Source organism: Ranitomeya variabilis, chromosome 3 (genome assembly GCF_051348905.1).
Source record: "Ranitomeya variabilis isolate aRanVar5 chromosome 3, aRanVar5.hap1, whole genome shotgun sequence".
NCBI lineage: Eukaryota > Metazoa > Chordata > Amphibia > Anura > Dendrobatidae > Ranitomeya > Ranitomeya variabilis.
In genome coordinates this window covers 672,000,991-672,073,079 of record NC_135234.1, presented here as the reverse complement: position 1 = coordinate 672,073,079, position 72,089 = coordinate 672,000,991, and the positions used below count along the sequence as shown (strand labels likewise).

The window sequence follows — 72,089 nt, the reverse complement described above, 5'->3', positions numbered from 1 at the left end:
CATATTCATTACCTTAATGAGCGGTACAACGTGACCGCTCAACACAGGAGAGGGGGTGAGCCATGCGGGATCAGTGGACCAATGTGGGACCGGGGGAGCCACATATACCAGGAGAAGACGGGGGAAGCCATACATAGCAGGGCAGGACGGAGGAGCCACACATATCAGGACAAAATGGGGGGAGCCACATACCAGGACAGGACGGGGGAGCCACGCTTACCCAGTTTTCCGTGGCAAAATTAGGTGCCTCTGCTTATGCTCCGGTCGGCTAAGGCCTCTTTCACACTTCCGTCTTTCACCTCCCGTCACAATCCATCATTTTTTGAGAATGCAGGATCCTGCAAAAAAATTTGCAGGATCCTGCATTGTCTCATAGACTTGTATTAGCGACGGATTGTGACGGATGGCCATCTGTTTCATCCATCTTTCACTGGATCCTGCATAAAAAAACGGTCCGTCGGGCAGAGACAACGTTCAGAGGAACATTTTTTCTGCACGTCGGAAAATCGGCCGCTGCCTGTGAAAAGCAGGAATCCAGCGACGGGTACCGCCTTTTCAAAGAGAGCATGCGTGGAAGAATTTCCCATCAGGGAAATTCTCTCTTGCTCGCTCTCTTTCTCTTTTTACTATTGATGCTGCCTATGCAGCATCAATATTAACAAGATATAAAGTTCAAAATAATAAAAAAAATAAAAAATCGCAATATTCTTACCTACCGGCGTTCCCGCTCAGCGATGCTCCTGGCAACTAGCGTTACTTCCTAGTAATACATTGCGAAATATCGCGAGAAGTTGCGGTCTCGTGAGATTTTGCAATGTATTACTAGGAATGCTAGCTGCCAGGAGCATCGCTGCACAGGAACGCCGGTAGGTGAGAATACTGCGATTTTTTTTAATTTTTTTAAACCTGGTTTGTGTTGTGTATGCGTTTTCGCAGCGGAAAACCGCTGCGAAGACGCATACACAACAGGTGCACATAGCCTCGACGGGTCAGTCAGAAAGACGGGCCCAGTGCACACGTTTTCCTCAATCTGCACAAGATCCGTCATTTCAACTTCTTGACGGATCCTGTGCAGACTTGGAAGACGGAAGTGTGAAAGAAGCCTTATACTCGAGTATATACGGTAATTCATCTTTCTTCACCGCCCAATGGTATAAAATGATGTGAGGCACATGTGGTGTCAACATGCCCACTGTACCCCTAGATGAATTCATTGAGAGGTGTAGTTTGTAAAATGAGGTCACTTATGGGGGTTCTGCTGTTCTGATACCTCCGCATCTCTGCTAATATGACCCTCAAACCAATCCAGCAAAATCTGAATTCCAATATGGTATGGTAAGTTCCCTTCTGAACTTTGCACTGTACCTCAAAACTAGTTTTCGACCACACAAGGGGTATTGGCGAACTCAAGAGAAATTGCTTAACAAATTGTACTGTTTATTTTTTTCTATTACCCCATTTGAAAATTAACCACTTCGGACTAAAGCAATATTTTAGTGGAAAAATTGGTAATTTTCATTTTACTCAGCTCATTGTTATACAATTCTGTGAATCGCCTGAGGGTTACAAATGCGCACTACACCCCTAAGTTAATTCCTCAAGAGGTGTATTTTCAAAAATTGGGTCACTTGTGGGTGTTTCTGCTGTGTAGGCATATCACAAATGTGATATGACATCTGCTATCTATTCCAGCCAATTTTGCGCTCCAAAGGTCAAATGGCGCTCCTTGCCCTCTGAGCGCTGCCGTACGGCCAAACAGTAGTTTTCCACCATATATGAGGTATTTGCGTACTCAGGAGAAATTGCACAGCAAATTGTATGGATAATTTTATCCTGTTACCATTGTGAAAATTAACAATTTGGGGCAAAACCATAATTTTTGCGCAAAAAATCTATTTTTTCATTTTCACGGCTAAACGTTGTAAATTTCTGTGATGCACCTGTGGATTTAGGGTGCTCACCACACATCTAGATAAGTTCCTTGAGGGGTGTAGTTTCCAAAATTGGGTCACTTATGGGGGCTTTCTACTGTTTAGGCACATCTGGGCTGTGCAAACACGACATGGTATCCGCTATCGATTCCAGTCAATTTTGCATTCCAAAAGTGAAATGGCGCACCTTCCCATCTGAGCCCTGTCATGCACCCAAAAAGTAGTTTTTACCCACATATGGGATATCTGTGTACTCAAGAGAAATTACACAACAAATTGTATGGTCCATTTTCTCCTGTTACTCTTGTGAAATGAAAAATTTAATCGAAACCCATATTTTTGAGGGAAAAAGTAAAATTTTCAATGTTTTCCTTCCTGATTGCTTTAGAGCCTGTGAAGCATCTGAAGGGTTAATTAACTTATTGAGTGTGATTTTGAACACTTTTAGGGGTGCAGTGTTTAGAATGGTGTCACTTTTGAGTATTTTCTGTCATACAGGCCCCTCAAAGTCACTTCAAATGGTCCCTACAAAAATTGTTTTTGTAAATTTTGTTGTAAAATTGAGAAATTGCTGATCAACTTTGTGTAACCCTTCTAACTTTCTAACAAAAAAAATGTTTAAAAAATGATGTTTATGTAAAGTAGACATGTGGTAAATGTTATTTAGAAACTATTTTGTGTGATATAACTATCCGGTTTAATGTCATAAAAAATTAACGTTTGAAAATTGCAAAATGTTCAAAATTTTTACCAAGATTACAATATTTTCCCAAATAAATACAAAAATATCATTCTAACTTTACCACTAACATGAAGTACAATGTGTTGTGAAAAAACTATGTAAGAATCACTGGGCTATTTTGAAGCAGTTCAGTTATTACTACATAAAGTGACACTGGTCAGAATTGTAAAATTTGGCCTGGTCAGGAAGGTGAAAACAGTCTGGGAGGTGAACTGGTTAAATACTAAATAGTAATCATCATTTACATTTTTATTTCATAAATCAATAGTACACATGGAAATAAGCAAATTTGTGATATATCTTATCAGCGAAATCTGATTCTCTGCCAAAAGTGAATAGTCATTAGGAAACTCTTCATTCTGAGGTAAAATTTGTATTCAGTGAAGACAGACTTTCCTAATATTAAGATAGAAGATGGCGGCTGCTACTGGTACAATTCTTTTGCATACAGAAGGAGAGAAGAGCTAGACGCAGAGCTCCTCCCTTCTACATCTCTCCCTTCTATCTACAGTAGATATCATATAATTGAATCATTATCTACTTTCATCTTCTATCTCAGTAACGGGAAAGTCTGTCTTCACTGAATACAGATTTTACCTCAGAATTGAGAATTTTGTTAATGACTGATCAATTTAGGCAGAGAAAGAAGCAGATTTCCCTGATAAGATATATTACAAACTTTCTTATTTTAACCCCTTCCTGACATCGGACGTACTATCCCGTCGAGGTGGGGTGGGCCCGTATGACCGCCGACGGGATAGTACGTCATCACCGATCAGCGGCGCTCACGGGGGGAGCGCGGCCGATCGCGGCCGGGTGTCAGCTGCATATCGCAGCTGACATCCGGCACTATGTGCCAGGAGCGGTCATGGACCGCCCCCGGCACATTAACCCCCGGCACACCGCGATCAAACATGATCGCAGTGTACCGGCGGTATAGGGAAGCATCGCGCAGGGAGGGGGCTCCCTGCGGGCTTCCCTGAGACCCCCGGAGCAACGCGATGTGATCGCGTTGCTGCGAGGGTCTCCTACCTCCTTCCTGGCTGCAGGTCCCGGATCCAAGATGGCCGCGGCATCCGGGTCCTGCAGGGAAGGAGGTGGCTTACCGAGTGTCTGCTCAGAGCAGACACTTGGTAAGCCTGCAGCCCTGCACAGCAGATCGTCGATCTGGCAGAGTGCTGTGCACACTGCCAGATCAATGATCTGTGATGTCCCCCCTGGGACAAAGTAAAAAAGTAAAAAAAAAATTTTCCACATGTGTAAAAAAAAATAAAAAATTCCTAAATAAATAATAATAAAAAAAATATATTATTCCCATAAATACATTTCTTTATCTAAATAAAAAAAACAAAACAATAAAAGTACACATATTTGGTATCGCCGCGTCCGTAACGACCCAACCTATAAAACTGCCCCACTAGTTAACCCCTTCAGTAAACACCGTAAGAAAAAAAAAAAAAAAACGAGGCAAAAAACAACGCTTTATTACCATACCGCCGAACAAAAAGTGGAATAACACACGATCAAAAAGACTGATATAAATATCCATGGTACCGCTGAAAACGTCATCTTGTCCCGCAAAAAACAAGCCGCCATACAGCATCATCAGCAAAAAAATAAAAAAGTTATAGTCCTGAGAATATAGCGATACCAAAATAATTATTTTTTCTATATTTTAGTTTTTATCGTATAAAAGCGCCAAAACATAAAAAAATGATATAAATGAGATATCGCTGTAATCGTACTGACCCGACGAATAAAACTGCTTTATCAATTTTACCAAACGCGGAACGGTATAAACGCCTCTCCCAAAAGAAATTCATGAATAGCAGGTTTTTGGTCATTCTGCCTCACAAAAATCGGAATAAAAAGCGATCAAAAACGGTCACGTGTCCGAAAATGTTACCAATAAAAACGTCAACTCGTCCCGCAAAAAACAAGACCTCACATGACTCTGTGGAGCAAAATGTGGAAAAATTATAGGTCTCAAAATGTGGAGACGCAAAAACTTTTTTGCTATAAAAAGCGTCGCTGGTTTCACACTTGCGTTTTTGTCTGCAGCGTTTTTTGCACAAAAAAACGCATGCGTTTTTTCCCTATATTTAACATTGAAAACGCATGCGGTTTTTTTGTACGCGTTTGGTCGCGTTTTCAAACGCATGCGGTTTTTTTCTGCATGCGTTCATTTTCAGAAATACAACCTGCAGTATTTTCTTGCGTTTTTAAGCACATGCGTTTGTTTGCGTTAAAAACGCATGCATTTTTATCGGAAAAAAAAACAGAAAACACACTGAAAAGCCACCCACCACCATCAAGGTGATAAAGGGATCCAAACCCTAACCCTAACTCTACCCCTAACCTCACCCCTAACCAACATTTTCTGACAGTCATAGTGCCACGTATTTCAGTGCCACGTATTTCAGTGCCACGTATTTCAGTGCCACGTATTTCAGTGCCACGTATTTCAGTGCCACGTATTTCAGTGCCACGTATTTCAGTGCCACGTATCACATATTTAAGTGCCACGTATTTCATATTTAAGTGCCACGTATTTCAGTGCCACGTATTTCAGTGCCACGTATTTCAGTGCCACGTATTTCAGTCACGGTTAGGGGTAGGGTTAGGGTTAGGGCTAGGGTTGGAGGTAAAGTTAGGGTTGGGGCTAAAGTTAGGGTTGGGGCTAAAGTTAGGGTTAGGGTTTGGATTACATTTACGTTTGGATTAGGGTTGGGATTAGAATTATGGGTGTGTCAGGGCTAGGGGTGTGGTTAGGGTTACCGTTGGGATTAGGGTTAGGGGTGTGTTTGGGTTAGGGTTTCAGGTAGAATTGGGGAGTTTCCACTGTCCAGGCACATCAGGGGCTCTCCAAGCGCGACATGGCGTCCAATCTCAATTCCAGCCAATTCTGCGTTGAAAAAGTAAAACAGTGCTCCTTCCCTTCCGAGCTCTCCCGTGCGCCCAAAAAGGGGTTTACCCCAACATATGTGTTATCAGCGTACTCGGGACAAATTGAACAACAACTTCTGGGGTCCAAGTTCTCTTGTTATCCTTAGGAAAATAAAAATTTGGGGGGCTAAAAATCATTTTTGTGGGAAAAAAAAGATGTTTTATTTTCACGGCTTTGCGCTATAAACTTTAGTGAAACACTTGGGGGTTCAAAGTTCTCAAAACACATCTAGATAAGTTCCTTGGGAGGTCTAGTTTCCAATATGGGGTCACTTGTGGGGGGTTTGTACTGTTTGGGTACATCAGGGGCTCTGCAAATGCAACGTGACGGCTGCTGACCAATCCATTTAAGTCTGCATTCCAAATGGTGCTCCTTCCCTTCCGAGCTCTGTCATGCGCCCAAACAGTGGTTCCCCCCCACATATGGGGTATCAGCGTACTCAGGACAAATTGGAAAACAAATTTTGGGGTCCAATTTATTCTGTTACCCTTGTAAAAATACAAAGCTGGGTGCTAAAAAATCATTTTTGAGAAAAAAAATAAAAATTATTTTCACGGCTCTGCGTTATAATCTGTAGTGAAACACTTGGGGGTTCAAAGCTCTCAAAACACATCTAGATAAGTTCCTTAGGGGGTCTACTTTCCAAAATGGTGTCACTTGTAGGGAGTTTCAATGTTTAGGCACATCAGGGGCTCTCCAAACGCAACATGGCGTCCCATCTCAATTCCAGTCAATTTTGCATTGAAAAGTCAAATGGCGCTCCTTCCCTTCCAAGCTCTGCCATGCGCCCAAACAATGGTTTACACCCACATATGGGGTATCAGCGTACTCAGGACAAATTGGCCAACATTTTTTGGGGTCCAATTTCTTCTCTTACCCCTGGGAAAATAAAAAATTGGGGGCGAAAAGATCATTTTTGTGAAAAAATATGATTTTTTATTTTTACGGCTCTGCATTATAAACTTCTGTGAAGCACTTGGTGGGTCAAAGTGCTCACCACACATCTAGATAAGTTCCTTAGGGGGTCTACTTTCCAAAATGGTGTCACTTGTAGGGAGTTTCAATGTTTAGGCACATCAGGGTCTCTCCAAACGCAACATGGCGTCCCATCTCAATTCCAGTCAATTTTGCATTGAAAAGTCAAATGGCGCTCCTTTCCTTCCGAGCTCTGCCATACGCCCAAACAGTGGTTTACCCCCACATATGGGGTATCAGCGTACTCAGGACAAATTGTACAACAACTTTGGGGGTCCATTTTCTCCTGTTACCCTTGGTAAAATAAAACAAATTGGAGCTGAAATAAATTTTGTGTGAAAAAAAGTTAAATGTTCATTTTTATTTAAACATTCCAAAAATTCCTGTGAAACACCTGAAGGGTTAATAAACTTCTTGAATGTGGTTTTGAGCACCTTGAGGGGTGCAGTTTTTAGAATGGTGTCACACTTGAGTATTTTCTATCATATAGACCCCTCAAAATGACTTCAAATGAGATGTGGTCCCTAAAAAAAATGGTGCTGTAAAAATGAGAAATTGCTGGTCAACTTTTAACCCTTATAACTCCGTCACAAAAAAAAATTTTGGTTCCAAAATTGTACTGATGTAAAGTAGACATGTGGGAAATGTTACTTATTAAGTATTTTGCGTGACATATGTCTGTGATTTAAGGGCATAAAAATTCAAAGTTGGAAAATTGCAAAATTTTCAAAATTTTCGCCAAATTTCCATTTTTTTCACAAATAAACGCAAGTTATATCGAATAAATTTTACCACTAACATGAAGTACAATATGTCACGAGAAAACAGTGTCAGAATCGCCAAGATCCGTCAAAGCGTTCCAGAGTTATAGCCTCATAAAGGGACAGTGGTCAGAATTGTAAAAATTGGCCCAGTCATTAACGTGCAAACCACCCTTGGGGGTGAAGGGGTTAATGTGTTATATTGATTTATGAAATAAAAAGTAAAATGACAGTTATGCTTTAAAGAAACATTTACACTTCAACTTGTGGAGTAAAGCTGATTTCCAAAGAATATGTAGCTGGAACCAGATGTGACCAAAGTGTTGTTTTGAATTCAAAGTAATTGTGAAATGAATCCTGATTTAGCTCTGAGAACGTTTGTAGTAATTTTGCAATTTACAATAGTCGTCTAACTTCTCCATGGCAGACCACAGCTCAGTTCTCAGTCGTTGTAACCAGAGTGTATTACATCCTCTTTCCATTCCAAAACTTTATTTTAATGCCAAAAACTGTTTGCGCTTAAGAAATAAAATGCTGCATGGATGTGGTGCTGCTTCTAGATCTGTGATCTGTTGTCACAAGGGTATGACACTCAAAATGGCCATGAGTGTTACAGTGGACCAAGATTCATTAAATTTGTATTAGAACTCATTCAGATGTCTATAAATCTCATTCTGAGCACAGACCACAATCCATGGACTAGCCACGTATATGAGACTGCTGAGTTCAGATCAAGCAACCTGTGGCCAGTCCATGAATTGTGGTCCATGTTCGGACCAAGTTTCACGGACGACTGAATGAGCCCTTACTTGAGTTCTTCCATTATAAATTGAAAGAAAAATCAAATCATGAGCAACTAACTATTGGCTAATTGTCACGAATATGTCACGTCCTCCCGGGAGATCTGGGGTTAGGCAATCTTTACGTACTGTGAGTCGCAGATCTTCCTTTTAGCCTGTATGTTTTGTGCCTTATATTAAATGGACTTTGTTTCCTTTGGCATTGAAGAGGTTAACAACTCTTTGTATGCTGGTTAGAGACATGCAGCTCCATCTCACAGCTGCTCATTTTTCTCTCTATAAAACCTGACCAGACCTTCTCATCCCTGCCTGTGAAAGTTTGCTTCCTGGCTTGCTGGAGTTGATGTGCTCAAGTTGGAGTTCGTAGTTGCTGCTGGGGATTGTTGTCTGCTGTTTTTGGGTGTATGCGTTCTCCATTATCCTATTCCCATTTGGTATATACCTTCCTATCTTTCCCTTTATTTCTCTCTACCCTTGGTGAGTGTTTTTGTATGTAAGTTGCTTTTTGTTATCCCTGTTTGTCTTATGTGTTTTTACACTAACATATCTGTCCCAGGCCTCATGGGGGAGCGAACAGCTTATGGCATTAATAGGAGCATAGTAAGGTTGGAGACTCGGGCCTCTCTACCTTCAAGAGTACCCCCGGAATGGGGATAGTTAGGGTCCCAGTTCCAGGGACAGTTTGAGGCTCCCCTTCCTTACAAAGACCATAATAGCGTGACAATAAAAGACATTATTTGAGTTAATTGGAGTTGTACATGTAGCTTGCCTTTTTTTCTTGACATCATGAGAAAATCAAAACAAATCATCCACAAGATCAGAAAAAGAATTGTAGACTTTCAGAAATGTGATTAATTTTTCAGAGCAATTTCCAAACGCCTTCTGTTGCTGTGTTCATATCTTTAAATGATAATCTGTACGTCTAGCCACCATGGGAGCACACAGTCATCAAAATGTTCAGGAACAAGACATGTTCTGTCTACTTCAGATGTACATTGTTTGATGCAAAAAGTATAAATCAATCCGAGAACAACAGCAAATGACTTTGTGAACATGCTGGAAGAAACAGGTACAAAAGTATCTACATCAACAGTATAATGTGTCTTTTATCAATGTGAACTGAAAGTCGGCTCAGCAAGAAAGAAGCCGCCATTGCTAAATCAGCATAAAAAGTCAGATTACAGTTTACAACTGCAAATGGGGCCTAAAATAAACTCTTAAGCACAGGAGTAGTGGCATTTCATTATGGGTGTGATACTCCTGTATAACAAGGTCTAATGACACAAAATTTCGTAGGATAATGATAGCTTCACTGTTTTCAGCTTAGAAAAAAACATCTCATTTACATCTCGCTTGATGTTATGTTCCTTGAGTACTGGTTGGAAGAAGCCATAGCGGTGTCCACTGATGAAGAAGGAAAATGAATGACTTAATTTGGAGGCATCACCAGTGAGTATCTGCAGTTACCTGTACTGCAGGGGTGGGGAACTTTTTTTCTGCCAAGGGCCATTTGGAATTTTATAATATTGTTCTGGGGCCATATAAAAATATTAACTTAAAAATTAACAAACTATATTGATTCAACGATTTAAATAAATTGCAGCTCCCCCCACACTACAGTGCAGCTCTCCCACACACAGCATAGTGCAGCTCTCCCCTCACACAGAATAGTGCAGCTCCCCCACACACTTTATAGTGCAGCTCCCCAACACACAGTATAGTGCAGCTCCCCCCTCACACAGTATAGTGCAGCTCCCCCACACACACAGTATAGTGCAGCTCCCCCCACACACAGTATAGTGCAGCTCCCCCTCACACACAGTATAGTGCAGCTCTCCGCACACATTATAGTGCATCTCCTCCACACACACAGTATAGTGCAGCTCCCCCAACACACAGTATAGTGCAGCTCTCCCCAACACAGTATAGTGCAGCTCCCCCAACATATAGCATAGTGCAGGCGCAACTCCCACACACACACAGTATAGTGCAGCTCCCCAACACAGTATAGTGCAGCTCCCCAACACAAATTATAGTGCAGCTTCCTCCTCCACACAGTATGGTGCAGTTCCCCCCACACACAGTATGGTGCAGCTCCCCCCCACACACACAGTATAGTGCAGCTCCCCCTCACACACAGTATAGTGCATGTGCAGCTCCCCAAATACACAGCATAGTGCAGCTCCCCCACACACAGTATAGTGCAGCTCCTCCACACACACAGCATAGTGCAGCTCCCCCAACACACAGTATAGTGCAGCTCTCCCCAACACAATATAGTGCAGCTCCCCCAACACATAGTATAGTGCAGGCGCAACTCCCCCACACACACAGTATAGTGCAGCTCCCCAACACACTATAGTGCAGCTCCCCAACACACAGTATAGTGCAGCTTCCCCCCTCCACACAGTATAGTGCAGTTCCCCCCACACACAGTACAGTGTAGCTCTCCAACACACAGCATAGTGCAGGCGCAGCTCCTCCAATACACAGTATAGTGCAGCTCCCCCCACACACAGTATAGTGCAGCTCCCCCCACACGCAGTATAGTGCAGCTCCCCAACACACAGTATAGTGCAGCTCCCCCAACACACAACATAGTGCAGATCCCCACCCAACACACAGTACTGTGCAGTCCCCCAACACACTACAGTGCAGCTCCCCCCAACACATAGTACTCTGCAGCTCCCCACCAACACACAGTATAATGCAGGCGCAGCTCCTCCAATACACAGTATAGTGCAGACACACACACAATAATTCATACACACACACTCACACAATACTCACCACTCATCCTTGTTCCTCGCGCTACTCCAGGCTCTGCTCTGGTCTCATCGGCTCCACTGGTGGTACAGTGTGGCGCACGAAGAAGTGATGTCATCGTACACTCGCGGAGTCACAAGCAGAGGGGGAGTGATGGGAGATGGAACATCTGACGCTCTCTCCTCCATCACTGCTTTCAACTGCATCGTCGCCTATGATGCCGATAAGTTGAATGAGCGATGGGCACTTCTGCAGAATTAAAGGGCCCGCGGCCAATAATGGGCAAAGTGGCTGCGGGCCACAGCAGATAACATCGTGGGCCATATACGGCCCGCGGGCTGGACATTTCCCACCCCTGTTGTACTGTATATACTGATACCTACCACTATATAGTCATTGTATAGAGGCAATATTAGCGTTATTACTGTGTTTTTTCTGAATAATCATTATTGTGGTGTCATTTGGTCACTATGTAGTGGTAATATGTGGTAATGGTGTGGCGATATTTATCCCTTGTTTCTGATATTACTGGTAATATTGGCCTTGATAGTGGGTTTTACACAGTAACAGGATAGTGGGTATATTCAGACGCTATGCAGTAAAAATATATGGCCATGGTCTGGAAGTATTTGCTCAGTAATACTGAATCGCGCCAAAATGCACATTGGGGCAACCTATATGTAGTACACAACTACTGTTTGGACACACAGCAGGGCTGGAAAGGAAGGAGCGCCATTTTGGGTGGAATAGGTTGAGGATGCTATGTCACATTTGTAGAGTCCCTGATAATACCAAAACAGCAGAAACACTCACAAGTGTTTGGACCAAAGTTTTCAATTTTCAAAAGAGTTAATAGGAGAAAATGGACTGTACATTTTGTGACACAATTTCTCCTGAGAACGCCAATACACCATATGTGGTCAAAAATGACTTTTGAGGGACATTGCAAAGCTCATATTGGAGTTCAGATTTTGCTGAAATGGTTTGAGGGTGCCATGTCACATTTGCAGAGCCCCTGAGATGCAAGTGACCCCATGTTACAAACTACACCTCTCAATGAATTCATGTTGGGGTGAATTGATCATATTGATACCACATGTGTGTTACAGAATTTTATACCATTGGGCAGTGAAGAAAAAATAATCACATTTTTACCACAAAAATTATGTTTTAGCCCCAGATTTTACATGGGAAAATGGGTAAAAATGGCACCAAAATGTGTGACACAATTTTTACTTAAAGGTAAGGTACCGCGTTTGTAGATCATTAATAAATCACTGTAATGTAGCATAACATGCTGCTATAACCAAGTTTTAAATGCATGTGAAACAGATTTCATGTGTTATATGTGTTTAAAGAAGGAACTGGGGGCTGACATCTTGGTTTCACAGCAGTTCACGACACTAACAGTGTCATTTTACAGCACCCCATGGACATAGGAGATAATAGACCGGCGAGGACCCTATCTATAACATTGGAGAGGCGTTAGCAGTGAGCTGGGCACGCCTCTGTGGGCTGCACAACTCACTGCTGTAGGTGTGACTAGCAGCCATTTTATTATAGCCCAGTGCTCTCGGCCCAGCTCCACTTACTCTCTATCACAGGAGCTCCATTCACTCCATTACGCTCCATTCCCAGCCTGCAGAGAGGTGACACCTGACACCTGTCTCTGCCATACAATGTATCTCTCCCCTCCCCCCACAATGCCGGCCATTCACTGCAGACCTGGAGCTCCTTCTTATCTTACTGAGGGATGAGTCACAGACAGCTCTGCACAGACTGAATGCTGCTCCATACACACCACATAAACTATAAACTGCTGGTGATAGCAGATCACAGGGCAGTCACACACAAAATGGCTCTGCCCTGTGATGCTGCTCTTCATTCTGCCCAGGGATATTAGACCACCCAAAAGGGGAGGGAAATGCTGATGTCAGCAGTTACTGCCCAGATATTCCAGCTAACAGTAAAGCTGGTAAGTCTTACTATAGCTGCTTGAGGTCTAAAACGGAAAATGCTCCCCCTAGTGGTCAATATATATATTTGTAAGAAAATATATAATATTTTTCATATAGAAATGTTTGCAAACAGTGCAAACATTGCATTAATACATTTTATTTACTATTTTAAGCTTAATTTCACAAAAAAACAAACTACAAGAAAACTGGTGGCACCTTCCCTTTAATGTGGCAATACCTCATATGTGGCTGTATAGTACTGCTTACTGGCTCTCGGAGAACAAAGTATCATAGCATAGTTTGAAGACTCTACATACAGATCCCCTAAGTGTCAGAAGAGCTGAATCCCCCTAAAGTGATTTTGGAACCAACACCCCTCTGTGAATTTATCTACAGGTGTAGTGATGATTTCTGGGTCCATGGGTGTTTTTCAGAAACAAATCTGCCATTTTAGTGCCCATGCATTGCAGTGCCCAGTACACTATAGTGAACATAGATTGTGAGTACCCTGTGCTTCTGGAGACATGCACCTTGTAATTTAAGAGGGTTCTCATCACTACAGAAATGCCAAACATGTGGATGCTAAATGTGTTTTAGGCACACTGTGGGGTACAGAAGGGAAGGGGGCACTAGGATTTGTGACCGACGAATTAGCTGGATTTCTTTTGGGGGACGAGGAGCCATAGTGCTCCTACTAAGCTTTTGTGCTACCATTAACGTGGCAGCTCCCTATATTTCCATTAACAGATGATGGACATGAGTGGGGACTGGCTTTTTTGTGGATTGAATTGAAGCTTTTATTGGGAACATTTTAGATAATATTTTGGATCACATTTATCCTGCGCTCTACACTGAGCACTTACATAGGGGTTCCCATCTAAATCTCCAAATGACATGATTCAAATGAAATCCCTGAGGGATCCTTTCACTATAATGCAGCAGCAGAATTACTCTGGACTACGTATGGCCTCTGTTCAACATAGTACTTATTTTCAGAAGTGCACAAAACTGTGGCCGAACACACTTTTATGCACGCCTAAAAAGACAGACACGGCTGGATCACAGGCCATACGTGTCCACAATGCGTCCATCTGCCTCATTACAGGGAATCTTCCGCTGGGGGTTCCACCTGAATCACCTATTTCTGACATTTACACGGAAATCCCTATGTAATCGCTCAGTGCAGAGCGCAGGATAAATGTGAGGCAAGCCTTACTGCGATCTTTTGGAAGCAGATCAAAAATTGGTTTCATTTATTTTTTACGCCGTTTCTCGTGAAGTATAAGTGATTAGACGACTTTATTCTTCGGGTGGGTGCGATTACAGCGATGCCAGATTTATATAGGTTTTTATGTTTGGCTGCTGTCACACACTAAATGACGCTTTTTTGGCAAAAACAAGTTTTTTGCATCGCTATATTTCGAGAGCTATAATTTTTCTATATTTCTGCCGAGCAAAGTAGGTGAGGGCTTCCTTTTTGCAGAATGAGTTGACATTTTTATTGGCACTCTTTTCAGACAAATCACATTTTTTAATCGCTTACTATTCCGATTTTTGATAGGCAGAATGAACAAAAACCAGGATTGAGGATTTTTTCTTTTTATTCCATTCACCGTGTGGTAAAATTGATCAGGCAGCTTTATTCTTCAGGTCAGTACGATTACAGCGATACAACATTTATATCTTTTTTTAATGTTTTGGCTCTTTTACACAATAAGAACGATTTTGTAGAAAAAAGAATTGTTTTGCATCGCTATGTACCGAGAGCTATAGCTTTTTTATTTTTTCATTGATGGAGCTGTATGGCGGTTGATTTTTTGCGGAACAAAATGAAGTTTTCAGCAATACCATTTTTATTTCCATTTGACTTTTTGATTGAGTTGTATTCCACTTTTTGTTTAGGAGTATGACGAAAAAACAATTTTTGCCACATTTCTTATTTAATTTTTCACTGTGTTCACTGAAGAGTCGGGTCATGGCGATACCAAATATGTGTACTTTTTTATTTCTTGCTTTTACATAAATATACGTGTTTACTGGTATATTGTGTTCACTTTTTTATTTTCTGATTTTTTTTTTTTTTTTTTTTATAAATATGTTTACTTTTTTTTTTTTTTTCACTTAGTCCCTCTATGGGACTTTTACTTTTTACTAGTCTGATCACTGATACAATGCATTGCAATAGCCAGCACTGTAATGTATTAAACCTGTCAGTATTGCATTGACCGATGCCTCGCAGACCATGCTCCTAGCAATCCAACAGGCTTGCCGAAGCTGGCTGACTCGGAGGTCGTCATGACAACCTCAGGTTACCATGACAACAAGGGAGCTCCCTCCCTCTCCTAGCCTCTCAAATGCTGCGATCGATATTGATTTCAACATTTCGGACATTAAACAGCCAAGGACGGAACGGGCACCACTTCTGGCAGTGACAGTCGGGTCTCCTACTGGCGATCGCACGGGTGGGCACAGATGCTATGCCATACATGATCGCCATGATGTACCCCATATGTCAAAGTAATCTATGACAATGTAGCACCCAGTAATCTATTACAATCTAGCTCCCAATAATCTATGACCATGTAGCACCCAGTGATCTATGACCATGTAGCACCCAGTAATCTATGACAATCTAGCACCCAGTAATCTATGACCATGTAGCACCCAGTAATCTGTGACAATGTAGCACCCAGTAATCTGTGACAATGTAGCACCCAGTAATCTATGACAATCTAGCACCCAGTAATCTATGACAATCTAGCACCCAGTAATCTATGACCATGTAGCACCCAGTAATCTGTGACAATGTAGCACCCAGTAATCTGTGACAATGTAGCACCCAGTAATCTATGACAATGTAGCACCCAGTGATCTACAGTGGGTATGGGAAGTATTCAGACCCCTTTAAATGTTTCACTCTTTGTTTCATTGCAGCCATTTGGTAAATTCAAAAAAGTTCATTTTTTTCTCATTAATGTACACTCTGCACCCCATCTTGACTGAAAAAAACAGAAATGTAGATATATTTTTGCTAATTTATTAAAAAAGAAAAACTGAAATATCACATGGTCATAAGTATTCAGACCCTTTGCTCAGTATTGAGTAGAAGCACCCTTTTAAGCTAGTACAGCCATGAGTCTTCTTGGGAATGATGCAACAAGTTTTTCACACCAGCATTTGGGGATCCTCTGCTATTCTTCCTTGCAGATCCTCTCCAGTTTCGTCAGGTTGGATGGTGAACGTTGGTGGACAGCCATTTTCACGTGTCTCCAGAGATGCTCAATTGGGTTTAGGTCAGGGCTCTGACTGGACCAGTCAAGAATGGTCACAGAGTTGTTCTGAAGCCACTCCTTTGTTATTTTAGCTGTGTGCTTAGGGTCATTGTCTTGTTGGAAGGTGAACCTTCGGCCAAGTCTGAGGTCCAGAGCACTCTGGAAGAGGTTTTCCTCCAGGATATCTCTGTACTTGGCAGCCTTCATGTTTCCTTCAATGACAACCTGTCGTCCTGTCCCAGCAAAAAAACACCTATAGGATGATGCTGCCACCATGTTTCACTGTTGGGATTGTATTGGGCAGGTGATGAGCAGTGCCTGGTTTTCTCCACACATACAGCTTAGAATTATCACCAAAAAGGTCTACCTTCATCTCATCAGACCAGAGAATCTTATTTCTCGTATTCTGAGAGTCCTTCATGTGTTTTTTAGCAAACTCTATGCGGGCTTTCATATGTTTTGCACTGAGGAGAGGCTTCCGTCGGGCCACTCTGCCATAAAGGCCTGAATGATGGAGGGCTGCAGTGATAGTTGACTTTGTGGAACTTTCTCCCATCTCCCTACTGCATCTCTGGATCTCAGCCACAGTGATCTTGGGGTTCTTCTTTACCTCTCTCACCAAGACTCTTCTCCCACGATTGCTCAGTTTGGCTGGACGGACAGGTCTAGGAAGACTTCTGGTGGTCCCAAACTTATTCCATTTATGGATTATGGAGGCACTATGCTCTTAGGAACCTTGAGTACTGCAGAAATTCTGTTGCAACCTTGGCCAGATCTGTGCCTTGCCACAGTTCTTTCTATGAGCTCCTTGGCCAGATCCTTTGACCTCATGATTCTCATTTGGTCTGACATGCACTGTGAGCTGTGAGATCTTATATAGACTGGTGTGCGCCTTTCCAAATCATGTCCTATCAGTTTAATTAAACACAGCTGGACTCCAATGAAGGAGTAGAACCATCTCAAGGAGGATCACAAGGAAATGGACAGCATGTATCTTAAAGGGAACCTGTCACCCCCAAAATCGAAGGTGAGCTGCGGCCACCGGCATCAGGGGCTTAGCTACAGCATTCTGGAATGCTGTAGATAAGCCCCCCGATGTATCCTGAAAGATGAGAAAAAGAGGTTAGATTATACTCACCCAGGGGCGGTCCCGCTGCAGTCTGGTCCGATGGATGTCGCGGTCCGGGGCCTCCCATCTTCTTACGATTACGTCCTCTTCTTGTCTTCCCTCTGTGGCTCCGCCGCAGGCGTACTTTGTCTGCCCTGTTGAGGGCAGAGCAAAGTACTGCAGTGCGCAGGTGCTGGGCCTCTCTGACCTTTCCCGGCGCCTGCGCACTGCAGTACTTTGCTCTGCCCTCAACAGGGCAGACAAAGTACGCCTTTGCCAGAGCCGCAGCGTGAAGACAAGAAGAGGACGTCATCATAAGAAGATGGGAGGCCCCGGACCCAGACCGCGACGCCCATCGGACCGCAGCGGGACCGCCCCTGGGTGAGTATAATCAAACCTGTTTTTCTCATCTTTCAGGGTACATTGGGGGCTTATCTACAGCATTACAGAATGCTGTAGATAAGCCCCTGATGCCGCTGGCCGCAGCTCACCTTCGATTTTGGGGGTGACAGGTTCCCTTTAAATATTAGTGTCTGAGCAAAGGGTCTGAATACTTATGATCTTGTGATATTTCAGTTTTTCTTTTTTAATGCATTTTCAAAAATTTCTACATTTGTTTTTTTTCAGTCAAGATGGGGTGCAGAGTGTACAGTAATGTGAAAAAATGAACTTTTTGAATTTACCAAATGGCAGTCAAATTTCCTTACCCACTGTATGACATTGTAGCACCCAGTAATCAGTGACCATGTAGCACCCAGTAATCTGTGACCATGTAGCACCCAGTAATCTGTGACAATGTAGCCCCCAGTAATCTGTGACAATGTAGCACCCAGTAATCTATGACAATCTAGCACCCGGTAATCTGTGACCATGTAGCACCCAGTAATCAGTGACCATGTAGCCCCCAGTAATCTGTGACTATGTAGCACCCAGTAATCTGTGACCATGTAGCACCCAGTAATCAGTGACCATGTAGCACCCAGTAATCTGTGACCATGTAGCACCCAGTAATCTGTGACCATGTAGCCCCCAGTAATCAGTGACCATGTAGCACCCAGTAATCTGTGACCATGTAGCACCCAGTAATCTGTGACCATGTAGCCCCCAGTAATCAGTGACCATGTAGCACCCAGTAATCTGTGACCATGTAGCACCCAGTAATCTGTGACCATGTAGCCCCCAGTAATCTGTGACCATGTAGCACCCAGTAATCTGTGACCATGTAGCACCCAGTAATCTGTGACTATGTAGCACCCGGTAATCTGTGACCAGGTAGCACTCAGTAATCTGTGACCATGTAGCCCCCAGTAATCTGTGACCATGTAGCACCCAGTAATCTGTGACCATGTAGCACCCAGTAATCTGTGACTATGTAGCACCCGGTAATCTGTGACCAGGTAGCACTCAGTAATCTGTGACCATGTAGCACCCGGTAATCTGTGACCATGTAGCACCCAGTAATCTGTGACTATGTAGCACCCGGTAATCTGTGACCAGGTAGCACTCAGTAATCTGTGACCATGTAGCACCCGGTAATCTGTGACCATGTAGCACCCGGTAATCTGTGACCATGTAGCACCCGGTAATCTGTGACCATGTAGCACCCGGTAATCTGTGACCATGTAGCACACGGCTCTGTACTGGAGAGACTGCTGCTGAAGAGACAGAACCTCCTGCATTCCAGTCTCTGCGGGTCTCACTCTGCGGACGGAAACGCCGACACTCGCCGACTGCGGTGCGGAAGCCACGTCCTCAGCCACCAGTTACCATAGCAACTGGAGAACAATTTCCATTGGTTTACATTCTAGACCAATCGGAACTTAGAACAGTTCTTTCTTATTACAAAACTGAACCAATCCCTGGGAAGCCGGAAAACAACGTGAGTACAGTAGGTGGGCGGAGTTTAATCGCAACGTAAACCAATTAGCTTAGGCCATGTGACCCACCAATCGCCGCAACTTCCGCTTTTGATTTAGAAGCGACGTGCAGTTTTCTGCCAGGGCACGGAGACGTAGACCAATAGGAGAGCTCAGCGCCCACACTTCCGATGTCTTACTAACAGTAGCCAATGGGCAGTCAGGTAAGGGCGGGGCTTAGTGTGGAGACTGACAGCTGTGGTAACCAATCTGTGGTTTGCTCCACGTCGGCAAGACTGAGGAAGAAGATGGACGCGGTGCTGCTGGTGAGTGGTGCCGCTGGTGCAGGCGGCTTCTGTGTGAGGGCAGTGAGTGTGTGACGGAGGGGACGTGCGGTGTCCGCGTTCTCCCCGGCGGGCGGTGGCTGCCCCGCACTGAGCTCAGTTGTTGCCTCCCAGCTCTTGGCCCCGCACCGCCGGCCTCAGCCCCGGGCTCTGTCCTGGAGGTCGGGGCTTGTGGTCACTGCTTCCTTTGTATCTGGAAGATAAGTGAAGGAGAAATACTTTACCGATATCTGCTGCCACCCTGATCCCCGGCCATACAGTGTTCTGACGGGACCGCTGCAGACAATCACTGGCCACAAACACCTATGCAGAGGGTTGTGAATTCTAATGCTGCACTGTATTGTATGCTATTAGTGGCAGCTGGATGAACATGGTTTTTTTGTGTGGAAATGCCTCAGATTTGTCCTGTGCTCTGCAGGTTGATATCAGGCAGATTTAAAGGCTTAGTTCCAAAATATATCAAAGGGGTATGTCTGTCTCCAAGATGCTATTTCTTTATGTAGTAGGTGTAATGATATTAGACATGTAGTATAGTTCTTCTGATTCACTGTCACTTACCCCATGTGCAGGGAATTGCAGTAGCTTATGGATCTGTGGTTACGACCACTCGTATAGTGACAGTTATTAGTTATAATCATTGATATCTAAGCTACTGCAATGCCCGGGACACGCAGCAAGTGACATAGATAATCAGAAGAACTATACTACATTTCTAACTGGAGGTATTTCCTAATATTATAATTATCATTACACCTACTACATGTTGGGTTTAGATCTTCGTGGTGGGAATACTCCTTTAACCAGGTATAGGGGGTATAACTTGCTGATTTCTGGAGGCTTGACTGCTGAGACCCCCTGATGTCCCGAGAGTGGGACTTTGCAGTACATGGTGGATGGGGCAGTGGTGCACATAACCTGCTCCGCTCTGTTCCCTGTCTCTGAGCCTGTCTGGAATATTAGAGCGGTGTACTCAGCTTTCTTCGGCAGTCTAGGCCATGAAGGCGTTGAACCTCACGTATTTGTGCCTAACCTTTGATGACCTTATACAACTTAAAGTGAATAGGTTTATATTTATTACATACAATTGAAGATTTCTGGTCAATTTGCCTAAGCTTATTGGCACCTGAAAATATAAATATTAATCATTATTAACCACTGCATTTTGCTGTTGCTTTGGAAATTTGATGTTTATATGAAAGGTTGTGTAAGGGCTGCAGTGAAGCTGTGTTGTCTGCAGACGTTGGAGGATATTTTCACCAGCCATAGCGCTCATATCTCATTGGCACTTCTCGCTGTGTTCTTCTTACACTCCCTGGCAGTCTTCTAAACCATCCTTTGTGCTTCATATTATGTTGATGCACAGTATCTAAATTATGCTAGAATGTATTAAAAAAACAAACAAAAACTTAAAAAAAAAAAAAAAAAAAGCAGTTTATTTAATGAAAGACATTGTTTGCACAAATCACAAGGGAGATGCCATAAGTTTCTAATACATACGGCTCCCACCTCTGGTCCCGGAGTCACAGTGGCAGGAGAGGTGGCCTCACATGCAAGTCTCGTGTTCATCCTTTGAAATCCCGTAACATTGAATCAAGAAAGCCGCACACATGTGAGGCCAGGTCTGACACTGCTGTGGGGCATCGAGGAGCCCCTGTTTTGGAGATGGACAGAACACAGGAGGAAATCTCGGCCATACATCAACTCTCAGAACCTATAATTCCACCTATCTGTGTATCTCATTTTCCTTAAGAGTTCCTTTTCTTAATTCGCTGGTGTTTACTGCTGAGCTGGTAATGTTTCACATCCGTCATGAGGTCTAGTAGGACATTTCTGTTTCCATCTACAGGAACAAATGATGACTGAGTTGAATCAACAAATCTCCTCCATCCACTAGTCTGTTATTCCTTTTGGAATAGTGTCAACCTTCCTTTTTTATATCTACCCGCTCAACTGTCCCACCAATAATACCTGACTTTCAATGGGGCAGTTGTTTTTGAAACGTATCTCATTAAAGGGGTGGTCCTCTCCTTCACTAGCGCTGTTCCAGGGATGTTGGCGCCAGGTCTCCCGGTGCTCACGTGAGGACTGCAGCCTTTACTTTTGTCAGAACAGAAGCCCACTCCGATTTTATATTTATGAGCATCAGATGATCAATGACTACTGATTGTCATGTCACATGACCGCAGCAGCCAATGTCACGTTACTTGACAATGTCACGTTACCCATCGGGAATCACAGCGACAGCATCGCTAGAACGGCACTGCTGCGGCAGTTGAGTATATGTTGTGTTTCTTTTCTGTGGGGCACTAAATTGATTAAGCTGGGGTTGTCCAGTAGTGGACTAACCATTTTAATGAAGGGTTGCTTATGTCCATAAGGTCTATGGGGTATTGTTTCTCCTTATATAGACGGGTAAACCTGCGTAATGAGACTTTTAAGCATTTGCAAATTGGCTGTCCTCCAAAGGAAAGATAGCTTTCTCTATAGCATAACCCATTAAAAGTTGCTACTGTATAAACTAACGTGCGACTCTTTTAATGCACCTTTCTGTATGACTCCTCCAAACCAGAGTCTCCTCTAGGACGAAAATGTAGCAATTCATAAACAGTAGTTTCAGGCTATTGCCCCTCATCAGTGCAGAACAGGTTTCTTGTTGACTGAGTGAGAGATCTTTGAACAATATTTAACATATGCAGTTTTGTTTTGTGAAGGACGCTAAACTATTGTAGAAATGTATAGGCTAGGCCAGCGGTCCCCAACCTTTTTGACCTTGAGAGCCACATTCAGCACTGAGAGAGGGTCGTGAGCCACATTCAGCTCTGAGAGGGGGTCACGAGCAACATCCTGCTCTCAAAGCAGTACACTGAAATCCAGGGTTTCCCACAATGCCCCAATTCAGTATACTCCCATCAAGGACTCCTAACACACTGTCGCATCCAGCTTCAAGAACCTCCTTTAACAGGTAATATCATCCTCCAGTGTACCATACCTAAAACATCTCTAAACCCCTAAGACCATAAACTGTGCATCCAGATCTGCTCTTCTGTGCAGGTCTACTCAAAAATTCACCATTATGAGATGTGCTCTTCATAGCTGTTTGGTAGACCTGGAGCTAATGCACCAAGCTGGCAGACAGTAGCGAGCCACAATTCCTGGGACCGCGAGCCACATGTGGCTCCAAAGCTACAGGTTGGGGACCCCTGGGCTAGGCAATGCTTCCTCTTATAAAGGTATATCGAGTAGCTCACCTCCTGAAGTAAGAAAAACGCTCATTGACCACAGTCGCTTATCGCTTATATTATTATTCTATGAAACTAATATTTTGGTTAAGAGATACTTGGAAATCTTTCACTCCTTTGTAAGATTGTCCTGAATTGGAAAATGTATCTGCAATTGGTTTATTATCTCTCCTCGACTTGCTTAGATGTGCTAGAGGCGATTCAGGTGACTGCTCAGCATTCTGTAATGAGGGAACCCCTTACCAAATGTGCTGTGGCAGCGCTATGAAGACATATATCATTTGTGCAAACTCATGGTCAAAGCCTGCTTAAATGTTTTGTCCCTTCAGAACAATGCTTGTCCATTACCTATTTGTAAATATGGATATCTTATTAGATTAAATCTTTACTAATGTATTTTTCTTTTTTTTCTTATCACAATCTATAGTTAGAAAAATAGAAGTCTTGCAACTTTTCTTCTTGAACACTTGTTCTTTTGACATGTACATTAGCAGCAATAGACCCACTCAGACCTTGTATTGAAGCATCTAATGAGCGTGTGCAAAGGATATTGTGAAGGAATTGGGAGCAGGGTCAGCTGTGACATCGCTTAAGGGCTCGCTCACACCAGCGTATACGTCAGACGAGTGCTATCCCATTTTTTTTTTTTTTTTTTTATGGGATAAAACTAACCAATTTTATTCAGTGGTACAGTGCCGATGTACAATTTTTTTCAGTGAAAGAATCTGTCAGTGAAAAAAAAAAATCGCAGCCTGCTGCGATTTCTCTTTGAATTCGATTCCACTTACCCATTCAAGTTTGGGTGCGTGGAAATCATCGGACTGCTCTCGGATGACATCAGTCCGATTTCTGCGGTCTCACCGACTGGAGAAGATAAACAGCACAGGATTCACACTACTAGGCTACAGTTAGATGGCCGAAGATTCAGAGAGAATCGGGCGGGGTATGCAAATTACAAAGATCAACTTCTGATGAGAGAACCATAGCACACTGAGGAGCAGATGGAGAACAACAGTTTTCAGCTGTATACAGAGGTGTTATGTCATTTTAATCCTGCCTGTGATGATCACGAGGCTTTTGAAAAGTTTTCTCTGCAGAACAGGATGATTGAGTCTAAAATAGTCCCAGTGGCCAATATGAAAATTGCAAGATTTCTACATTTTTTTTTTTTTTTTTTATGCTCTAAAACATTGCCAAGTAAATAATACAATAGAGGAAAAATTAGTGTTGACAGTTTTTGTGTGCTGACTGCTTAGTGGAATTGGCAATTCCTATAGGTACGAGTTGGGATGCCGGAGGTAGAAGCATGTGGGACACCTGGAGGGAGAAGGCAGGGAGCAAGTCTCAAGGACCCTATCCGCATCTAGTGCTTCAGTTAATTCCCTGAATGCAAAAGATAGGGTCAGACTCCGTTCATTGTTATTAAAGGGAATCTGTCACCCCAAAATTGGCCTATAAACTAAGGCCACCGCCATCAGGGGCTTATCTACAGCCCCGATGAATCCTGAAAGGTAAGAATGCTGTAGATAAGCCCCTGATGCCGGTGGCCTTAGTTTATTGGCCAATTTTGGGGTGACAGATTCCCTTTAATGTACTTGTGGATTTCCTGAAACAGGAAGTGTAAGAATCACCCCAGTGAACAGTGAGAAAATTGCAAGATTTCTATTTTTTTATTTTTAATCTAGGTAGTGATAAGTGAGAATAAATCAGAAGACACTGCGGGGCTGGGATTCACAGGCAGGGCGGCCGCACAGGCGCAGTCAGCTAGACTGCATATGAGCACAGAGGACGGGCAGCGCTCACTGCGCCTGCCCAAGGCAGGAGAAAAGAGCGCAGGTGCCGGCTCATTTCAAAACAGCGGTGAGGAGGCGGCGCCAAGAGGATTTGAGTGACGGCTGTGTGGCGTCTGCAGCAGGGGGGAAAGGCCTGCTTCCTTGACTGAAGAAAAGGTATTTAGGACAAATTACAAAACTGATTATTTCGGCAGTTACAGCAACCAGAGCTAAAAGAGCCACCTTGTCAAAATGCAGCATTACTGCTGCACAAGGTGGCTCTTTTAGTTAAAAACGCCTCCGGGTGACAGGTTCCCTTTAAAGATAGGTACGCAGGCCGCATGCGGATGTAGGCGGAGCTGAGCAGGAGGTGTGGCCGTGGGCGGGGCTTCACGGAGGAAGTCTGCAGCCCTCCGCAGCTGAGCAAAACGCTAGTGTGAAACTAGCCTTAGACGTTTCTAAGCATACACCAACCCTAGTCATCATGGCCTAATAGAGAAAAATATCAAATCTGCACCATGTGAACAAACCTCGACGTAGAATTGATTGCTGCTCCCTTATTTGTGTATATATAAATGTTCCTGCAATCAAACGTCACATGCTGGGAACAATCAGCAGCTAGTAGATATTGCATTGCTTGCATAGTTTATCTGGATTGAGGTAGAGGGGTCGCTCCAAGTCCTGATTACAGGTGTGTAAGTGAATGATTTGAAGTCCCAGGCACAATTAGTACTATGTCACAACGCAATGTCGCAGTCTGTCCAGCTTTTAATGGCCAGGTCACTATTTATTTCCAGTAATTGCAGCACTAATAAATAATGCTCACATAAGAATTAATTACTTAGATTCCGCCATCACATCCAAATCACTCATCTTCCATCACGGGAGTGAGATTAATCGTGCTTCAGCGCATCGTGGCTGCTCTGCTGCACTAGCAATAGATCTGTGTAATAATTAAAAGGGCTCTGTAATGCTCGTGGTTTATTGGTAATGGGATATGTTCTGATTCATTAACACAAAAGCCTCCTGCTGATAAATGAGGTATATAAGGGGCTTTAGCTTGGTAAATGCTTAGCAGGCGGTTATGTATACAAGTCAAAAGACAGAGCATCTCCAGCTAAAATCAAAGTTTAATTTGACAGGGGCGCTCTCTCCTGAAACTTTCTTGTTTCATACCCCATACATATATAAAAGTGATTTAACATTGATAAAAATATGATTGATTGCTGCCACCCAGTGATCAGACCCCCAGAGATCAGACATTTATCACTTGGTCTGAGGATGGGTGATATATTTTGTTTATGGGTTTTCCTCTATATTTTTAATTCTTTTGAGATTTCGTTCTCTCGTAATAGTGTGTTAGAGAATGCAAAATATGAGGGGAAAAAAAATTCTATATACTTTTTTTTTTTTTTTTTTTTTTATTTATTTAATCATTTTTTAAAGCTTTGAAAAACTCTGCTGCATGCCTTTTATTTTTCTCCTCTCTTAACTCAGACCAGAACCAAGATATTGAAATGAAGAAAACACCATTCCTCTTAGGACTATACAGGCTTTCACCCAATATGTCACAAGTATCTTTTAATATTTTACCCATGCGGACTCGAGCACAAAATTATGAAAAGCATTTCCAAAAAACGATTATATAATTTTTTTTGCTTGTAAATTCTCATGTGCCTCCTATGCTCCTAGGAATATCTGTAGCAAAAATCAAGTTGTGGTCTCAAAGGGACCATACTTTAAAAAAAAACAAAAAAAAAACCATCAGTGACGCTCGTTTCAGCAGCAGAGCGGTTTCACTATACCCGGTGTGCAGGAGGACTACGCCGTCCCCGCAGGTGACGTCTCTGTTGGGCATAGTGACTCCGCTCTGCTGTCGTCTTATTACTATTCATCTAAGCAGACCGGGCGCTGCGCTCATTGCACAGGGAACAGGGGGAGACGTTTCAGGGCAGAAAGGGGAGTTTCAGCAGTTTCTGACAGCAGATGATGGGTTTCAGACTAACCCTATAAAAAAAAACACATTTCTACCTCGCCAACAGTCGGACTATTACAATCACCTCAAAGAAAACATCAGAATGAGTCAGTAATAAGCTTAGACTTTTCAGAGAACTGTCCCTTTGTTGTTTCAGGATGAAGCACAGTCAGAAATAAAACACAAAAGTGTAGGTATGATAACAATAGCTGTTCGTTTGTTAAAAAAAAAAAAATATTTCAGCAATATAAACTGACATCCTACCAACTTTGAGCAATGTCTACTACTTCTCAGATGGCTTTTCTACATTGTATAAAAGTAGGAGAAGTTTTATAAATGTATGCTTCAAGAAAGATTTTGGAGCGGAAGCTGAGTGTCACTTTAGGTTTAGGAGGCACCGTGAAGCGCCTCGCAGCTCGGGCTAGCCTCCAGAGGCCGTATTCACACCAGATCTTCACACCCATGCAGAAATATTCCTAAAATCCAGTTCATGTGCTGTACAAACCACAGGACTATGAAGAAGAGGAGAGTTTGTTAAAATATCGGTTACAGGAAGCAGAACCCAATAAAGGGATTCGGCAATACCACACCTTAATTCCATGAAATGGAACAAACAAAAGCAACGACCCTAACGTCCATGAAGTGATTTGAAGGTGGCACAAGATTGGCGATGCATGAGATAACTACTGGTTATGTGACCTGTGAATGTGATCGGCACTACTGGCTGGCTAATGTACTTTCCAAAGATTATGACAATGTAGAAGTGAGTTTTCTGCACCTTCTGGTCCATCACCGTCCATCATGTATCCAAGAAAACCAGACAAATTAAAAGTAAACAAAAATCAGATATTAACCCCATAACATGCCGGACATACCGTACTCTGACACAAGGAAATGGCCATTGTTAGTAAGAGATTGCGGACAAGATTTCACTTCACCCAGTACAAGGGACAAATTGGTAAAAGGTCAATTTAAGGAGTTACTATTAATTATTTAGCACTAGTTGATATCTTATTTTATAGCCTGATGATTTAACTACTGTACTATTCTTAAAAACTTGAAAAAGGACATGTCGAGACGTAATAACAAAAAATGGTTACATGTATTTTTTAAAAAAGGTGTTAAAAATATTGATTACTTTAATTTAGTATTAAACATATATGATTAGGATTGCATTTAGAAAATCCCGCTTAGAAATATCATCCTACAGGTATCCCAACTTGAATCCCTGAACAAATGTAACCAAGAACACAAGTAATACACATGCATTTTTTGAATAATTTATAACATATTGTTTTCCCTAATTCGCATATTAAAATTTAGGATTTGACTGCTCAAAAACAAAATATCAACAAAGATATACTCGTGACCTATCAAATTAAAGCCTGTACAATTCTGAACAAAATGGTGCCTTTCACATTAATTCTAGCCCAAGATATGACTAAAAAATGGAAAGTCATACAAGCCCAAAATTCAGGCTTTTTTTGAAACGTTAGAAATCTATAAAAAAATTAACTAATAAAGATAAAAATGTAAAACTTTATTTTTTTTATTCACTAAAGTAGCACTAAAATACAAAGGAAAATAAATATCCTAATATGTCAGGTAAAAAATAATATTCATATTTAGAACACTTTACAAAAAAGGGTGAGATACCATGTATACCGTTGTTACCTTTCATTGTCATACTGTCTGTGATGATAATGAGACTGTTGAAAAGTGTAGGTCTAGTGTCCAGTGTTGAAAAAATACTTAAAAAATAAATTTAGTATAAACACCTAATTAAGTAATCGGTCATTTTCTGATGACACATTCCCTTTAACTTCCAGTAGTTGCTCATAATGCAGAGCAGAAAGTTGAGTCGTTCATTGACATTACGCTGGTATCTACACTTTGTTTCTGTCACATATTGTTTATTGACTCATTTTATTCAGTTCAGTGCCCAGAATGGCTCTCCGACACCTGCTCTATATTCATAGCTGTCTGCACGACACTTATGATTATTACACTGCGAAGAAGTATGGATCCGCACATACTCTGTATGGAGGAGGGGAGGACAGTGTTCAGGAGTCTTTTTTTTTTTTTTTCTTATTTTGTACTTGCATTTTTTTCATGGCACAGCTTATGTAAGTGTAAATGTTGTACAATAGAAGTAATGCCTCACATCCAGAATTTTGGAGCTGTGATACGACATCAATAAAGGTGTATGAGCCCAATCAAAGCAAAAACAATCATGTCCATTTTGTGGTTTGAAGTGTAACTAAATCTTTTAGATGTATTTATATAATGTAACCCCTTCAACTCCGTGTTGATTATGCTGTTTGGGGCCTGAGACTTTCAGAAATCGAAGAGCAGAGGTGTGCGGACCCACAAACCGGTTTTTCAGCCCCTACTACTATGTATGCTCTCCTGTAGAAGATGAGCACTACTGTTCTGTTCCTTGAGTGATCAGTGGTATCTTAAGACCCAGATTTTCACCAATCTATAAGGAGTTTAAATATTTAAAAAATTACCGTGCTTGGTTGGACTCTAAGGGAATAATAATATTTCCATAATACAGCACATGAAATGCCTTCGGCTACTTTGGCCATTTTCAGACAAGCATGTTTTAACTACGTTTGTGTATCCGTTTTACAGACACAACTCCTGTCCTGTTTGCTGGGTTTGAACCCAAACTGACAGCTTTAGGGCTTGTTCAGACAGCTGTATTATTGGTCCTAGTGCACTCTAACAAAACACCAGGGCCAATGTTCGTTTATAGGGCCGTGCACATGTCCGATTTATCTTTTTCCAGAGTCTGTCCGAGGAAAACGTTGCTGCATTCCCGGCCAAGCAAGTCAATGAGTGCCGGGAAACCGTCGGACTGCGCTGAGATGATATTTGAGTGCAGTCTAATTTCCACACACCATGTGACACCATGAAGAAGATGGAGAAATTATGTTGTCTATCTTCTCCTCAGTGTGCTCCGATTGTCTCATCCAAGGGAATCTGATCAAACTCAGTGTCATTTGCATAATCTGCCCAATTCTCTTGTGTGAGAGAATCTATGGCCATCTGCCTGAGCCCTTATAGGATCTATGAAGCGGTCAGTACAGATTTTTAGACCTGGGTTGGGTTTGTGACTTACGCCTGTAAGACTGTCAACTGAAACTGGCCATAATATGTAGCAGTATTAGGCTACGTTCACATTTGCGTTGTGCGCCGCTGCGTCGGTGACGCAACGCACAACGCAAACAAAAATGCACGCTAAAACGCTGCGTTTTGCGACGCATGCGTCCTTTTTCGCTGAAAGTTGGACGCAAAAAAAATGCAACTTGCTGCGTTCTCTGCGCCCAACGCTTGCGGCCAAAAAAACGCATGTGTCGCAAAACGCAGCACAACGCATGTCCATGCGCCCCCATGTTAAATATAGGGCGCATGACGCATGCGGCGACGCTGCGGCGCCGAACGCTAATGTGAACGTAGACTTAGGGACTCGTGTTGTTGTACAGGATCTTTGTGCTCAGTGGTTGAAGACTCCTCATTCTAAATAAATGAACCCTTGATGGTAAAAGTGTAAGTATCTATGTGATGACAGTCGGCATTTGAGGTGAAGTTCTGTTATACACTCAGGCTGTGAGTATGTGGAAGTCAGTGCATCACAGAACTTTGTCTCGAGGGCTCTGGGGCGTCTACAGGATGGACCACCATGAAAAGGCACAAAGTGAATGGCATGGTGTGAAGGGGTGACGGTCATAGAAAATACTTCATGTGCAGCTCCTTTTCTGCATCTCTTTCATTAGGTTCATCATGTGTTGACATTTCATAAAGAGTATGAAGTAGGTAGGAAGTACCTATAAGTATAAGTAGGAAGTAACAATAATCAGAAATCATAGTGGTTTCATTTGGGTCCATATTAAAGACAATATGCACTCATCATCATCATCATCATCATAAGGGGCTTCCCTAGGATGGTGTGTGAGGTAAGTGGGGTGTGGATGGCGACTGATAGTGATTTCCATGTATTTTTTTCTGGCAGGACCCCTCACTGTACACAGTGAAAGCTGTTCTCATATTAGACAATGACGGAGAGAGGCTGTTCGCTAAGGTAAATATTCAGTCCATTTATAGGCTGTGTTCAACTGTGAGAAAACCAATTCTTGGTTACAGCTAGTTAGGATTTCATTAGTTTGTGATATGGTTTTCTATGAAATATAAACCACTCCACACATCCCAAACCTATATGTAAAAAGGTAAAAGAAAAGTTTTACTTAAGTTGAGGCACGAGATATTGAAGACCTTTGTTTAGAATAAGTTTCATCTGATATTGATGAGCTATCGGATGACAGCTGGCCACTGCTGTATACTGCAGAAGAGCTCATATTAACAGTAATAGGAGCTGATCTGCAGCACCTGGCAACGGCCACTACACATTGAATGCAGCCCCGCAGTACAGCACTTTTCCATGTGTTTTCATTCAGTACCTGGAGCAGAACTGCTGATGGGGGTGGGAGTGCCAGACCTGCATAGGTCGTCAATATCTGATCTATCTGAAGGATAGGTCATCAACGATGCAGCTTTGGAAATAGGAATAAAGAAATATATCCTGTGATTTTGTGCACCGCTCCTGTGCAGACCTATGTGTTTTCATGTTTGCACACAGTAAAAAAAACTCCCCACATATTAGTTAGCTATTGCGGCCAAACTCCCTTTTATCAGTGTTAAACTTCTGGGAAATCTACATTTTTGCATGGGAGGCAAAAAATGTGACCATGTTTCTGTACAAGTTACATAAATGTATATATATTTTTTTCTCTTGGCAGAGTGTAGGAGCTGATAGGTACACATACATGACGGGCCTGGGGCCTCTTTTACAGGGTTACAAATGTAGTTAGAGAAGATGCATCACTCTAACTACTTAAATTCTGTGCCTGCTATTGACATCCAAGAGGCTATTATTGAGGTCCGTTCTCTCTGAACCTGGGCAGTGCAGGCTCACATGATGTGCTAACTTTATGCCGCTAGTGCTGCAAATGTGACGCCAAAAGAGTAAGATGAGTTTACTCCAAAGCATTAAGTTGGCATTACAACTATTGTGTAGCCAACAACCTATAGCTCGGCCAAACATGTTGTTTCATCAGGGTGATAAGGGGCTGCCGGCCATCATGGCACTGCCTATAACCTAGCCATAGATTTGGACAGTAAAATACTTTCCTGTCCATTTCTTGTTTTACAAACCACATAGAATAGGGCATATAAGGGGGTCTTGTAGCCTTATCCCATCTTCTACAAAAAGATGGGATAAGGCTGCAAGACCCTTTGAGGCGGATTCAGCCTTTGATGCATTGGTTGTGGGGAAGTATTGGCCACATTGGAGACTACACATACTGTGTACCATAGACACATTGAATTGGATCACATGTTGTCCTGTTTACTTCACAGTACTATGATGAGACCTATCCCTCAGTGAAGGAGCAGAAGGCTTTTGAAAAGAACATCTTCAATAAAACACATCGGACGGACAGTAAGTGTGGGGTAGTATGAACTGCTTGTACCATTACTGAATAGGGAGCATTCAGTCTAACAATTAGTCCGATGGGGTAGGGCCACTGTCACCCCCCCCCCAGGCGTTATAAACTAAAAGAGCCACCTTGTGCAGCAGTAATGCTGCAGTCTAACAAGGTGGCTCTTTTAGTTTTTGATTAAGTTATTACCGCAATAAAACGTTTTAAAAATTGGCCAAACGTACCAGCGATTGTACCGGGAGGCGGTCCGAAGCGTCCTCTATGAATCTTCAAACTGCCGTCACTCTTCTCTTCAGGGCCGATGGTACCCGCCCCCTTCGCGTTGTTGCTTCAAATCCGGCGCCTGCGCTGTGCGTGCCTGCCTGGGGCCTGCGCAGTCTTCTTTGGCCGTCATCACTCACACGCAGGGTGCCTGACTGCGTCTGTGCGGGCAGTGCGGCCGCCCTGTTACTGAATCCCCGCCCCGCACTGTGTTATTCATTATGCACACTGCGGGGCTGGCATTCCTGGGCATGCGCACTGCACTGCGCTGTTCAGGCCCTCCCCCAGCTCGGACGTTCTCCCTTGTCTGATGTTGCCCCTGCTCCCCCGCCTTCCGGCATTATTTTCGGCTGCCAGATTCCAAAATCTGGTGAGGATTAGTGTATATGGCGGCAAGCTGCTGTGTGCTTTGTCTCTCTCTATGTGTTTGTATGTTTTAATGCAACTGCATATTTACACCAGCAGCAATGAAAATTTGGTACTTGTGTGGGTGGCCATAAATTACAAAGCACTGATGATCAATACTGTTTTTTGGGGGAGCATTATAGGTTTACATTGCGTTCGGGCAATACGTTTTGCGAATATAGCTAGCGTATTGCACCAGCGCAATGTCTTTAGCGGGATTGCTTTTGCCGATCCCGCTATCGCAGATCCACAATCTGCGCTAGCGAGGAACGGAGCTGGGACGCTGAAAGCAGCATCTGAGGTCCGACTGAAAATAACGGCACATCGCAAGGGCGTGCCTAAAAAATGGCATGCGCTAGCGATGCGATCCAGATCCTAAACACATTGCCGTCAATGGGTGCGCTAACGGACCCGTTGCATGGCGTAACTTGCGACAATCACGCCATGCAGCGTACTCCTTTAGCGTTAACCCATTAACGCTTAGTGAACCTATTCGTAACGCACTGAACATCACTAAAGGAGGAGGGGTCTGCATTATACCACATCAAAGAACAATAAACGTTGAGGGGTGACCATTATTACACCGTACTGCAGATCAATGCACGGTCAGGGGTCTGCATTATTATACCGCACTGATCATCAATAAACGGTGAGGGGGGATCATTATTATTCCGCACTATAGATCTATAAACGGTCATGGTGGAGCATTGAGTGGAGCACTGAAATACGTGGCACTGAAATACTTTTAGTTTATAACGGGGGAACAGGGGATGTCTGATCACTAGGGCTCCAACCATTGCAGAGAAAGGGGACTGTTGATGAATAACTTTAACTGAATTTTTTTTTTTCAGGAATAAATGAAGCTCTTCCCCAGTCTATTTGCCTGCCTTTAGCTGCATTGGTATCAGAACGTACTCATGTGGAGGACGGGTGACGGCAGTGACAGGGTCATCTCAGCACCTGAGTCTCACTAACTCTGGAACTAATCTTCAGCAGGTGATTGCTCTGATTAGCACAGGGCTCAGGATGAGGCAGCGGCTGATTTATCATTGCCATCATCTGTACTCCAGATGAGTGCATGCTGATTTCAGTGCATGTAAGCAGACAGTGGGAAAAGCAGGCGTTTGGAAGCCACTTATATGCAGTTTCTTTGGAGGGAAAATTCTCTAATAAAGTGGTTTACAAAGCTTTGTAACTTTCCATGCTGAATAAACTTATTTAAAAAAATATGAAAGTTAAACCCTCTAACATCTGTCATCAGGAGAGCAGCATGAAAATGTCCGTCACCACTGACGTGGGTGTTTCAGAAATGGCTTAATGCTCCTAATCAGACAAGCCCTTTTGTAGTGAATGTATGTCCCTCTGTACTGTATCTGTCGACGCATCACTTATTGCTTTCTACCTGTGCAGGTGAAATTGCCCTCCTGGAGGGCCTGACCGTGGTCTATAAGAGCAGCATTGACTTGTACTTCTATGTCATTGGAAGTTCCCATGAAAATGAGGTATGTTTCACAGCTTGTTCTGCTAATACGTTTCAGAAGCCGCAGTCATTTGGTGAGATAACATCACCCCTGCCTGTGCTCAGAGCAGTTATATTACTGTGTACATTAGCTAATATTAATGAACTGCATTCGACAGCATGTTAATAGGGTGATATAAGCTAATGGTGATGATTAAGTCTGCCTACCTAACAGAAGTGAGCGCGCAAAGACATTCATCCCATAAACCTCTAAAGTGTCTGTGTTGTATCACACTGCCGTGAAGATAGATGGGTGCTGTAGGTTCCGTCTCTTGCTTTCTCTCGGTAGTCTTGGCTTTTAAAACCTCTCTTTGACTTCAGCAGCTGTTCATATTCCATAGTCTTTCATGGATTCTCCTGATCTAAAGTCATTTTATACGTGCCCATGATGGGGCTGTAGTTTAGTTACCGTCCTGCAGAAATTTCTGCCTTAGGTCGATCTACAAGATAGAGGCTGTTTGGGCATACAAGTAATATAGTTTATAGTTGTGTGTACTCATGTACTATTTGGTATGTCCCTTCCTGCAAGCTTCTGATCGCTTGTGCTACACATAGCAGAAATGCTCATATACTATGAACGCTGGCTACGGGGCGGCGCTCATTGCAGATCGGCAGTGACAACCACAGGTGTCTCTTACAGATCCTGATTTGTCTTGCCAACCTATTGGCGCCCTGCAATCATGTGACAGGGTCGCCGATGGGCAGAGCTAGTGACACCCTTCCAGCGTGGGCATGTTAAGTGCTGCTGTCAGAGATTGACAGCGGCATTTAACATGTTAACGGCTGCAGGAGGATCGTCATTGCACCCGTGGCTGTTAGGGGCACATGTCAACTGATCAGATCAGCTGTCATGTGCCTAAAAACATGCACATCAAAGAGGTGGAGGTGACCTTGAATGTACCTATAGGTCGTGAAGGGGTTAAGGATTTAATTATCAATGAAGGTAAGAACTACAAATGTATTTTAGCAATGTCAGGTACTTTGCTTCCTCTTCAAAAGAAACCTATTATTCTATTCTGTAATACTTCTGTGTTTCCTTTTACCCACATATAGCTCATGTTGATGGCTGTCCTGAATTGCCTCTTTGACTCATTAAGTCAGATGCTGAGGTAGGTGGAGTGTCTATTATCACCATAACTATCTGTATATCCCCTAAAGAGGCCTTTTAATTTTATTTTTTGTAAGCATGACTATATATAATGTATGTATGTGTGTGTGTGTGTATGTATATATATGTGTGTGTATATATATATATATATATATATATATATATATATATATATATATATATATATATATATATATATATATATATATATATATATAATCATTGAACAAGTGGGTGTTTGGTCCTCTATTGCTATAACCAGAGTTTTACGGAGCCGTATACTGTTCTTGGCATCCTGCTGAAGCGGACTTTTGGGATCAGTATTGCTGTATCTGTAAAGTGCTCTAAGGCTACTTTCACACTAGCGACGTTGCAGCGCACCGACGCATACTGTGCAAGCGCCCCACAACGGGGGCAGCGGATGCTGTTTTTCAACGCATCCGCTGCCCCATTGTGAGGTGCGGGGAGGTGGGGGCGGAGTTCTGGCCGCGCATGCGCGGTTGGAAAAGACGGGAACGACGCACCAAAAAACGTTACAAGCAACGTTTTTTGGTGGCGACGGTACAAAGCAACCGTCGCACGACTGTTGCGATGTGTGGCAAAGCGTCGCACTGCGTCGCTAATGCAAGTCAATGGAGAAAAAACGCATCCTGCAAGCACTTTTGCAGGATGCGTTTTTTCTCCAAAACGACGCATAGCGACGTGCAGTGCACGACGCTAGTGTGAAAGTAGCCTAAGCCAATCGGCGTCCTGAAGAGCTTTCCTGCCGCTGCGGCTCTCCGTGCTCCTCCCAAATATTCTTTACATCTGGCTGCCAAGCATCCTGCAGCAGACGTAGTCTGAGAGCCCTGAGCATCCACCAGTGTAATAACCCTGAATGAGAAGCTTCTATCGCTTTATCCCACAAATTGTCCTCTTTTAACACTATTCAAAGTAAAGAAATACAAATTTATAAAATACACACATGCCATATTTGCATTTTAAAAGTCCAATCTATCAAAATATAAAATTAACCTGATCAGTAAACGCTGTAAAGAGAATAAATCAGAATGCCAGAATTGTCTGATCTACCCCAAAATGGTATCAATAAAAGTCAGCTTGCCACAAAAAGATCAACCCTCATGCAACTCCATTGATGAGGAAAAAGGAAAACGTTACAGGTCTTGGAAAATGGCGACGTTAATGAATTATTGTTTTGTTTAAAAAAACAAAAAAACTTTATCGCCATAATTGTACTGACCTGGAGAATCATGTTGCCAGGTCATTTTTCCAACCCTTGGTCTAACAATTCAGTAGAAATAGTTATTTCTAATTTGTTTTTCACTCAAGCTTTGCTTTCAGTGGAGAAATCTATGCACAAATTTGACTAACTATAAAAAAAATGTCTAATTCTGCAGAAAAAACGTAGAAAAGAGAACTCTGCTGGAGAACATGGAAGGCTTGTTCCTGGCGGTGGATGAGATTATCGATGGCGGGTAAGAGATTATTTGGATTTGTGGCGTAGCCTTTTCTCTGTGACTTATAGCCACCGACATCTGTTCCTGCATGTGATGGGAGTGTGCCATCTTATCTGCTCCTTCATTTCACCTCTCTCCATGTCTCCGGTTATAAACCTGCGCAGCATTAAATGCTACAGTGCTCCTCTCCATCTTGTAAAGCATGGCGCTGGCGGGTTAAATGACTGGCAGCGCAGTGGTTAAACGTTCAGCCCGAACATTAAGGCAATTCACATTCACAAATGCAGGCAGTAAAAGCCTCCTGTGATTGTAAATAGAAGTGTTAATCTGGAAGCCATACATTTCCCGTCTGTGCTTGTTTTTGTTTGAATTGTGATAGCGCAGCAGTTACCGCCATAGAGGCTGTGTGCGGAGCGCGGCTCCTAACAGTGTCATTACCGTGTGAGGGCTGCCATGTCTCCGTGTAATGCCATCATTAGGAAGGCTTCCATCATAGGCTTCTGCAGATTGAGCAGCCGCGCTCCGGCTATAAAGACGGATAAGAATTGCCTGATGTTTAACTCTGTAACGACTGACCCTCTCCACCTGCCTGTGGTGTACAGTAACCTGCGTGCGGCTGATGCAATCTTGTTGTCTTATGTTCCTCTTTACAGAGTCATTTTGGAAAGCGACCCCCAACAAGTGGTTCATCGGGTTGCCTTGAGGGTACGTTGTCATTGTCCATGCTTTCCATTAGGCATCTATAGATAAGTTCCTAGCATAAACATTGCTGTCCCAGACTGCAGGTTATCATAGAAAAACATGCCCTGCTCTACCCACCTTCCCCGGGTCCACTGGCGAGTCTCCGCCAATTTCTCCTCGTGCCAAACGTTGGCCCCAGCACTGACGTTACATAGACAACACGTCAGCCAATTGCTGATTCAGCAACTCTACAGGTGCAGACTGACCACACACACACACACACACACACACACACGCACACACACACACACACACACACACACACACACACACACACACACACACACACCACATACTCACTCAGACACACACACCGCACACACACCACATACTCACTCAGACACACGGCGCACACACACACCACATACTCAGACACACACCACACACACTCACTCAGACACACCACACACACACACTCAGACACACACCACACACACTCATTCAGACACACACCACACACACTCACTCAGACACACCACACACACACACACACACTCTCACACACACACACACACACACACACTCTCACACCACACACACACACACACACACACTCACTCAGACACAACACACACACACACTCACTCAGACACAACACACACACACACACACACTCTCACTCACTCACTCACCACACACACTCACACCACACACACACACACTCACCACACACACTCACACCACACACACACACTCACACCACACACACTCAGACACACACCACACACACTCACTCAGACACACACCACACACTCACTCAGACACACACCACACACACACTCTCACCACACACACTCACTCAGACACACACCACACACACTCACTCAGACACACACCACACACACTCACTCAGAGACACACCACACACACTCACTCAGACACACACCACACACACTCACTCAGACACACACCACACTCACTCACTCAGACACACACCACACACTCACTCAGACACACCACACACACTCAGACACACACACACACTCAGACATACCACATACACTCACTTAGAGACATCACACACACACACACGCTCAGACATACCACATACACTCACTTAGAGACATCACACACACACACACACGCTCAGACACAACCCCCCCCCCCCCCCCCCTTCAGAGCCACTAACAACTCTGCAGGTGTAGACTGATCTCACACAGACGCTCCTACAGAGCCACTGGGCCCACTGATCGGTTTGGCTGCCTTGCTGTCAATGCCATCGCCAATGCCAGATGGTTTTGGTGGACCCAGGGAAAGTGAACACAGTTTTTCTTTATAATAACCTGCTGCCTGGGACATTCATTTACTGAATGGGAAGATCTTATTTAAGTGCATCCATAGCCCCCCTTTCACATGACAGATGACAAAAAAGCGTATTTTTTTAGGAAAGTACAACCTTTACTATCTATGTAGGGGCAACTGCAACATAAAAAGTATACCCTTTACTGTGGGACCCTGTGTCTGACTGGAGTCACCCGTATCATGGTACATGTCAGCCTTTCATTGGTATAGCTTATAGGCATATACATCTGCTGAATGCACAACATTGTATATGAAGCCAAGTTTAACTTTCAAAAGTCGAAAAAAATCTTTCTTGCTCCCTGCTGGCAATCAGACTGATCCCTGGATCGGCATTTTACCTGATGAGTGGTAAATCCTATCTGTTGTGCTTTTAATCTTTTCTTAAATCGCTTCACACTTCAGCCATTGCCACCTCCTGTGGGTTCCATAAAGGTTTGGAAAGTAAAGAAATGTTTGATTTTTGAGACTGTGACCTGGTATTTCTGTGGGGTTTGCGAAAGGAAATGCCATTTACTTTTTATCAGCATCTCCTCTGTAAGGTTAAATAAATGTAGTTTGGCAGCCGAAAGGTAAATTGTATTTCACATTTCCTTAGACAAGAAATGTACTCTTGGTCCTGGATGGAGACCTTCAGTTTTGCTTGGTGAGGTGTTAAATAAAAATTGCTCCTAGTCTTGGGAGGCTCGGGGGTAGTGGGCAATGAATTGGAGTGAAATCTAAGTGATTGTTATTTCTATTGAGTGTCCTTAATCTGAGGTCCAATGTGTGGCGCTGCAGAGGGCTCCTGGTGACTCGTCTGAATGGTGTGAATACTGCTGGATGCGCTTTTGGATCTGACAGTGGTGAAGCGGTTAAGTGCCGTGTCGCCATATGTTGTTTCCCTTACTAGCATCTGTCCCCTGGGTCCTCCACACAGCTCCCTGTGAATGCCTGCTGAGAAGGCAGATTTATGGGCTCCATTAGCATGCTGCTCCTGGGAGTCTGTGCCCAACTACTGGCAGTGCCACCTGCTGAGCTGTGCAGTGATGAAGGGGGTTCACTACGCTGTATTGGCGTGAAGATCAGTAGGGTGGCTGCTAGGGTGGAGGCTAATCTGGGGAAGAGCTGCTGTTTTATAGCAAATTATTCAGGTGACAGGCCTGAGTGCCCCCAGTTGTGCAAGAAGTATGGGACTTTATGATTAACATGATATTTTGTTTTTTAGGGAGATGATGTTCCTCTCACAGAACAAACCGTCTCACAGGTAGGTTGCCCGGACTGCAGTATGATCCCTATACTGTATTGTGCACCATGATATGAGCCACGTTCATACAGATATAAAGGGGGAATCCAGCCTCAACCAGTGATCAGCTATTCACTAGCTATGTGACAGCATTTAGATCAGGGTCCTGGTCAGGTGCCATGCTCTCGCCCCCTCACCTAAGGCCGGGATCACACATGCGAGAAACACGGCCGAGTCTCGCATGTTAATACCCGGCACTCTGGAGCAGAGCGTGCTGCTCCATGTATTGCTATGCTGCCGCCGCACGCTCCGCTCCTGAGTGATGGCGGCAGAGCTGGGTATTAACATGCAAGACTCGGCATGTGTGATCCCGGCCTAACAGTCGTGCATGGGGAGGGAATAGCACACGAGACCTCATTCTAGGGACTGCTCAGGTCCTTGCTAATGGGGTCTGGAGCGATCATACAGATATTTGTGGATATCCACGGCATGATGGGCAAGCTTTAGATTTAAAAATCTACATCGTCCAATAAAATCTGAATTTTTTTTTTCTCCCAGTTCTGAATATGGATTCACTGTGTACCTCAACCACGTGTCTGTTACACATGATGCACACATTGCTCACACCACACTGCCCACCTGTGCACACTACATCACACTGCCCACCTGTGCACACCACGCCGCCCACCTGTGCACACCACGCCGCCCACCTGTGCACACCACGCCGCCCACCTGTGCACACCACGCCGCCCACCTGTGCACACCACGCCGCCCACCTGTGCACACCACGCCGCCCACCTGTGCACACCACGCCGCCCACCTGTGCACACCACGCCGCCCACCTGTGCACACCACGCCGCCCACCTGTGCACACCACGCCGCCCACCTGTGCACACCACGCCGCCCACCTGTGCACACCACGCCGCCCACCTGTGCACACCACGCCGCCCACCTGTGCACACCACGCCGCCCACCTGTGCACACCACGCCGCCCACCTGTGCACACCACGCCGCCCACCTGTGCACACCACGCCGCCCACCTGTGCACACCACGCCGCCCACCTGTGCACACCACACCACGCCGCCCACCTGTGGACACCACACCACGTCGCCCACCTGTGGACACCACACCACGCCGCCCACCTGTGGACACCACACCACGCCGCCCACCTGTGGACACCACACCACGCCGCCCACCTGTGCACACCACACCGCACGCCCGCACACACATTACTCACACCTACCTTCCTCTGACTAACTCGCTAATTCCTATAACACAGTACTGATTCTCTCTATATCATGTGTTTCTTCCCTCAGGTGCTGCAGTCTGCAAAAGAGCAAATCAAGTGGTCTCTTCTACGATAGCTGTTGACTCTGAACCAATTTTCTGACCATTCCATCTTGATGCAAGAGCTCGCCCTTATCCCACCTGCTCGCCATCATTTTTGTAGTATAAAAACCTTACGTTCAGGGGACTGATGTATATTGGGCAGAAGTAGGAGGTATAGCTAGTGGCACTGCATGTGCACTTCTGTCATGTTATACTTTCTTACAAGAAAAAAACTTTTAGTTCGAGTTCCTTACCCCAGAATATTTTGCTGGTTCATCCTGTGTGCGAACAGTGTACTTACTAGTGCTGCGCTGCTGCTGCTGCTGCTATTAGTACACCTTATTACAGTTGTATCCATATGTATCATCTTATCTTCTCAGACTAAGACCGGATACATACATCTGTGTACCATGATCAGAGTAATGCTTCAGAGAAGGGCCGTAGGTCTCCTGACTGCCACCATGACAGTTTCATATGAGGCTGCTGTGTTCAGGTTGGGGACCCGCAGCCAGTCTGCGAATCATGGTCCATGACACACGGATATGTGAATACAGCATAAAGTTAATATCTTTATATGCTTTGTATTACACATGCAGGGCCTATCTGTTTTACAACAGCTGCTCACATTCGGGGACTGGCACCACAGGAACAGTGTACTGTTGTTTATAAGCAAAGTGAATATTTGACCACGTGGACCAATATTACTAATATAGGATGGCACAAGCCGGTGCTTAAGGTGACTTCTGCTTCTGTTCTCAGTATCGGAATAGAAGCAGCTTTAAGAACTGGGATTGTCCGTTCTTATACTTGTGCTGTATAAATCACACCTATACGATGATTAATAAATTACTGACAGAATGTTGACTGGGGTTTTTTGTGTTGTTTTTACCATTATCTTAACTCCGTGGTTATACAAGACCTACATTACAGAATCGTAACCTTTTTACTGTGTCCCCAGACACCTCTGTGTAAATGTTTTATCTGCCTTTTGGATGTCAAAACCGAGCCTAATTTTACGGACGGCCCAAAAGTTTCCACATATGTCCCTCATTGTTTAGTCCACACACTTAAAACACCCCACAGTCACTCGGCTCGGATATACTGCTGTATCTTGGAGTCAGTATCAGTTCATTGTGGATGAAGTTTTATAAAATCTCATTCACATATTGCAGAGAAAATTTTCAGCATTTAAATGTACGTATAAATTAACATGGTACAAATTCTTCAACTGAGGAAAATGTGCAGCATACCAGATCGGTGTGGGCGTACAGTATTACTGCTGTGTGTGCACTTCACACATTTCCAAAGCAATAGAAAATATTTATATTTAAATTCCCAATATAAAACCAATACTTATGTTGTGACGTCCTGCACAATCTTATATGTCTGCTCTGTCGAGGGCAGATCAAAGTACTATAGTGTGCATGTGCTGGAAAAGGGCAAAGCGTCCCGGCGCATGCGCACTGCAGTACTTTACTCTGCCCTCGACGGGACAGAGAGAAGTACGTCTGCTCAGGAGCGCAAGGCTGGACAATGTGTGGATGACATAGGACACGTCAGCAGCAGGACCACTACCTCCTTCTTTGTGCAAGGAGCAGCAGTGCCAGAGCCCTGCAATATGACCTCCAGGAGACCACTGACCTGCGTTTTCTCAAACTGTCAGAAACAAACTCCTTGAGGATGGTACCAGGGCCATGACAATACTAGGCTTCATGGCTGAAGTGTGTCAGCAATTCCTGCATGAGAAAGGCATTGATGCTATGGACTGGCCTGCCCGTTCCACAGACCTGAATACAATTGAACACGTCTGGGACGTCATGTCTCGTTCTCTCCACCAACATGTTGTGCCACAGACTGTCCAGGAGTTGGTGGATGCTTTAGTCCAGGTCTGGGAGAAGATTCCTCAGGAGAACATCCGCCGCCTCATTTGGAGCATGCCCAGGAGTTGTGGCAAGGTCATACAGGCATGTGGAGGCCACACACACTACTGAGCATCATTTCCTTGTCTTGAGGCATTTCCACTGAAGTTGGATCAGCCTGTAATTTGATTTTCCACTTTTATTTTGAGTATATTCCAAATCCTGATCTCAATGGGATATTAATTTTGATTTACATTGCTAATTTTTATGCTTTATTGTTCACAACGTATTCTACTATGTAGTGAATAAAGATTTGCAACTGAAACATTTCAGTGATACCTAGAAAGTGGCTTTTTAGTGTTCCCTTTATTTTTTTTTTGAGAAGTGTATTAATCAGTGGGGCTTTTTTTTTGTGTGTGTTAAGAGATTCCTAGAAACATGCACAATATTTGTGTAAATATATGGGACTTAAAGGGAAACTTGTCAGCAGCATAATGTAGGTAAAGGGAAGCCGAGTTAAAGGGTGAATCGCTTAGGGTATGTGTCCACGGGCCGGATTACATCCGGATTAGCTGCGGATTGAACGCTGCGTACAACCGCAGTGCTCAACCCGCAGCGTCCAGATGTTGCAGCATAGTGGAGGGGATTTTATGAAATCCCGTCTCCACTATGCGTGCGAACACGCATCCGGCGGCCCTGCGTTTCCGGACATGCGGCTCGTCTTTAAAGAACGCAGCATGTCTGTTTACCTTGCGGCTACGCTGAGCTGAGGAAGCTGTCCCCGCTCACACCAGGCTCTGTATATACAATGTCCATAGACAGTGAGCTGCATATCACAGGAGGGTGTGTGTCAGACTATCATGCAGCACTGCTGTATCGACAATGATAAGATCCCGGTGCTAAAATAATCTGTAGGCAAACAAACCCATTGAGCTTGATAAGAGCAGCATAGCTGAAATCTGTGTTTTGCTCCTACCAGGCCCGGATTGCTAATCTGCCTTTCTGGGCATATGCCCGGTGGGCCTCTTGGGTGGCGGCCAGCCCAGTTTCCGGCCGCCGACCTCTACATTGTGGCTTTTGCAATGTGTGTGAGCGTGCATGTGTGGCTTTTGCAATATGTGTGAGCGTGCATTTGTGTGTCTTTTGCTATGTGTGTGTGTGTGCGCGTGCATATATGTGTATTGTTTAACATAAACCGACATCTCCAGAACACATACAATCATTCCCCATACGGAAAAAGTGCTGGAGTACAAAATAAGCACAGGGCAACTCCCATTATAAATAGATCCTACAGAGAACTGTGGAGTACACCGTCCCAAAAATCAGAAACTGAACCTAATTATAAAAATACAAATTTTTATTGAACAAATATAGACAAAGCAAGTAAAAAAAATTCAGTGTTTGGAAAGAAAGAATGGTGATGACACAATGACAAAAACGACGCACCTAAAAATCATGTGTTACCAAAGATGGCATCGCACAATCAGAGGTGTGGGTACAGATAATAATACAGAGGCACTATAAACTAAATCAGGGAGACACTGGTGTGATTACCCGAATTAACTGTGCATGCAAAACTGGCCTAAGTTCAATAGGGAGTATGGTACCTGCGATACTCAGAGTGAAAGTACAAAATTACATGTGCCTGACCTTAAATCAGTCTAAAGTGCCACATGCCTACAGAAAGTGCCATATATAGTGCTTACCCATGTGGGACATGGAGAAGATGCGTGCGCTTTCATGAACCCCAACGCACATTTCCCTATTGAACTTAGGCCAGTTTTGCATGCACAGTTCATTCGGGTAATCACACCGGTGTCTCACTGATTTAGTTTATAGTACCTCTATTATCAGTACCCACACCTCTGATTGTGCAATGCCATCTTTGGCAACACGTGGTTTTTAGGTGCGTCGTTTTTGTCATTGTGTCATCACTATTCTTTCTTTCCAAACACTGAATTTTTGACTTGTTTTGTCTATATTTTTCAATAAAAATTTGCATTTTTATAATTAAGTTCAGTTTCTGATTTTTGGGACGTTATACTCCACAGTTCTCGCTAGGATCTATGTATGTGTATTGTCCAGTGTGTGTGTGTGCGCACGTATGTTTTGCAATGTGTCCTTTTTAATGTGTGTGAGCGCGCGCGTGTGTGTGTGTGTATGTACTAGCTGAAGAGCCCGGCGTTGCCTGGGCACAGTAGCTAACTGTGGTTAGTTAAAACACCTCACTTCTCTCATTTTCCCCCTCACATCTGTCATTTTCCCCATCACATCTCTCATTTCCCCCCTCACACCTCATTTCCCCCAACATCTGTCATTTTGACCTCACACGTGTCATTTTTCTATCACTCCACTATTTTCTCCTCACTCCTCATGTTCACCTCACCTCTCATTTTCCCCTCAGTATATACCTATATGTCATCTCCCCTGTATATAGTATATACCTGTATGTCATCTCCTGCATATAGTATATACCTGTGTCATCTGTATATAGTATATGCTTGTATGTCATCTCCCCTGTATCTAGTATATACCTGTATGTCATCTCCTGTATATAGTATATACCTGTGTGTCATCTCCTCCTGTATATAGTATGTATCTGTGTATCATCTCCTCCTGTATATAGTATGTATCTGTGTGTCATCTCCTCCTGTATTAGACCCAGTTCACACGTTATTTGGTCAGTATTTTTACCTCAGTATTTGTAAGCTAAATTGGCAGCCTGATAAATCCCCAGCCAACAGGAAGCCCTCCCCCCTGGCAGTATATATTAGCTCACACATACACATAATAGACTGGTCATGTCACTGACAGCTGCCGGATTCCTATATGGTACATTTGTTGCTCTTGTAGTTTGTCTGCTTATTAATCAGATTTTTATTTTTGAAGGATAATACCAGACGTGTGTGTTTTAGGGCGAGTTTCATGTGTCAAGTTGTGTGTGTTGAGTTGCGTGTGGCGACATGCACGTAGCGACTTTTGTGAGCTGAGTTTTGTGTGGCGACATGCGTGTAGCAACTTTGTGTGTCGAGTTGCATGTGACAGGTTAGTGTAGCAAGTTGTGTGCAGCAAGTTTTGCGCGTGGCGAGTTTTATGTGTGGTGCAATTTGAGTATGTGCAAGTTTTGTGTGAGGCAACTTTTGCATGTGTTGGAACTTTTGTGCATGTGGCAATTTTTCCGCGTGTGCAAGTTTTGCTTGTGGCGAGTTTTCCATGAGGTGAGTTTTGCGTGAGCCTAGTTTTTCATGTGGCGAATTTTGCGCGTGGCGAGTTTTGAGTGGCGACTTTTATGTGGCGATGTTGGTGTATGTGTGGTGAAATGTGTGCTGAGGGTGGTAGATGTGTTCAAGCACGTGGTAGTGTGTGGCGCATTTTGTGTGTGTGTTCATATCCCCGTGGTGGTGTGGTGATTATCCCATGTCGGTGCCCCACCTTAGCAACTGTACGGTATATACTCTTTGGCGCCATCGCTCTCATTCTTTAAGTCCCCCTTGTCACATCTGGCAGCTATCAATTTGCCTCCAACACTTTTCCTTTCGCTTTTTCCCCATTATGTAGATAGGGGCAAAATTGTTTGGTGAATTGGAACGCGCGGGGTTAAAATTTCGCCTCACAACATAGCCTATGACACTCTCGGGGTCCAGACGTGTGACTGTGCAAAATTTTGTGGCTGTAGCTGCGACGGTGCAGATGCGAATCCCGGACATACACACATACATACATTCATACACACACACACACACACACCCACATTCAGCGTTATATATTAGGTGTGTGTATATATATATATAATATATATATATACATTGTATATGTGTGTGTATATATATATACTGTATGTGGGTCATTCCATATCAAGTGATCCAAATATGAATTTTTTTTTACCTTACGTCTTTAGATTTTTTTTATTTTTTGTTTTTATGAAGTACAACTTTAGTTAATTACAAATTAAAAGTTTAGAATTTTTTTCTTCATCAGTTAATTTTTTACAGATTTTTAAAGTTTTGAAAAAGCACAGATTTTAGCCTGGTATGGCTTTACATTTTTTATCATATCTCGGGCTAGAATTAAGATAGGGGTGGGAGAGTCATCATTTTTCTCAGAATGGTACCGGCTTTCATTTGATATGTCACAAGACTATGTTTCTTTATATTTTGTTTTGGAGAAATCAAATTAAATATTTTTATGCGCAATTCTGAAAAAAACGTATGTCTTAAAATTGTGAAAACATGCATGTGTGTTATTTGTGTCCTTGTTTATATTTGTACAGGGATTCAACTTGGGATCTATCACATTTGTATTTTTTTTTAAGCCTTGAATCATCTGATTTTATGTTTGTGTGAGTTTCTTCCTTTTTTCTTTTCAAATTACAACTTGCTGCATTCAACATTTATATGTAACAATAAAGTAACACAAAAAACAAATACCAAAGTGCCAGAATAAATGCATCTTAATCATCATAACAACTTGCTCAGCATTTTCAACCTGAATTCATTGAACAAGCCAAAAGATAAAAGGTGATCATATCCTCAAGTGTGATTTTCTAAATACAGTCTGATCCTAATTATATGTTAAAAACAAGATTAAAAGAACCAATATTTCTACCACCTATTTATACATGGAACAATTTTTTTTCTACTATATCACTAAACATGTCATTTCTGAAGTGTTTAAGAAGAATAGTCCAGTAGTTAAATCCTCGTACTATAAAATATAAACTAATCAAACAGTTAATAGTAGATTTTTACACTGGCCTTCTATCATCAATGTGTCCCTTCTGGAGGATGAAATGTCATCTTGTCCATAAGCGCTCACTAGCAATGGCCGTTTCCTTCTGTGTCAGAGTATGTGCGGCTGTCATGGTGCTCTGCTCCACCTGAGTTAATATCTGATTTTTGTAACTTTACAATGTCTGATTTTATTGGATACACAAAGGACGGCGCTGGACCAGAAGGTGCAGAAAAGTCCTTTCTACGTCTTCATTTTCACAATCTTTGGAGAGTCCAGTAGCCGCCAGCGCTGATCATATTCACAGGTCACATCACCAGTTGTCATCCATTGCCGATCTTGTGCCGCCTTCTACCACGTCATGGACGTCACTGTCTTTATTTCCACTACATGGGATGACAGTGCGGTATTGCCGAGTCCCTGTGATGGGTTCTGCTTCCTGTAACCGATGTTATAACAAACTCTCCTCCTCTTCGTAGTCCTGGTTTGTACAATACATGAACTGGATGTTAAGAATATTTTTCTCCCTCCATTTGAGGAGTTGCATCGGTGTTAAGATTTGGTGTGAATACGGCCTCTGGAGGCTGGAGCTGCCGGCCTGTCATCTGCTCTGCAGTCACTGTCTACCCCTGCTCATTCTCAGGTTGGGCCCTAACAAAGCTCCTCCTCTGTCCTCTCCTGCTTCTAAGCTCTAACATAATAAAATAATACAGTAATATCTAGCAATCATGGATTATTTGGTAAATATGGACCTCACACTGTTAGACCACAAGCTGAGCAGATCTGAAATCAAGATTTTTGAACTGACACTGTAATAGTTTTATTTTTTAAAATATGATCCCATCATGATCCCATCTTGTATTTTGGTACAGATGTGAATAGGAGCATAGCAGGCACATGTGCAGTTTTTGAAATTTTTCAATAAAACGTTTTTTTCGGAAATGCGTTTTAAAGTTTTGCGCTTGCGTTCGCATAGGTAAAATATTATCAAAGATACTCTTGTGACATATCTGGTGAAAGCCTGTACAGTTCTGAGTAGAATGGTGTTTATTTTGTTTATCTCTTTTCTAGCCTGAGTTATGGGGAGAAATGTAAAGGCAGGCAACACCGAAATTCGCACTTTTTCCGAACTTTGAAAATCAATAAAAAATAAAAAAAAATCTAGAATTTTTTTTTTCTTCACATTTTGCATTCTCTGACACACTATTACCAAATAACAAAATCTCAAAAGAATTAAAAATATAGTGGTAAAAATCATTGGTTCCCTTGACATGGAATGACCCATGTGTGTGTGTGTGCGTATATATATATATATATATATATATATATATATATATATATATATATATATATATATATATATATATATATATATATATATATACCCCGTACTAGATGGTGGCCCGATTCTAACGCATCGGGTATTCTAGAATATGTATGTATGTATATAGCAGCCACATAGTATATAGCACAGGCCACGTAGTATATAGGAGCCAAGTAGTATATAGCAGACAAATACTGCGTGGCCTGTGCTATATACTATGTGGCTGCTATATACATACATACATACATACATATTCTAGAATACCCGATGTGTTAATACAGGCCACGCAGTATATAACACAGCCCAAACAGTATAAAACAGCCCACATACTATATAACAGCCCACGCAGTATATAGCAGCCAGGCAGTATATAATATAGGCGACGTAGTATATAACACAGGCCACGCAGTATATAACACAGGGCACGTAGTATATAGCACAGCCCACGCAGTAAATAGCAGCCATGCAGTATATAACACAGGCGACGTAGTATATAGCACAGGCCACGCAGTATATAACACTGCCCATGTAGTATATAGCAGCCACGCAGTATGTAACACAGCCCATGTATATAACACTGCCCATGTAATATATAGCACAGTCCACGCAGTATATAACACTGGCCACGTAATATATAGCACTGCCCACGCAGTATATAACACTGCCCATGTATATAGCAGCCACGCAGCATATAACACAGCCTATGCAGTATATAACACTGGCCAGGTAGTATATAGCAGCCACGCGGTATATAACACAGCCTACGTAGTATATAGCAGTGTGGGCACCATATCCCTGTTAAAAAAAAATAATTAAAATAAAAAATAGTTATATACTCACCCGCCGGGATCCAGCGGAGCTCTGGCAATGCGCGCGCGGCTGCCGCCATCTTCCTTTCCCAGGATGCATTGCAAAATTACCCAGATGACTAACTGTCTCGCGAGACCGCTAAGGCTACTTTCACACTAGCGTTAACTGCAAACCGTCTCAAATTGTCTTTTTTGCCGAAAAAACGGATGCGTCAAAAAAGTGAAAAACGGAGACAAACGTATGCCACGCATACAGCATTTCGACGGATACGTTGCAAATCCGCTAAACGTTTCCATCGAAAATACTGGATGCGTTGCATACGTTGCATCTTTTTTTTACCATCCGTTGCATCCGTTTTTCCGACGGATCCGTTTTTAAAATGGGAGGCTCCCAAATTTGATTGGCTACTGGAAAATATGGAAAACTATATAGTGACTGTTTTTACAGCCCATCTTTGAGGGTTTTAGTTTTGTGGCAGCGATGGAAGGTGTTCTTGGGAGGATTGCTAGTTTGGTTACCGACGTTATCTTTGAGACAAATCGCCTGGATATCATAGTGCGGGAGAAGGAGGCGGCAGTGGAAAGACGTAGGATGCTTCTGCAGGAACGGAGACGGAGACGACTGTGGATTCATCCGATTAATGAACTACGGATGACCCGGGGTGTCCAGTCCACTCTGTACCTGGAGTTGCGGCACAATCCACACAAATTCTACAACTACGTGCGGATGAGGATGGAAAATTTTGATTTTTTTGCTTGCAAAAATGGAGGATGTCATCCGAAGACAGGACACAAGGATGAGGCTTGCCATCACACCGGCAGAGCGGCTGATGGTGACCCTGCGGTAAGCCTCTATTTTTTCCTGTCATTGGTCATTTTTAATGTTATATTACATGCTGCAGACAATACTGCGCTGACATATTGCGCACTATTTTCTGCAGCATGTAATTTTGGTTTTCTTTGCGGCCATTCCACTGCTTTTTTTAAATGTCATTGCTGATATTGAATGTTAGATAACAGACTGCAGAAAATACTGCGCTGAAATATTGCGTTGCATTTTCTGCAGTTTTTTTGGGGGGGTTTGATGACATGCAACTGCTTTTTTTCCTGTCATTGGTAATTTTTTATGTTATATTACATGCTGCAGACAATACTGCGCTGACATACTGCGCACTATTTTCTGCAGCATGTAATTTTGGTTTTCTTTGCGGCCATTCCACTGCTTTTTTACACCGGTTTCATGCTGGTTTTATTGTGTGTCCCGTCCTTAAAAAAAAATTAACAGTGCCATATTGAAACTTGTTGGTCTGTGCAATTTTTTCTAACATTTTTTATTATTTTTTTTTTTTAAAGTTTCCTAGCTACGGGTGAATCTATGACTTCGCTCCATTACCAATTCCGGCTGGGCATTTCCACTATTTCAGGAATAGTGAAGGACACATGTCGGGCTATTTGGACCACTTTGCAACCAGAGTATATCCCCCAACCATCCATGGAAATCTGGTTGCGAAGTGCAGAAGAGTTTCAGCAAATTTGCAATTTCCCTAATTGTGTGGGTGCAGTTGACGGGAAACATATAAGGATTGCGAAACCGGCAGGAACAGGATCGGAGTATTATAATTATAAGAAGTATTTCTCCATCGTCCTTATGGCTATTGCAGATGCCAACTGCAGGTTCCTTGCCGTGGACATAGGAGCGTATGGACGGTCCAACGATTCGCAAGTTTTTAAAAACTCACCAATGGGTCGTTGCCTTTATGGAGAGAGCTACGATTTCCCGCCAGCCAGACCACTGCCAGGAACAAGTGAACCAGCCATGAAATATGTATGTGTCGGTGATGAAGCCTTTCAACTGTCGCCGCACCTACTGAAACCGTATAGTAGCCGGAACTTAAACCATACCAAGCGGGTCTTTAATTACCGGCTTACTAGAGCACGAAGAGTAGTGGAGTGTTCTTTTGGCATATTGACGGCGAAGTGGCGAGTTCTGCTGATGGCTATCAAACTGAAAAACACAACTATAGATGAGGTGGTTAAAGCCTGTGTGGTGCTCCACAACTTTGTCCTTTCAAAGGAGCCCGTTTCCTTGGATGACGAAGAGTTGGAGACCACCTTGTGGGACTACCGCAGCAGCTCGGTTCGCTCTACAGGTTCTGTTACAAGGATGAGGGACCAGTTTGCCGATTATTTTGTGTCACCTGTCGAGCGGATCCCATGGCAAGACATGATTGTTTAACCTGTTTTCCATGTGTTTGTTTATGTAAAAAATGTGTTTCTTCAGAAAAAAAAAAAAAAAAGGAAAAAAAAAAAACAAATTACAAAAGAGTGGTTTTCTTGCTAGTAAAACCAATATTTTATACCTGTGACACGTCTGGTGTTTATTTTTATTTTTCCTTTGTTATTAGTTACCATATGACCTTAATAAATCCACACACACACAGAGTAGAATTTTTATCAAACTTAATTTTATTTGAACTCTTTTTTCAAAACTTTATTTTATTTCCAAATAACATATATATATATTTTTTCTGTTCAAACTTTCATAAAAATAGTTTTTACATTTTTGGGTAGAAAATAACTTTTTTAACAAACAGCCATTTATAGGTCTTGAAAGTGTGGGGTGGAGATACGAGGGGAGGAGGGGCTGGAAGGTTGGACCACGTCGATAGGTGGGGAAACCCTACTTGTTTGGGGTGCAGTGGAAGGGGGGGTAAAACCAGGAGGCTGACCAGAGGGGGGTGGTGTTGGGGTAGGGGGAATACTTATTGGGGAAGGGAAGCTGGGCAAGGAAGAAAACAGTGGGGAAGGAATTTGGTTTTGGGGCCGGGATGGGTATGGGGACTGGGTTGGGTGTTGGGACTGGGTTGGGTATTGTGACTGGGTTGGGTAGTGGGACTGGGTTGGGAAATGGGGCTGGCGTGGAGTTTGTGGCTGGGTTTGGTAATGGTGCTGGTGTGGGGATTGGGGCTGGGTTTGGTAATGGGGCTGGTGTGGGGATTGGGGCTGGGTTTGGTAATGGGGCTGGTGTGGGGATTGGGGCTGGGTTTGGTAATGGGGCTGGTGTGGGTATTGGGGCTGGGTTTGGTAATGGGGGGTATGGTGTGGAAATGGGGCCTGGGGTTGGGCATGGTGTGGAAATGGGGCCTGGGGTGGAATTGTGGATGTGTGGGGAGGTGTGTGGGTCGATTGGGGGTCGTTAATGGCCTTCAGTAGAGCATTATGGCAGGTATTCATTACCCGCATCTGTTGCTCAAAAGAAAGCTTCTCCATGCTCCTGAGCATGGATTGGAAAAAAATATTGGCCGGATCTGGACTTACAGCTGAATGCAGCCTATCCAAGCGACTGCTGGTTTCCTGGCTTGTTTCACTGATGCGTGACTGCACCATGTTGAAACCAGCAGTCACTTGCTCTCCCAAAATTTTGAAAGAGCCTTGGAAGGATGCATTCAGGTGTAAGAACTCAGGAGCATAGCTCCTTTCCTGACCCCTCTGTCGCTGCCGCCAAGAACCTAATGGTGGTCTAGAGGTGGCAGGATCAGAGGGGTGGGGTAAAGGGAACGCTAACTGTTCAGCATCAGATGCGAGCAATGAAGGCTGCAATAATGCTCCACTGCTTGGGGCGGATGAAGTGGAGGGGACAGAGGGGTCAGAGGAGGGGACAGAGGGGTCAGAGGAGGGGACAGAGGGGTCAGAGGAGGGGACAGAGGTGTGGGGCCTACCGACGTGGCCCTCAGTGGCGGACTCAGGAGGGATCGCTCCAGAGGGCGCAGAGGAAGATGCAGGCGCACGGTGGCTGGAGAAGGTGCTGTGAAAGAAAAAACAAAAGAAACTAGATGGGTATTTCCTGAAGGAACTACAGATAGTGCTTTGGAATGGTGCCCGGGCTGCCCCTGCAAGACTTTCACACTTGGGTGCCCCTCAGATGCTGGTTTGGTAGTTGTAGCCCCTCAGGGTTGAGGATTTGGTGGGCGGGGCCACTCTGGGTCCGATTTGGTGGGTGGAGCCACTCTGGGTCCGATTTGGTGGACTGGGTCACTCTGGGTCCGATTTGGCGGGCGGCGCCACTCTGGGTCCGATTTGGCGGGCGGCGCCACTCTGGGTCCGATTTGGCGTTCGGCGCCACTCTGTGTCCGATTCGGCGGGCGGCGCCACTCTGGGTCCGATTTGGCGGGCGGCGCCACTCTGGGTCCGATTTGGCGGGCGGCGCCACTCTGGGTCCGATTTGGCGGGCGGCGCCACTCTGGGTCCGATTTGGCGGGCGGCGCCACTCTGGGTCCGATTTGGCGGGCGGCGCCACTCTGGGTCCGATTTGGCGGGCGGCGCCACACTGGGTCCGATTTGGCGGGCGGCGCCACACTGGGTCCGATTTGGCGGGCGGCGCCACTCTGGGTCCGATTTGGTGGGCGGCGCCACTCTGGGTCCGATTTGGCGGGCGGCGCGACTCTGGGTCCGATTTGGCGGGCGGCGCGACTCTGGGTCCGATTTGGCGGGCGGCGCCACTCTGGGTCCGATTTGGCGGGCGGCGCCACTCTGGGTCCGATTTGGCGGGCGGCACCACTCTGGCGGGCGGCGCCACTCCGGGTCCGATTTGGCGGGCGGTGCCACTCCGGGTCCGATTTGGCGGGCGGCGCCACTCTGGGTCCGATTTGGCGGGTGGCGCCACTCTGGGTCCGATTTGGCGGGCGGCGCCACTCTGGGTCCGATTTGGCGGGCGGCGCCACTCTGGGTCCGATTTGGCGGGCGGCGCCACTCTGGGTCCGATTTGGCGGGCGGAGCCACTCTGGGTCCGATTTGGCGGGCGACGCCACTCTGGGTCCGATTTGGCGGGCGGCGCCACTCTGGGTCCGATTTGGCGGGCAGCGCCACACTGGGTCCGATTTGGCGGGCGGCGCCACTCTGGGTCCGATTTGGCGGGCGGAGCCACTCTGGGTCCGATTTGGCGGGCGGCGCCACACTGGGTCCGATTTGGCGGGCGGCGCCACTCTGGGTCCGATTTGGCGGGCGGAGCCACTCTGGGTCCGATTTGGCGGGCGGCGCCACTGTGGGTCCGATTTGGCGGGCGGCGCCACTGTGGGTCCGATTTGGCGGGCGGCGCCACTGTGGGTCCGATTTGGCGGGCGGCGCCACTCTGGGTCCGATTTGGCGGGCGGCGCCACTCTGGGTCCGATTTGGCGGGCGGCGCCACTCTGGGTCCGATTTGGCGGGCGGCGCCACTCTGGGTCCGATTTGGCGGGCGGCGCCACTCTGGGTCCGATTTGGCGGGCGGCGCCACTCTGGGTCCGATTTGGCGGGCGGCGCCACTCTGGGTCCGATTTTGCGGGCGGCGCCACTCTGGGTCCGATTTGGCGGGCGGCGCCACTCTGGGTCCGATTTGGTGAGCGGGGCAATAATTATAATAAGACTACAGATAGCGCTTTGAAATTGTGCTGTGCTATCACTTTAAGAGCTGATATTATCTGGCAAAACTGTGCTGGGGTCATGTACAGTTCGCAGGCGTTGGCATAGTAACTGGGCCTGACTGCACATATCAATGAGCTAATCAGCCAGGTGGCAAGTGGCAGGTACATTTCAAATTGCCTCAGAAACCCGGCCATTATATCCTATGGGAAAATTTCCCTATTGAAATGCATTACAATGAGGGGAAAAAACATTTTCAAACGCAAATTGCGCCAAAACTACAAATCCGATCGACATGAAAAATACTTAGCACACCTCTTGGGGACGCTGGCTTCGAAATGACACCTCACTGGAGTCTGTGAGTGAAGCGGTTCGGGCCGCATTACGTGCGGACTGAATAATAATAATAACTAGATGGGTATTTCCTGAAGGAACTACAGATAGTGCTTTGGAATGGTGCCCGGGTTGCCCCAGCAAGACTTTCACACTTGGGTGCCCCTCAGGCGCTGTTTTGGTAGTTGTAGCCACTCTGTGTCCGATTTGGCGGGCGGCGCCACTCTGGGTCCGATTCGGCGGGCGGCGCCACTCTGGGTCCGATTCGGCGGGCGGCGCCACTCTGGGTCCGATTCGGCGGGCGGCGCCACTCTGGGTCCGATTCGGCGGGCGGCGCCACTCTGGGTCCGATTCGGCGGGCGGCACCACTCTGGGTCCGATTTGGCGGGCGGCGCCACTCTGGGTCCGATTTGGCGGGCGGCGCCACTCTGGGTCCGATTTGGCGGGCGGCGCCACTCTGGGTCCGATTTGGCGTTCGGCGCCACTCTGGGTCCGATTTGGCGGGCGGCGCCACTCTGGGTCCGATTTGGCGTTCGGCGCCACTCTGGGTCCGATTTGGCGGGCGGCGCCACTCTGGGTCCGATTTGGCGGGCGGCGCCACTCTGGGTCCGATTTGGCGGGCGGCGCCACTCTGGGTCCGATTTGGCGGGCGGCGCCACTCCGGGTCCGATTTGGCGGGCGGCGCCCCTCTGGCGGGCGGCGCCACTCCGGGTCCTATTTGGCGGGCGGCGCCACTCCGGGTCCGATTTGGTGAGCGGGGCAATAATTATAACTAGATGGGTATTTCCTGAAGGAACTACAGATAGTGCTTTGGAATGGTGCCCGGGCTGCCCCTGCAAGACTTTGACACTTGGGTGCCCCTCAGGCGGTCCGATTTGGTGGGTTGGGTCAATCTGGGTCTGATTTTGTGGGCGGGGTAAATCTAGGTCCGATTCGGTGGGCGGGGTCACTTTTGGTCCGATTCTGTGGGCGCGGCCACTCTGGGTCCGATTCGGTGGGCGGAGCCACTCTGGGTCCGATTTGGTGGGCGGGGCACCTTAGGGACCAATTTGGTGGGTGGGGTCACTCGGTCCGATTTGGTGGGCTGGGCACCTCAGGGTCTGATTTGGTGGGCTGGGCACCTCAGGGTCCGATTTGGTGGGTGGGGTCACTCTGGGTCCGATTTGGTGGGCGGGGTCACTCTGGGCCTGATTTGGTGGAAGGGGTCACTCTGGGTCCGATTTGGTGGAAGGGGTCACTCTGGGTCTGATTTGGTGGAAGGGGTCACTCTGGGTCCGATTTGGTGGGCGGAGCCACTCTGGGTCCGATTTGGTGGGCGGGGTCACTCTGGGACTGATTTAGGGGGCGGGGTCACTCTGGGTCTGATTTGGTGAGCCGGGTCCCTCGGGGTCCGATTTGGTGAGCGGGGTAATCTACTATATAATTGTCTAAGGGCACTTCCGTCTTTCTGTCTCACAACACCGCTACGTCATCATCTCGTGAGACCGCAATGCACTCTTGGGACCGGAGCGCGCAACAAGCATCGGGTACCGGCCACTCCAGGTGCAACAAGCATCGTGTACCGGCCGCTCTAGGAGGTGCAACAACCATCAGATACCGGCCGCTCCAGGAGGTGAGTATGTAACTTTTTTATTTTAATTCTTTTTTTTTTTTAACAGGGATATGCAGTATACTATGTGACTGGACAATATACTACGTGACTGGGCAGTATAACTACGTGGCTCTGTGCTGTATACTGCGTGGCTCTGCGCTGTATACTGCGTGGCTCTGCGCTGTATACTACGCGGCTCTGCGCTGTATAGTACGCGGCTCTGCGCTGTATACTACGCGGCTCTGCGCTGTATACTGCGTGGCTCTGCGCTGTGTACTGCGCGGCTCTGCGCTGTGTACTGCACGGCTCTGCGCTGTGTACTGCGCGGCTCTGCACTGTGTACTGCGCGTTCTGCGCTGTATACTGCGCGGCTCTGCGCTGTATACTGCGCGGCTCTGAGCTTTGTACTGCGCGGCTCTGCGCTGTATACTGCGGGGCTCTGCACTGTATACTGCGCGGCTCTGCGCTGCATACTGCGTGGCTCTACGCTGTGTACTGCGCGGCTCTGCGCTGTTTACTGCGGGGCTCTGCACAGTATACTACGCGGCTCTGCGCTGTATACTGCGCGGCTCTGCGCTGCATACTGCGTGGCTCTACGCTGTGTACTGCGCGGCTCTGCGCTGGATACTGCGCGGCTCTGCGCTGTATACTGGGTGGCTCTGCGCTGTGTACTGCGCGGCTCTGTGCTGTGTACTGCGCGGCTCTGCACTGTGTACTGCGCGGCTCTGCGCTGTGTACTGCGCGGCTCTGCGCTGTGTACTGCGCGGCTCTGCGCTTTATACTGCGCGGCTCTGCGCTCTGTACTGCGCGGCTCTGCGCTGTGTACTGCGCGGCTCTCCGCTGTGTACTGCGCGGCTCTGCGCTGTGTACTGCGCGGCTCTGCGCTGTGTACTGCGCGGCTCTGCGCTGTGTACTGCTCGGCTCTGCGCTGTGTACTGCGCGGCTCTCCGCTGTGTACTGCGCGGCTCTGCGCTGTGTACTGCGCGGCTCTGTGCTGTGTACTGCGCGGCTCTGCGCTGTGTACTGCTCGGCTCTGCGCTGTGTACTGCGTGGCTCTCCGCTTTATACTGCGCGGCTCTGCGCTGTGTACTGCGCGGCTCTGCGCTGTGTACTGCGTGGCTCTGCGCTGTGTACTGCGCGGCTCTGCACTGTGTACTGCGCGGCTCTGCGCTGTGTATTGCGCGGCTCTGCGCTGTGTACTGCTCGGCTCTGCACTGTGTACTGCGCGGCTCTCCGCTTTATACTGCGCGGCTCTGCGCTGTGTACTGCGCGGCTCGCGCTGTGTACTGCGTGGCTCTGTGCTGTGTACTGCGCGGTTCTGCGCTGTGTACTGCTCGGCTCTGCGCTGTGTACTACGCGGCTCTGTGCTGTGTACTGCGCGGCTCTGCGCTGTGTACTGCGCGGCTCTGCGCTGTGTACTGCTCGGCTCTGCGCTGTGCACTATGCGGCTCTGTGCTGTGTACTGCGCGGCTCTGCGCTGTGTACTGCGCGGCTCTGCGCTGTGTACTGCGCGGCTCTGCGCTGTGTACTGCGCGGCTCTGCGCTGTGTACTGCACGGCTCTGCGCTTTATACTGCGCGGCTCTGCGCTTTATACTGCGCGGCTCTGCGCTTTATACTGCGCGGCTCTGCGCTTTATACTGCGCGGCTCTGCGCTGTGTACTGCGCGGCTCTGCGCTTTATACTGCGCGGCTCTGCGCTGTGTACTGCGCGGCTCTGCGCTGTGTACTGCGTGGCTCTGCGCTGTGTACTGCGTGGCTCTGCGCTTTGTACTGTGTGGCTGTGCAATATACTACGTGGACATACATATTCTAGAATACCCGATGAGTTAGAATCGGGCCACAGTCTAATAATTATAAGACTACAGATAGTGGTTTGGAATTGTGCTGTACTGTCACTTTAAGAGCTGATATTATCTGACAAAACTTGTGACCTGGTGAGCTGATGTAGACTTCATAGGCGTTGGCATAGTAACTGTGTCTGACTGCGCATATCAATGAGCTAATCGGCCAGGTGGCAGTTATTTTTAGAAATTGCCTCAGAAACCAGCCCATTATAAACGTATAGGAAAATTTCTCTATTGAAACGCATTGAAAGACTTTTTTCAAACACAAATTGCGCAAAAACTACAAATCCGATCGGCACGAAAAATACTTAGCACACCTCTTGGGGACGCTGGCTTCGAAATGACACCTCACTGGAGTCTGTGAGTTTAGCGGTTCGGGCCGCATTACGTGCGGACTGAATAATAAGAATAAGAAGAAGTTTACCACGGTGGAATAACAGTATAGTGCTTTGTTCCAAAGCACTATAACTAGATGGGTATTTCCTGAAGGAACTACAGATAGTGCTTTGGAATGGTGCCCGGGCTGCCCCTGCAAGACTTTCACACTTGAGTGCCCCTCAGGCGCTGGTTTGGTAGGATTTGGGGAGAGAGGCCACTCTGGGTCCAATTTGGTGGGCGAAGCCACTCTGGGTCTGATTTGGTGGGCGGGGGACTTCAGGGACCGATTTGGTAGGCGGGGTCACTCAGGGTCCGATTTGGTGGGCTTTGCACCTCAGGGTCCAATTTGGTGGGCGGTTTCACTCAGTGTCCGATTTGGGGGGCGGGGCCACTCGGGGTCCGATTTGGGGGGCGGGGCCACTCTGCACTTTTCATCCACGGAATTGCGGTGCACTTACTTTTCACCCATGGGACCGGGGGTGCACTTACTTTTCACACATGGGACGAGAGGGTGTCATAGTCACTTTATTCTGATGTTTGACTTTGATAAATGATCATGTCCTAAAATGGACACTGTACATTTGCATAGCTGCCATCTTTGGAAGGTCAAGTTGGGGGTAATAGAAAGTTCGCCATTATTTCCTATGGGAAATTTTTTTTTTTTTTTTAAAAATGCAATTTTTAAAAAAACTACAAATCGGATCGACACGAAAAATACTTAGCACACCTCTCGTGGAGGCTGGCTTCGAAATGACGCCTCACTGGAGTCTGTGCGTGCAGCGGTTCGGGCCACATTAATTGCGGAAAAAAACTGAATAATAATAAGTTTACCACTTTCGGATTACAATAATAATACTAGATGGGTATTTCCTGAAGGAACTACAGATAGTGCTTTGGAATGGTGCCCGGGCTGCCCCTGCAAGACTTTCACACTTGGGTGCCCCTCAGGCGGTCCGATTTGGTGGGTTGGGTCAATCTGGGTCTGATTTTGTGGGCGGGGTAAATCTAGGTCCGATTCGGTGGGCGGGGTCACTTTTGGTCCGATTCTGTGGGCGCGGCCACTCTGGGTCCGATTCGGTGGGCGGAGCCACTCTGGGTCCGATTTGGTGGGCGGGGCACCTTAGGGACCAATTTGGTGGGTGGGGTCACTCGGTCCGATTTGGTGGGCTGGGCACCTCAGGGTCTCATTTGGTGGGCTGGGCACCTCAGGGTCCGATTTGGTGGGTGGGGTCACTCTGGGTCCGATTTGGTGGGCGGAGCCACTCTGGGTCCGATTTGGTGGGCGGGGTCACTCTGGGTCCGATTTGGTGGGCGGGGTCACTCTGGGTCCGATTTGGTGAGCCGGGCCCCTCAGGGTCCGATTTGGTGAGCGGGGTAATCTACTATATAATTGTCTAAGGGCACTTCCGTCTTTCTGTCTCACAACACCGCTACGTCATCATCTCATGAGACCGCAATGCACTCTTGGGACCGGAGCGCGCAACAAGCATCGGGTACCGGCCACTCCAGGTGCAACAAGCATCGTGTACCGGCCGCTCTAGGAGGTGCAACAACCATCAGATACCGGCCGCTCCAGGAGGTGAGTATGTAACTTTTTTATTTTAATTCTTTTTTTTTTTTTTAACAGGGATATGCAGTATACTATGTGACTGGACAATATACTACGTGACTGGGCAGTATAACTACGTGGCTCTGCGCTGTATACTGCGTGGCTCTGCGCTGTATACTGCGTGGCTCTGCGCTGTATACTACGCGGCTCTGCGCTGTATACTACGCGGCTCTGCGCTGTATACTGCGCGGCTCTGCGCTTTGTACTGCGCGGCTCTGCGCTATATACTGCGTGGCTCTTCGCTGTATACTGCGCGGCACTGCGCTGTGTACTGCGCGGCTCTGCGCTGTGTACTGCGCGTGTCCGTGCTGTGTACTGCGTGTGTCTGCGCTGTATACTGCGCGGCTCTGCGCTGTGTACTGCGCGGCTCTGCACTGTGTACTGCACGGCTCTGCGCTGTATACTGCGGGGCTCTGCACTGTATACTGCGGGGCTCTGCGCTGTATACTACGCGGCTCTGCGCTGTATACTGCGCGGCTCTGCGCTGTATACTGCGTGGCTCTACGCTGTGTACTGCGCGGCTCTGCGCTGTATACTGCGCGGCTCTGCGCTGTATACTGGGCGGCTCTGCGCTGTGTACTGCGCGGCTCTGCGCTGTATACTGCGCGGCTCTGCGCTGTATACTGCACGGCTCTGCGCTGTGTACTGCGCGGCTCTGCGCTGTGTACTGCGCGGCTCTGCGCTGTGTACTGCGCGGCTCTGCGCTGTGTACTGCGCGGCTCTGCGCTGTGTACTGCGCGGCTCTGCGCTGTGTACTGCGCGGCTCTGCGCTTTATACTGCGCGGCTCTGCGCTGTGTACTGCGCGGCTCTGCGCTGTGCACTGCGCGGCTCTGCGCGGTATACTGCGCGGCTCTGCGCTTTATACTGCGCGGCTCTGCGCTGTGTACTGCGCGGCTCTGCGCTGTATACTGCGCGGCTCTGCGCTGTGTACTGCGCGGCTCTGCGCTGTGTACTGCGCGGCTCTGCGCTGTGTACTGCGCGGCTCTGCGCTGTGTACTGCGCGGCTCTCCGCTTTATACTGCGCGGCTCTGCGCTGTGTACTGCGCGGCTCTGCGCTGTGTACTGCGCGGCTCTGCACTTTATACTGCGCGGCTCTGCGCTTTGTACTGCGCGGCTCTGCGCTGTGTACTGCGCGGCTCTGCGCTGTGCACTGCGCGGCTCTGCGCGGTATACTGCGCGGCTCTGCGCTTTATACTGCGCGGCTCTGCGCTGTGTACTGCGCGGCTCTGCGCTGTATACTGCGCGGCTCTGCGCGGCTCTGCGCTGTGTACTGCGCGGCTCTGCGCTGTGTACTGCGCGGCTCTGCGCTGTGTACTGCGCGGCTCTCCGCTTTATACTGCGCGGCTCTGCGCTGTGTACTGCGCGGCTCTGCGCTGTGTACTGCGCGGCTCTGCACTTTATACTGCGCGGCTCTGCGCTTTGTACTGCGCGGCTCTGCGCTGTGTACTGCGCGGCTCTGCGCTGTGTACTGCGCGGCTCTGCGCTATGTACTGCGCGGCTCTGCGCTGTGTACTGCGCGGCTCTGCGCTTTATACTGCGCGGCTCTGCGCTGTGTACTGCGCGGCTCTGCGCTGTGCACTGCGCGGTATACTGCGCGGCTCTGCGCTTTATACTGCGCGGCTCTGCGCTGTGTACTGCGCGGCTCTGCGCTGTATACTGCGCGGCTCTGCGCTGTGTACTGCGCGGCTCTGCGCTGTGTACTGCGCGGCTCTGCGCTGTGTACTGCGCGGCTCTGCGCTGTGTACTGCGCGGCTCTGCGCTGTGTACTGCGCGGCTCTGCGCTTTATACTGCGCGGCTCTGCGCTTTGTACTGCGCGGCTCTGCGCTGTGTACTGCGCAGCTCTGCGCTGTGTACTGCGCGGCTCTGCGCTGTGTACTGCGCGGCTCTGCGCTGTGTACTGCGCGGCTCTGCGCTGTATACTGCGCGGCTCTGCGCTGTGTACTGCGCGGCTCTGCGCTGTGTACTGCGCGGCTCTGCGCTGTGTACTGCGCGGCTCTGCGCTGTGTACTGCGCGACTCTGCGCTTTGTACTGCGCGGCTCTGCGCTGTGTACTGCGCGGCTCTGCGCTGTGTACTGCGCGGCTCTGCGCTGTGTACTGCGCGGCTCTGCGCTGTGTACTGCGCGGCTCTGCGCTGTGTACTGCGCGGCTCTGCGCTGTATACTGCGTGACTCTGCGCTGTGTACTGCGCGGCTCTGCGCTGTGTACTGCGTGGCTCTGCGCTGTGTACTGCGCGACTCTGCGCTTTGTACTGCGCGGCTCTGCGCTGTGTACTGCGCGGCTCTGCGCTGTGTACTGCGCGGCTCTGCGCTGTGTACTGCGCGGCTCTGCGCTTTATACTGCGCGACTCTGCGCTTTGTACTGCGCGGCTCTGCGCTTTATACTGCGTGGCTCTGCGCTGTGTACTGCGTGGCTCTGCGCTGTGTACTGCGCGGCTCTGCGCTGTGTACTGCGCGGCTCTGCGCTTTATACTGCGCGACTCTGCGCTTTGTACTGCGCGGCTCTGCGCTGTGTACTGCGCGGCTCTGCGCTGTGTACTGCGCGGCTCTGCGCTGTGTACTGCGCGGCTCTGCGCTGTGTACTGCGCGGCTCTGCACTGTATACTGCGTGGCTGTGCAATATACTACGTGGACATGCATATTCTAGAATACCCGATGAGTTAGAATCGGGCCACAGTCTAATAATCATAAGACTAAGGATAGTGGTTTGGAATTGTGCTGTACTGTCACTTTAAGAGCTGATATTATCTGACAAAACTTGTGACCTGGTGAGCTGATGTAGACTTCATAGGCGTTGGCATAGTAACTGTGTCTGACTGCGCATATCAATGAGCTAATCAGCCAGGTGGCAGTTATTTTTAGAAATTGCCTCAGAAACCAGCCCATTATAAACGTATAGGAAAATTTCTCCATTGAAACGCATTGAAAGACTTTTTTCAAACACAAATTGCGCAAAAACTACAAATCCGATCGGCACGAAAAATACTTAGCACACCTCTCAGGAACGCTGGCTTCGAAATGACACCTCACTGGAGTCTGTGAGTTTAGCGGTTCGGGCCGCATTACGTGCGGACTGAATAATAAGAATAAGAAGAAGTTTACCACGGTGGAATAACAGTATAGTGCTTTGTTCCAAAGCACTATAACTAGATGGGTATTTCCTGAAGGAACTACAGATAGTGCTTTGGAATGGTGCCCGGGCTGCCCCTGCAAGACTTTCACACTTGGGTGCCCCTCAGGCGGTCCGATTTGGTGGGTTGGGTCAATCTGGGTCTGATTTTGTGGGCGGGGTAAATCTAGGTCCGATTCGGTGGGCGGGGTCACTTTTGGTCCGATTCTGTGGGCGCGGCCACTCTGGGTCCGATTCGGTGGGCGGAGCCACTCTGGGTCCGATTTGGTGGGCGGGGCACCTTAGGGACCAATTTGGTGGGTGGGGTCACTCGGTCCGATTTGGTGGGCTGGGCACCTCAGGGTCTGATTTGGTGGGCTGGGCACCTCAGGGTCCGATTTGGTGGGTGGGGTCACTCTGGGTCCGATTTGGTGGGCGGGGTCACTCTGGGCCCGATTTGGTGGAAGGGGTCACTCTGGGTCCGATTTGGTGGAAGGGGTCACTCTGGGTCTGATTTGGTGGAAGGGGTCACTCTGGGTCCGATTTGGTGGGCGGAGCCACTCTGGGTCCGATTTGGTGGGCGGGGTCACTCTGGGTCTGATTTAGGGGGCGGGGTCACTCTGGGTCCGATTTGGTGGGCCGGGCCCCTCGGGGTCCGATTTGGTGGGCCGGGCCTCTCGGGTTCCGAATTGGTGAGCGGGGTAATCTACTATCTAATTATCTAAGGGCACTTCCGTCTTTCTGTCTCACAACACCGCTACGTCATCATCTCGTGAGACCGCAATGCACTCTTGGGACCGGAGCGCGCAACAAGCATCGGGTACCGGCCACTCCAGGTGCAACAAGCATCGTGTACCGGCCGCTCTAGGAGGTGCAACAACCATCAGATACCGGCCGCTCCAGGAGGTGAGTATGTAACTTTTTTATTTTAATTCTTTTTTTTTTTTAACAGGGATATGCAGTATACTATGTGACTGGACAATATACTACGTGACTGGGCAGTATAACTACGTGGCTCTGCGCTGTATACTGCGTGGCTCTGTGCTGTATACTGCGTGGCTCTGCGCTGTATACTACGCGGCTCTGCGCTGTATACTACGCGGCTCTGCGCTGTATACTGCGTGGCTCTGCGCTGTGTACTGCGCGGCTCTGCGCTGTGTACTGCACGGCTCTGCGCTGTGTACTGCGCGGCTCTGCACTGTGTACTGCGCGTTCTGCGCTGTATACTGCGCGGCTCTGCGCTGTATACTGCGCAGCTCTGCGCAGCTCTGCGCTTTGTACTGCGCGGCTCTGCGCTATATACTGCGTGGCTCTTCGCTGTATACTACGCGGCTCTGCGCTGTGTACTGCGCGGCTCTGCGCTGTGTACTGCGCGTGTCCGTGCTGTGTACTGCGCGTGTCTGCGCTGTATACTGCGGGGCTCTGCACTGTATACTGCGGGGCTCTGCGCTGTATACTACGCGGCTCAGCGCTGTATACTGCGCGGCTCTGCGCTGCATACTGCGTGGCTCTACGCTGCGTACTGCGCGGCTCTGCGCTGTATACTGGGTGGCTCTGCGCTGTGTACTGCGCGGCTCTGTGCTGTGTACTGTGCGGCTCTGCACTGTGTACTGCGCGGCTCTGCGCTGTGTACTGCGCGGCTCTGCGCTTTATACTGTGCGGCTCTGCGCTCTGTACTGCGCGGCTCTGCGCTGTGTACTGCGCAGCTCTGCGCTGTATACTGCGCGGCTCTGCGCTGTGTACTGCGCGGCTCTGCGCTGTGTACTGCGCGGCTCTGCGCTGTGTACTGCGCGGCTCTGCGCTGTGTACTGCGCGGCTCTGCGCTGTGTACTGCGCGGCTCTGCGCTGTGTACTGCACGGCTCTGCGCGGTATACTGCGCGGCTCTGCGCTTTATACTGTGCGGCTCTGCGCTCTGTACTGCACGGCTCTGCGCTGTCTACTGCGCGGCTCTGCGCTGTGTACTGCTCGGCTCTGCGCTGTGTACTGCGCGGCTCTCCGCTTTATACTGCGCGGCTCTGCGCTTTATACTGCGCGGCTTTGCGCTGTGTACTGCATGGCTCTGCGCTGTGTACTGCGCGGCTCTGCGCTGTGTACTGCACGGCTCTGCGCTGTGTACTGCACGGCTCTGCGCTTTATACTGCGCGGCTCTGCGCTGTGTACTGCACGGCTCTGCGCTGTGTACTGCGCGGCTCTGCGCTGTGTACTGCACGGCTCAGCGCTTTATACTGCGCGGCTCTGCGCTGTGTACTGCACGGCTCTGCGCTGTGTACTGCGCGGCTCTGCGCTGTGTACTGCGCGGCTCTGCGCTGTGTACTGCGCGGCTCTGCGCTGTGTACTGAGCGGCTCTGCGCTGTGTACTGCACGGCTCTGCGCGGTATACTGCGCGGCTCTGCGCTTTATACTGTGCGGCTCTGCGCTCTGTACTGCACGGCTCTGCGCTGTCTACTGCGTGGCTCTGCGCTGTGTACTGCACGGCTCTGCGCTGTGTACTGCGCGGCTCTGCGCTGTGTACTGCGCGGCTCTGCGCTTTATACTGCGCGGCTCTGCGCTTTATACTGCGCGGCTCTGCGCTGTGTACTGCGCGGCTCTGCGCTGTGTACTGCGCGGCTCTGCGCTGTGTACTGCACGGCTCTGCGCTTTATACTGCGCGGCTCTGCGCTGTGTACTGCACGGCTCTGCGCTGTGTACTGCGCGGCTCTGCGCTGTGTACTGCACGGCTCTGCGCTTTAAACTGCGCGGCTCTGCGCTGTGTACTGCACGGCTCTGCGCTGTGTACTGCGCGGCTCTGCGCTGTGTACTGCGCGGCTCTGCGCTTTATACTGCGCGGCTCTGCGCTGTGTACTGCGCGGCTCTGCGCTGTGTACTGCGCGGCTCTGCGCTGTGTACTGCACGGCTCTGCGCTTTATACTGCGCGGCTCTGCGCTGTGTACTGCACGGCTCTGCGCTGTGTACTGCGCGGCTCTGCGCTGTGTACTGCACGGCTCTGCGCTTTATACTGCGCGGCTCTGCGCTGTGTACTGCACGGCTCTGCGCTGTGTACTGCGCGGCTCTGCGCTGTGTACTGCGCGGCTCTGCGCTTTATACTGCGCGGCTCTGCGCTGTGTACTGCGCGGCTCTGCGCTGTGTACTGCGCGGCTCTGCGCTGTGTACTGCACGGCTCTGCACTGTATACTGCGTGGCTGTGCAATATACTACGTGGACATGCATATTCTAGAATACCCGATGAGTTAGAATCGGGCCACAGTCTAATAATCATAAGACTACGGATAGTGGTTTGGAATTGTGCTGTACTGTCACTTTAAGAGCTGATATTATCTGACAAAACTTGTGACCTGGTGAGCTGATGTAGATTTCATAGGAGTTGGCATAGTAACTGTGTCTGACTGCGCATATCAATGAGCTAATCAGCCAGGTGGCAGTTATTTTTAGAAATTGCCTCAGAAACCAGCCCATTATAAACGTATAGGAAAATTTCTCCATTGAAACGCATTGAAAGACTTTTTTCAAACACAAATTGCGCAAAAACTACAAATCCGATCGACACGAAAAATACTTAGCACACCTCTCAGGAACGCTGGCTTCGAAATGACACCTCACTGGAGTCTGTGAGTTTAGCGGTTCGGGCCACATTACGTGCGGACTGAATAATAAGAATAAGAAGAAGTTTACCACGGTGGAATAACAGTATAGTGCTTTGTTCCAAAGCACTATAACTAGATGGGTATTTCCTGAAGGAACTACAGATAGTGCTTTGGAATGGTGCCCGGGCTGCCCCTGCAAGACTTTCACACTTGGGTGCCCCTCAGGCGGTCCGATTTGGTGGGTTGGGTCAATCTGGGTCTGATTTTGTGGGCGGGGTAAATCTAGGTCCGATTCGGTGGGCGGGGTCACTTTTGGTCCGATTCTGTGGGCGCGGCCACTCTGGGTCCGATTCGGTGGGCGGAGCCACTCTGGGTCCGATTTGGTGGGCGGGGCACCTTAGGGACCAATTTGGTGGGTGGGGTCACTCGGTCCGATTTGGTGGGCTGGGCACCTCAGGGTCTCATTTGGTGGGCTGGGCACCTCAGGGTCCGATTTGGTGGGTGGGGTCACTCTGGGTCCGATTTGGTGGAAGGGGTCACTCTGGGTTTGATTTGGTGGAAGGGGTCACTCTGGGTTCGATTTGGTGGGCGGAGCCACTCTGGGTCCGATTTGGTGGGCGGGGTCACTCTGGGTCCGATTTGGTGGGCGGGGTCACTCTGGGTCCGATTTGGTGAGCCGGGCCCCTCAGGGTCCGATTTGGTGAGCGGGGTAATCTACTATATAATTGTCTAAGGGCACTTCCGTCTTTCTGTCTCACAACACCGCTACGTCATCATCTCATGAGACCGCAATGCACTCTTGGGACCGGAGCGCGCAACAAGCATCGGGTACCGGCCACTCCAGGTGCAACAAGCATCGTGTACCGGCCGCTCTAGGAGGTGCAACAACCATCAGATACCGGCCGCTCCAGGAGGTGAGTATGTAACTTTTTTATTTTAATTCTTTTTTTTTTTTTTTAACAGGGATATGCAGTATACTATGTGACTGGACAATATACTACGTGACTGGGCAGTATAACTACGTGGCTCTGCGCTGTATACTGCGTGGCTCTGCGCTGTATACTGCGTGGCTCTGCGCTGTATACTACGCGGCTCTGCGCTGTATACTACGCGGCTCTGCGCTGTATACTGCGCGGCTCTGCGCTTTGTACTGCGCGGCTCTGCGCTATATACTGCGTGGCTCTTCGCTGTATACTGCGCGGCACTGCGCTGTGTACTGCGCGGCTCTGCGCTGTGTACTGCGCGTGTCCGTGCTGTGTACTGCGTGTGTCTGCGCTGTATACTGCGCGGCTCTGCGCTGTGTACTGCGCGGCTCTGCACTGTGTACTGCACGGCTCTGCGCTGTATACTGCGGGGCTCTGCACTGTATACTGCGGGGCTCTGCGCTGTATACTACGCGGCTCTGCGCTGTATACTGCGCGGCTCTGCGCTGTATACTGCGTGGCTCTACGCTGTGTACTGCGCGGCTCTGCGCTGTATACTGCGCGGCTCTGCGCTGTATACTGGGCGGCTCTGCGCTGTGTACTGCGCGGCTCTGCGCTGTATACTGCGCGGCTCTGCGCTGTATACTGCACGGCTCTGCGCTGTGTACTGCGCGGCTCTGCGCTGTGTACTGCGCGGCTCTGCGCTGTGTACTGCGCGGCTCTGCGCTGTGTACTGCGCGGCTCTGCGCTGTGTACTGCGCGGCTCTGCGCTGTGTACTGCGCGGCTCTGCGCTTTATACTGCGCGGCTCTGCGCTGTGTACTGCGCGGCTCTGCGCTGTGCACTGCGCGGCTCTGCGCGGTATACTGCGCGGCTCTGCGCTTTATACTGCGCGGCTCTGCGCTGTGTACTGCGCGGCTCTGCGCTGTATACTGCGCGGCTCTGCGCTGTGTACTGCGCGGCTCTGCGCTGTGTACTGCGCGGCTCTGCGCTGTGTACTGCGCGGCTCTGCGCTGTGTACTGCGCGGCTCTCCGCTTTATACTGCGCGGCTCTGCGCTGTGTACTGCGCGGCTCTGCGCTGTGTACTGCGCGGCTCTGCACTTTATACTGCGCGGCTCTGCGCTTTGTACTGCGCGGCTCTGCGCTGTGTACTGCGCGGCTCTGCGCTGTGCACTGCGCGGCTCTGCGCGGTATACTGCGCGGCTCTGCGCTTTATACTGCGCGGCTCTGCGCTGTGTACTGCGCGGCTCTGCGCTGTATACTGCGCGGCTCTGCGCGGCTCTGCGCTGTGTACTGCGCGGCTCTGCGCTGTGTACTGCGCGGCTCTGCGCTGTGTACTGCGCGGCTCTCCGCTTTATACTGCGCGGCTCTGCGCTGTGTACTGCGCGGCTCTGCGCTGTGTACTGCGCGGCTCTGCACTTTATACTGCGCGGCTCTGCGCTTTGTACTGCGCGGCTCTGCGCTGTGTACTGCGCGGCTCTGCGCTGTGTACTGCGCGGCTCTGCGCTATGTACTGCGCGGCTCTGCGCTGTGTACTGCGCGGCTCTGCGCTTTATACTGCGCGGCTCTGCGCTGTGTACTGCGCGGCTCTGCGCTGTGCACTGCGCGGTATACTGCGCGGCTCTGCGCTTTATACTGCGCGGCTCTGCGCTGTGTACTGCGCGGCTCTGCGCTGTATACTGCGCGGCTCTGCGCTGTGTACTGCGCGGCTCTGCGCTGTGTACTGCGCGGCTCTGCGCTGTGTACTGCGCGGCTCTGCGCTGTGTACTGCGCGGCTCTGCGCTGTGTACTGCGCGGCTCTGCACTTTATACTGCGCGGCTCTGCGCTTTGTACTGCGCGGCTCTGCGCTGTGTACTGCGCGGCTCTGCGCTGTGTACTGCGCGGCTCTGCGCTGTGTACTGCGCGGCTCTGCGCTGTGTACTGCGCGGCTCTGCGCTGTGTACTGCGCGGCTCTGCGCTGTATACTGCGCGGCTCTGCGCTGTGTACTGCGCGGCTCTGCGCTGTGTACTGCGCGGCTCTGCGCTGTGTACTGCGCGGCTCTGCGCTTTATACTGCGCGACTCTGCGCTTTGTACTGCGCGGCTCTGCGCTGTGTACTGCGCGGCTCTGCGCTGTGTACTGCGCGGCTCTGCGCTGTGTACTGCGCGGCTCTGCGCTGTGTACTGCGCGGCTCTGCGCTGTGTACTGCGCGGCTCTGCGCTGTATACTGCGTGACTCTGCGCTGTGTACTGCGCGGCTCTGCGCTGTGTACTGCGTGGCTCTGCGCTTTATACTGCGCGACTCTGCGCTTTGTACTGCGCGGCTCTGCGCTGTATACTGCGTGACTCTGCGCTGTGTACTGCGCGGCTCTGCGCTGTATACTGCGTGACTCTGCGCTGTGTACTGCGTGGCTCTGCGCTTTATACTGCGCGACTCTGCGCTGTGTACTGCGCGGCTCTGCGCTGTATACTGCGTGACTCTGCGCTGTGTACTGCGCGGCTCTGCGCTGTGTACTGCGTGGCTCTGCGCTTTATACTGCGCGACTCTGCGCTTTGTACTGCGCGGCTCTGCGCTGTGTACTGCGCGGCTCTGCGCTGTGTACTGCGCGGCTCTGCGCTGTGTACTGCGCGGCTCTGCGCTTTATACTGCGCGACTCTGCGCTTTGTACTGCGCGGCTCTGCGCTTTATACTGCGTGGCTCTGCGCTGTGTACTGCGTGGCTCTGCGCTGTGTACTGCGCGGCTCTGCGCTGTGTACTGCGCGGCTCTGCGCTTTATACTGCGCGACTCTGCGCTTTGTACTGCGCGGCTCTGCGCTGTGTACTGCGCGGCTCTGCGCTGTGTACTGCGCGGCTCTGCGCTGTGTACTGCGCGGCTCTGCGCTGTGTACTGCGCGGCTCTGCACTGTATACTGCGTGGCTGTGCAATATACTACGTGGACATGCATATTCTAGAATACCCGATGAGTTAGAATCGGGCCACAGTCTAATAATCATAAGACTAAGGATAGTGGTTTGGAATTGTGCTGTACTGTCACTTTAAGAGCTGATATTATCTGACAAAACTTGTGACCTGGTGAGCTGATGTAGACTTCATAGGCGTTGGCATAGTAACTGTGTCTGACTGCGCATATCAATGAGCTAATCAGCCAGGTGGCAGTTATTTTTAGAAATTGCCTCAGAAACCAGCCCATTATAAACGTATAGGAAAATTTCTCCATTGAAACGCATTGAAAGACTTTTTTCAAACACAAATTGCGCAAAAACTACAAATCCGATCGGCACGAAAAATACTTAGCACACCTCTCAGGAACGCTGGCTTCGAAATGACA

General features: G+C 47.5%; 1 protein-coding gene across 1 annotated transcript; it reads left to right on the top strand.

Moving 5' to 3' along the window:
• Positions 1–19,307: 19,307 nt before the first annotated feature.
• On the top strand, positions 19,308–42,153 carry COPZ1 (coat protein complex I subunit zeta 1). The gene is made up of 9 exons (XM_077297933.1): positions 19,308–19,442; positions 30,465–30,533; positions 31,868–31,949; positions 34,027–34,118; positions 35,189–35,244; positions 36,641–36,718; positions 37,354–37,405; positions 39,948–39,986; positions 41,283–42,153. The coding sequence occupies exons 1-9, from the start codon at positions 19,329–19,331 to the stop codon at positions 41,328–41,330; spliced, it is 630 nt and encodes a 209-aa protein (XP_077154048.1). The 5' UTR covers positions 19,308–19,328; the 3' UTR covers positions 41,331–42,153.
• The last annotated feature ends 29,936 nt before the right edge of the window (positions 42,154–72,089 follow it).

Bases quoted from the DNA above. Each gene is read 5' to 3' on its own strand.
- COPZ1 (XM_077297933.1), top strand. From the start codon at position 19,329: ATGGGCAGTCAGGTAAGGGCGGGGCTTAGTGTGGAGACTGACAGCTGT. The intron at 19,443-30,464 runs GTGAGTGGTGCC...TTTTTCTGGCAG, and splicing joins AGATGGACGCGGTGCTGCTG to GACCCCTCACTGTACACAGT. The intron at 30,534-31,867 runs GTAAATATTCAG...TTTACTTCACAG, and splicing joins GAGAGAGGCTGTTCGCTAAG to TACTATGATGAGACCTATCC.